Below are 72,089 nucleotides of genomic sequence, written 5' to 3'. Positions count from 1 at the left end.
TACCCCTATAGGGTAGAATTACCGAAATACCCTTGTAGGATAGAATTATCAAAATATCCTTGTAAGGTAGAAATACCGAAATACCCCTGTAGGGTAGAATTACCGAGATACCCTTGTGGGGTAAAATTACCATTTTGCCCTTAGGGTGTTAAATGACTATTTTGCCCTTCATGCGTAAATGACTAACTTGTGTGATGATTGGGTTAGTTGACGTGGATTTATGTTAGTTATCGTTAATTTGTAAGTCTAATGTGTTAGTGATCAATTGTAGGATTATCGTGTGGGAGATATCGTCATCAACCGTCATCAACCAGGTGTGTAAACGACACCCTCCCTTAGACTGAATCGGTAAAAGCCAAAATACCGAAACGCTGGTATTTTGTGAACTCGCAAGCGTGCGAGCGCTCGTGAGACAGTTGTTAATGAATATGGTGCATTTGGATGATTAGAGTGCAGAGTGTGCATTTTTGTGCACAACGGTATTTTTGGGCTTAACGGGCCGAAAACGGGCCAATGGGCGAACGGGCCCACTTTGGTAAAAAGACGAGGTAAGTACTTCTGATTACTTGGTAAACGTTAAACAGTGAAAATGGGCCCAAAGCCCATAATGCGACCCATGTGGGCCCACACGCCTGTGTGGGCCGTAAAGCCCAAAAAAGACCTTGGTTGTGTGAACTACACAACCTAGCCTAATAATCTCCACATGTCCGTGTGGTTTACCCATGTGGGGCCCACGAGCTCGAGGGGCCCACACAGTCCGTTTCGGCCCAACGTGGCCCAGAACGGCCTAAGACCATGGAATCACTCATGGTGGCCTCTAACTATACAATGCCCACGTTTTATGCGGTCATATTACCACACGAGCGAATGCACGCTCGTGTAGCGTTAGTAGTCATATTTTCTGGCTTTTGCTGATTTATGAATATAATAGTGGGTTACACACCTGATGCGATTTAGAGTTAACCCGCGCTCTGAACTTTCTTATACCTGAAGAACAATTAATATATCATCTAATCAATTATTTAACCCATGATCCAATTGGAAACTAACGAAGTACAAAACAATCACAATCTTCTTACCAAAAGCCCACAATAATCACACCCTTGATTCTCAGGGGATGTGCCAATCAACTTCAACCACCACCTACAGAAAAGACACCACCTTTCTATATTAGACTTGCATTTGAAGTATAATACCATCACAACCACACCACACTTACCAACAACGACTGAGTAGATTGTACACCAATGATGTAATGCACACAGAACCAAGAATAAGGATTGATCTGAAAGGTAAACAGAGGGGTAATCGACAATAAAAGACAAAGTAAAAATATGGTTCAACAAGGTTAAAAGTCGAAAGGGGAAGAAGTGAAGCTGAGGTTTACCTATCAATATTCGGCCAATGCAAAAGCACTAGAGTGAGAGAAGAGAACCGTGCACCTGAACCTAATTGATCAAAACATACTTGCTAACCGAAAGCAAAATAGAAAGGTGAGATGGGGTGTTCGGCCAAGGTACCAAAATGAAAAGGGAAAAGAATAGGGAGAAGGAAAATAGGGAAGGAGAAGAAAAGAAGGTGCACTCAGTCAAGAGGGAATCATTGGAGTAAGGAAGAGGAAGAAAAGAGTCAGCTAATCAACCAAGATAAAGGTATTCGGCCAATGAGAGATTTGATTACAAGAGGGGAGAGGAGCAGAGGCAATCGATCATCAAAGTCTTTAGAGGAGAACAAACCCGAAAAATACCAAAATGAAAAAAAAACCCAAATGATCATTACCAATCCGTCCCAGAAAGGAAAAATACGAAACAGCCAAAACCAAAAGGTAGGAATTCGACACCAAGGAGAAAAGAACTGAAAAATAACCAAACCCAAATGATTGCTCAAAAACCAAAAATTGCAAGGAGTGAGAGTCCTAAATCGGCACACCCTCTTCCACTCCCTTCAAATCTCCTAATTTCTCTCCTCATATCGCACCTAAGATCACTCAACCATATCCCACCTATCCACATCCTTACCAGCCGAAATTCCCTCCAACAAGTCCGTAGAATAAGACCATAACTCTCCACACTCCTCAAACACCCCAATTTCAGTCCAACTACAACACTTCCCCAGCATCACTAGTAAAATAAAATACTCTTTTGCGTTTCTAAGACTCGAACCTCAGATCCCCTAGAACACTCTGCATGCCCTCATTCCCTAGATTAGTAGGCTTTTTCTGACATAAACTACCCATATCTATTAAGAAGCCTACTAACTAAAGACAGGGTTTATTCAAGTAAAAACAAAATTTTGTACAAGCCAAGGCTTGAACTCAGGACTTCTCCAACACTCCTCAGGACACTCAACCACAGAAACAAACATATATTTATGCACACAACATACAAAAATAATTACTTAGATTTTGGGGCGTTACATACACATTCAATCACAACTTATCATTGCTCGTTGAACCATTCGGAATTGAATAGGATACTGGGATAATCACATATATTGTACAGCACCAACATCCCAGACATGGTCTTACATGCTATCATATATCGATGCCACTGTCCCAGACAGGGTCTTACACGAATCAAATACGATGCCGATGTCTCAAACATGGTCTTACACGTAATCACATATAGATGCCAACATCCCAGATGTGGTATTACACAAGAACACATATCGAAAATCCTATGTCATGACATATGCATCCTAGCTATTCCTAAGGTTCATAATAGGCTTTTGGACGTCGTAACTCGATTAAATCGAACTCGTATACATAGATTTCAAGCTTATACATATTTGGCTTCCACGTAATAACACATTATTCATTCTAGCATGTATAGTTTGTATTTAATCAAATAAATAACAGTTATTTGCTTATAAACTTACCTCGGACAATGATAATCAGAATGGGACTACCAATCGACAACTTTGGTTTTCCTCCGATCCAAATTGATTTCATTTGTTCTTGATCTAAACATATTCAAATTAAACTCATTCAAACATATTTTCACTCAATTTAGTCCAAAAACACATAATGGGAAAATTACCATTTTACCCCTAACATTTTACACTTTTTACAATTTAGTCCAAATTGCACAAAACACAAAACATGCAAAATTTGCACACACCATGCGTAGGCTGAATGTTCATTGTGTACATACAAGTCCACACATTTCATTTATTTCACATTTTAGTCCTTCAATTTATTATTTTTGCAATTTAGTCCAATTACTCAAAATCATCAAAAATTCCAATACAAAACATGTTAATCCAAAACATATCTTTCATATTTTATCAACTAACATCACAAATCTCAATTATTCATCAATGGCATAACTCAAAATATTCATCAAAATCAGAAATTCAAGCATGGACTTTGTACATTAAACTGCAACGATCTTAAAAACGTAAAAATTATCAAAAATCGAGGTAGTTACATACCTTAATCAAGCTTCAACAATGCCAAATGGCCTAAGCTTTATTTTATTTCTTTCTTTTGTTATTTAATTCAAAAGTATGAACATATTAACATGGCCTTTTAATTTATGTTTTATTATAACATATATAATTTAGCATTTTACAAGTTTAACCTTTATAATAAAATATAAAACCATTATATTATAAGGTCACTGCCGTCCATTTAATGTTATCATGGGAAAATTGCATCTTAAGCACATCAATTTACAAAGACATTCACAATTCGGCCCTTACATATTAGACCATCAAATTTTCATTTTATGCGATTAAGCCCTTTTTATTAAATCGGCACTTAAACGATAAAAGCAAAACACAAAAATTTCACAGATATAAAGTCACACATAATAAACACAAAAAATAATTTTTAAAAACATTTTTTTGACTCAGATTTTTGGTCCCTAAACCACCCTTCCGAATAGGGTCTAAATTGGGCTGTTATAACTCTCCCGCCTTAGGAATTTTCGTCCCCAAAAATATTACCAGTGAATAGGTTTGGATAACATTCTCTCATTGCATCCTATGGTTCCCAAGTTGCTTCTTCAACTCTGTGTTTATGCCACAGTACTTTCACCAACGAAATTTTCTTTTTTTTGTAATTCTTTAACCTCGCGAGCCAGAACACGAATCGGTTCTTCCTCGTATGTCATATCAAATTTAATCTCGATCTCTGATGGATTAATTACATGTGAGGCATCAGATCGATATCTACAAAGCATCGAAACATGGAATATGTTATGGATCTTTTCTATCTCAGGTGGCAATGATAGTTTGTACGCAACCGGCCCAATATGCTCTATAATCTCATACGACCCAATAAATCTCGGAGTCAATTTACCTTTACGACCGAATCTAAGTATTTTCTTTTGTGGTGAGACTTTCAAAAAGACTTTGTCCCTGATCTGAAATTCTATATCTTTTTGTTTCAAGTCCGCATACAATTTTTGACGATCTAACGCTATTTTTAGACTTTCAGGAATTACTTTTACTTTCTGTTCAGTCTCTCTAATCAAATCGACCCTGTGTATCTTATTTTCATTGAGCTCTGTCCAATACAATGGTGTATGACATTTACGACTGTACAAAGCCTCGTAAGGTTCCATTTTGATACTTGATTGAAAGCTATTATTGTATGCAAATTCAATCAGAGGCAAGTATCGTTCCCACGTACCTTCGAACTTGAGAATGCAACATCTCAACATATCTTCAAGTATCTGAATGATTCGTTCGGACTGACCATTTGTTTGCAGATGGAAAGCAATGCTGAAATGTAATTTCTTACCTAGAGCATCTTGCAATTTCGTCCAAAACCACGATGTAAACCTCAGATCTCTATCTGAACAATAGAAATAGGTACTCCACGTAATCTCACAATCTGAGAAACATATAATTCAGCTAGCTTATCAAGTGAGTAATCTGTACGAACTGAAAAAAATGACCCGATTTAGTCAATCTATCCACAATAACCCAAATTGCATCTTTCTTGCTCGGTGTCAATAGTAAACCGAAGATAAAATCCATCCTGACTTTGTCCCATTTCCACTCAGGTATCATGATCGGTTGAAGCAATTTAGAAGGTACCTAATACTCGGCTTTTACTTGCTAGCGGACTAAACATTTCGAAACAAAGTCAGAAATGTCTTATTTCATACCATGCCACTAGTAAAGTTGTTTCAGATCATTATACATTTTCGTACTACCCAGGTGAACAGATAACCGATTGTTGTGAGCTTCATTCAAAATCATCTGAATCAACTCTGAATTTCTTAGAACAAATATTCAGTTTTTGAACCTCAGACAACTCTTAGCATCAACTCGAAACTCTGAATCAACATTCGAATCACATTGGATCTGTTTTGATAACAAATCATTATAAACTTTCTCAGCATCACAAATCTGTTGAATAAATAACGGTCTTGCTTTTAATTCAGCTATTATCAAAATATCATCAGACATAACCATATGCACATTCATTGCACGCAAAGTAAATAGTGATTTTCGGCTTAGAGCATCAGCAACAACATTAGCCTTTCCCAGATGGTAGTCAATCACAAGCTTGTAGTCTTTTAATAGCTCTAATCATCGACGCTATCTCAAATTCAAATCTTTCTGTGTCATCAAAAGTTTCAGCCTCTTGTGATCAGAATAAACATGACATTTCTCACTGAATAGATAGTGACGCCATATCTTTAATCCAAACACAGTAGCTGCCAATTCTAGATCGTGTGTCAGATAATTCTTTTCATACGGCTTTAACTGTCTCGAGGACTTTGCCTTCCTGCATCAAAGCACAGCCCAAACCATTTAAAGATGCATCACTATAGATAACAAATTCTTTACCTGATTCTAGCTGAACTAGTACTAGAGCTTCAGTCAAAAGGGCTTTCAACAGATCAAAACTTTTCTGACACTTTTTTGACCACTCAATGTAACACCTCAAAAATCCCAAATAAGTATTTTCATATGTTTTTGTTACACAAATTCATGTCTGCTTCAGTGGTTAAGTGTCTTGGGAAGTGTCTGAGAAGTCTTAGGTTCAAGCCTTGGCTTGTGCAAAAGTTTTGTTTTTATTATGATAAACCCTATCTCTAGTCAGTAGGCTTTTAAATAAATGTGGGTAAAACATACCAGAAAAGGCCTGCTAGTCTAGGGGATAAGTGGCGTGTTACTAATGTCTGAGGTCTAAAGCTCGAGTCATGGCTTACGCAATGGATTTTATTTTGTTGTGAGTACGTAGAAGTATTCTAGCTTGGCCGAAACTCTAAAGAGTTTGAAGGGGTTCAAATTGGATGGTTGAGAGATAGGAGGAGAGATTTGAGGAGTGGATCAAAGGATTGGTGACAGTTTGAGATTTTGAAAGAAGTGGGAGTGTTAGTACCGAACGTGAACTCCTACTTCTGTAGAATTCGGCTTTGGTTTGTACTTTTCTCTTCTTTTTAGTTTTTTATTTTTATTTTTTTGGTTTTCTTTTCACTTTGTTTCAGGCTGAATAGTGATATAGACCATTCAAGTATATTTTTCTACTTTTTGGCAATTTTGTTCTCCTTTCCGGCCATTTTCCCTTGTTAGCCTCTTCTCTTTTTCTTCCTCTACTCTTCTACCTAATGTGCTCTCCCTTTTATTCTTTGACCAAATGCCCCTTTTTCCTCTCCCTCAGTCGATTTTTGGTTTTGGCCGAATACTTTCTCTTCTCTTCTCTCTCTCAATTCTTTTCTCTTATCATCTTCTTATCTTGCGTTTTGGCCAAATACTTCATCTTTATCCCTTCGATTTTGGAAATTGTTCTTTGACTAATTGGTGGGTGCATACGGTTCTTTTCTATTCTCTCACTCCCTCTCTCTCTTCTATAGTAATCTTTCTTCTAATATTTTCCTTTGCTACCGTTTTGTGCTAGGGGTGTGGTGGTGCTAGCTTTTACTTCTATTGTATTGTGTGATCATTTGGGGGTAGATCGGTTGTTTCTTCCTTCTAATCTTGGCTTTTCGTTTTGGCAATTGAATAATCGTCTAGTTCAAACTTTTCATTTGAATAATGGTTGATAAGGTTCGGTTGGAATGCAGGTAACCCCTAAGGCCTAGTGATCAGTCTCTTGCAACGGATTGAGTGTGCAAGCCTCAATCGATCGAACAAGGCAAGTGATGATTAATCTTTTGGATAAGTGTTATTAGAGGGGTTGTTTAATCCTGTTGTTAAGTGACTGATGGTATATCGTGTTAAATATAGGTTGGAGTGCTCGTGGGCTTTTTGCACACTTTCATAAACAAGGTGTGTAAACACTGTCTAAATTGTGGAAATCGACTAAAGCTGGAATATGCAAATGATGACGCTACATGAGCGTGCACTCGCTCTTGTGGTGATCTATGTAGCTAAACATGGGTGCTTGATCATTAAGGCTGGCCATGAGTGATTTTATGGGTTGAGGCCTTTTTGGGCCATTTTTGGCAGAACTAGGCTGTGTGGGCCCCACGAGCTGGTGGGCTCCACACGGGTAAACCACACTGACTATGGAGAATATTGGGCCAGGCTATGTAATTCACACGGCTAAGGCCATTTATGGACTATGTGGGCCAAATGGGCCTATAATATGGGCCGTGGGCCCATTTTCACTATTTGATTGTTAAGGTTGCATGGGTCACCTGAGACGACTGTAGACCTACTGTTGGGTCGAAAAGTGTACCTGGACCCTTAATCGATAGAATGACTATTATGCCCCTGTGTGATAAAATGATTGTTATGCCCCTATGAGATATATGATTATATTTGAGAAGGCCACTTTAAACATATTGAATACACGTATGATATTATGACTCAACATGACATGATGCATGATATGTTGCATGGGGATGGGTCTTATTATGGTTGGAGGAAGTGTACTGTACTGGCAGCTCTGCTGCAAATACTGTTTAGTGCCATAACCGGTACTACTTGGATGTAGGGATAGGTTGGTTGATTATATCCCCACATGGAGTGTAGGGTTGGACGAAGATGGAGTGTAGAGGTTGGTGATAAACTTTAAATTATATATATTTTTACCCCATGTTTAATGCATTTTATAGATGATTTCTCATTAGAATTGGTGAATTCGATGCTCCTAATGCTTTAATTTCATGTTTTGTACTCAGGAGAGCACCAAGAGTCAAAAGGAGCCAAAAACGAGCCAAAAAGGGACAAAACTGACCAAATAGAGAAGATGACACGGCCTAAGCCTTGCCACACGGGTAGTTCACACGCCCGTGTCTTTCGAGGGTGTCGACCAAGGCTTTCATGATTCACACGGCTTGGCCATTGACGCACACGGCCGTGTGCAATTTAACGGATTGAACATGGCCTGGCAATCACGTCACATGGCCGTGTCACACAGGCGTGTCCCTGCTGAGCCCAAGTTAAGTCCAATTCAAAAAAGGCCACTTTGGGGGGTTTCTAGGCATTCCAAAGCCTATAAATATGTACTAGAGGAGGAGAAAAGAGAAGACGAAGAAGAGGGGTAAGGAATTACCCCAAGGAAGTCGATTAATCCATCTTAGAAGCCAGATTCATCATCAAGACTGAAGATCTCTCCTCAATTCCCCTTCAGGAGTTTTGGGTTTTCTTTATGTTTTGTATTATTTATTCTTCTGAGATGTTTTCTTATTTAGTTATGAACTAAATCCCCTAAATATCTGAGGGGAATGAAACCTAAGACGAATCTTGTTATCATTTTCTGAATCGTATGATAAATATTTAACTTGTTCTTAATTATGTTTCTTAATTCTTGCTTTGATATCCCAAGATACTTATTCAAGACACGCTCTTATTCAGAGGAGGAATAGACCCTGTCTAAGAGTACATTTGTCATAATTAAGCGGAGTTGATTGTGTGCCTAGAAATAGGGTGACAAGATTCTGTTGGATTAGGGTGAAACCTAATAAGGGGATCCATAGATCGAGTTAATGCAACCATAGAGTGTTAATTAGAGAAAAGTCTCGGTTATTCAATCTAGGGATTAGACGTTATTAGTCTTGAATAGGGATAATGACATAACTTAGGGATCTCTACGGAATAAGTTGAATGAATAAATCGTCCAATTTAGAGCCAGAATAACAAGTAAAGTCTAGGTGGATTTTTCCCTAGGTATTATCTCAAGTCAATCGATTTTCCCAAAAGCAATTCCCCAATTCTTTTCTCTGTGCGCTCTTAGTTTAAATAATTAGTTAATTAAAACAAACTCTTTTATTCTTAGGCTAGATAATAAAAAGATAGTTATTATTAGTACTTTTGGTTCCCTTGGCTATGATATCCCGGTCTTGCCATTACTATACTATTGTTCGATAGGTGCACTTGCCTTTTCGTCGTGATAATAGTTAGTCTAGGTTTGATCTTCATTATAAATATTTATTACTTGTTACGAATCACGCGATTAGCTGGTTGGGTAGGATCTTTGATTGCATATCTGTACTGTCATTGAAATGGGCTCTGGCCCATACTGATACTAATACTGTAATGGGCTAAGGCCCTAACTGATACTGGATTGTCACTGGATTGGGCTTAGGCCCAAATTATTTTTACTCAATGTTTGTTTATTTGATATGGGATTACACACTGAGTTTTCATAACTCACCCATCTATTTATCTGTACAGGTAATCCCCGAACTTAGGCAGATCGGTGCTGCGAGGGACTCAAAGGTGGCCACACAACCGCACATACTTCATATTTGATATTTAAATTATAAGTAATTTCATTTTGGGTTTTTTTATTGTAATAAGGCCTTTATGGATTTTTATTTTAGTTTGGGTTTTTATTTGTTTTTGATTTATAACTGCTAGCAGTAGGGAAAGTCACGGGTTTTCAAAAAGATAATTGCTTTTCAAAAATACCACGAAAATACAACCTATTTTAAGAGCTTCCGCAAGAAATAACATGTTATAATTAATAATGTTTTAATATGGCTAACTTTTTGCTAAATGCCTTGCATTTTGGAAAATGAACGAGACATCCTAAAAACATTGTTAAGGACACAAAGAGGTTAATTAATAGAATGGATTTTTCAATGATATCATACTTTACGAAAAACACTTCAATGTGACATCGCCATATTTGGCCATAACATCTAGGCCGGGTTTGGACTGTTACATTTAGTGGTATCAGAGCCAGGTTACAAAACTCAGCTGTGGATTTGCGTTTCTTCTAAAAACTTGGATTTTTCAAAAATAATGTTTCAAATGATTTGAAAGTATTTTGAAATGTTTTTACTAAATTTGTGGTCTGAAACTGTTGTTTGTTTAAATTGAAATCCTGAGACTATTGTAGGTAGTATACTGTACTAAAATAATCTATTTACGATAAACCAAAACCTGTAGTAAGATAGCAATCTGTGAAAACGAACTCTGAATTACTAATACTGTTTTCCATAAAATATCTGTTAATAAACACTAGAGTTGTAAAACTGATGCATAAAACTGTCAATATAGATAAAACGTAATTCTATATGAGCACCAGAGGTACTCGTGGAAAGGGTACAAGAGGCTGCGGAGGTGGCTGTGGGGTGCTCAGGCTGAGTCTTCGTCGTCTAGCCACATGCCTAGTGTAGAAGCTAGGGAGGCACCGGCTTCACCTGTGACTAAGACTGGATCTCACAATCATGCAGCTGGGGACAACACGCTATCCCAAGCTATGTTAGGAATTCTGGAGAGGGTTGATGGGCCCAATATTGGTGCTGTGGGCCGTGGGTCAGTTACGGAACGACTTCAGTCTAATAGAGCTAAGATTTTTAGAGGTATTGCTAGAGTTGCCCCTAATGTGGCTGAATATTGGATTGAGGCCACAGAAAGGATCATGGATGATCTTGACTGCACCCCCGAGCAGAAACTAAAAGGTGCAGTGTCATTACTGCGAGATGAGGTCTACTAGTGGTGGCTTACAATTAAAGAGGGTTCAGCCTGATTGATTGATGTGGGAATTTTTCAAGTCTGCTTTCCAGAGTAAGTATGTGGGTGTTAGTTATGTGGATGCTCAGAGGAGGGAGTTTTTGAATTTGACTTAGGGGGATTGTAACACCCCGTACCCGAGACCGTTGCCGGAGTCGGACACGAGGGGTTCACAGACTAAATTCACTTACTTGCACAGTTCATTTTAAAAATTTCCAGGCAGTTGGCTAACTGTGTCACTTTCACCTTAAAAATCATATCTTGAGTTCTAAAACTCGAAAATCAGTTTTGTAATTTTTCCCTGAAACTAGACGCATATTTCCATCTACGTATTTTTTTCTAGAATTTTTGGTTGGGCCAATTAGTACAGTTTATTAGTTAAATTCTCCCCTGTTACAGGGTACGACTATACTGACCTTCATGCATTACGATTTGGATATCTCCCTGTACAAGGCTTCAATACTGATGCCGTTTGTTTCTATAGAAGCTAGACTCAAAGAGAAATCTATACATATATGGTATGACTTCTAAATGTCTCTGGTTAATTTCTAATGAATTTCCAAAGTCAGATCAGGGGATCCAGAAACCGTTCTGGCCCTGTCTCACGAGAACTTTAACATCTCATAATATACTGTTCATATGAACGTTTCGTTACTTTTCAATGAAAATAGATTCATCAAGGTTCGATTACATAATTTATTCACTATTTAATTCCATTCATACTATTTTTAGTGATTTTTCACATCCATATCACTGCTGCTGCCAGCATCTATTTTTAAGGTAAACTTTACCCATTTCATGATCCTCCATGGATCAACTAGAGTTTGTCATACATATTCCAAAAATGATCATGAATAACCATTCCCATGGCTAACCGTTACCAAAATTTCCATACCTCTCGACGGACAACATACAAAACGATTATAATGCTATGATCAAAGTATATTTAAGCCATTTTCGCATGGCTATCCAAATTTACACAAAACCGAAGGGTACATGACCAACAACAAAAGGGTAGTCCTATACATGCCATTTCAAAGTTCAACCAAAAGTATACCAAAAGGAGCTATGATAGTGTGGGCGACTTCGACTTCAAAATCCCGAGTCCGATAGCTGAAGAACCAAAATCTATAAAACAGAGAATCAAAGAAACGGAGTAAGCATTAAATGCTTAGTAAGTTTTGAGCAAAGAATTTAGACACAACCAAAGTATAGCATTCATGTCGCTAAACAGATAATTTCATATGCACAAATTTTCAATATCATACTTCACATTACCAACCCTTATATTCATACACAAAGATCAACTTAGCCAAAGGCCGGTAGCTCATTTATCAACTGAGCGAATACTTATTTGTAAGGGCTCAACTAATTCAAAGCACATACGAAACATACCTCAATGTTGGGATGTTACAAGCGTATTAACTGAAATTTTTACAGCAAGATCGTTCATTCCCGAATCACGTACCTTCGGAATTTAACCGGATATAGCTACTCGTTCAAATGCCTTCGGGACATAGCCCGGTTATAGTAACTCGCACAAATGCCTTCGGGACTTAACCCGGATTTAGTAACTCGCACCAATGCCTTCGGGCTTAGCCCGGAATTAGTAACTCGCACAAATGCCTTCGGATCTTAGTCCGGATATGGTCACTTAGCACAAAGCCTTCGGGACTTAGCCCGGACATCATTTGAATAACCATGCACATTTAACAATAAATCATGACACATTCGTATTTCATTTTCATTAGCAAAACTCAAACACAAGACACTTATCACTCTTGCAATTTCGGCTCAATATCCACTCACAAAGAGCATGATTTTGATTTGCTTAAAACATGATCTAATCAAATCATAATTTAAGCTCTATTACTCAAGAACTTACCTCGAATGTGGTCGAACGTTTTCAGCGGCTATTCGATAACTTTTTCCTTTCCCTTATCCAACTGTGGCCCTCTAAGCTCTTGAGCTAATTCAAACAAATTTAACTTATTAAAGTCTCATTATGCTAGCTTATGGCCGAATATGACAAGGAGTTTGATTGGTCATATGGCCACCTTCTAGCTCAACTACACAATGGTCATATGCATTTTTAATCACATCAAGCAATTTAATACAATTCATTCGAACATCAAAAGAAAACCTCAAGGTACTTAGCCCATATATACTTTAGGCATTAGAGTCACATATATATATGGAATCATGAATCAAACTCAACATTTTAGCTAATATTCCCCCTTGGCCGAATTTTCTAAGCCAATGCAAAAGCATCAATATGCTTGCCTCTAACCGAATACATGCAACACCAATCTTCTTCCTATGGCCGAATATGCATGTCTATGTTGAGGCCGATTATATACTTAATACCACACATAAATGGCATACATTTTACTAACTAATGCATTACATATTATAACTCAATACGCATCCATATTTAATCCATAACCGAAGCACCATCATGTGTAAGTATATACCTTGAGATAATATATAGGTCATACCAATACATCATGTGCAATCATATATATATATGTGCAAGAGCCGAATCACAAATTTGATTATAACCAAATTTAAACATATATCCAAAACATAAATCTTACCTACCATGCAATAAGCATAAATCACACTTATGGATATACCATGGCCGATACTTCCAACAACACCAAATAAAAATATACTTCATGGATCTAAGGTAGAATCAAGAAAGAAACTCATTGTAACACCCCTATCCCGTAACCGTCGCCGGAATAGGTAAGGGGCATTACCGGACTTGTAACTCATGTCAGAACAGTAAAATTTTGAATTTTTTTTCTTGAAATAAAGATCATTCATTTAAATAAGTACTAAGCACAGCCAAGGATAAAATTTAAACTTCTCTAAGTAAACATTCAAAAGATGCCATTTTCGCATGGCTTATATACATTAACCAAAAATATTCTTCCGCCACTAGTCTATTCTATACATGCCATAAGATAATCCAAAACGTAGCAGTACCAAACAGTGGATAGTGATAGTGTTACTAGTTGCTGATGATCCCCGAGCCTGTAGCTTCCAAATGAGATCTATAAAACAGAGGAAACAGAGTAAACGGACTAAGCATTACAATGCTTAGTAAGTTTTAAGCAGTGTCAACAGATAACAATCAAATTATAACATAGTTGTTCGTATTTTTATTTCACTCTTCCTTCGGGCATACCATCCCTTTACCGAATATGCACATCTCATCATATACAATAGGCAGATAAACTTTCACATAAAAGTGAGTTCATGTGACATAGATATATCGTATGATTTCACATAACCTCTCACACTGATCCGATGTCACATAATCATAGGAATAGTCTCATAGATTGCTCTCGTATGCATCACATAACTACCTTATGATTTAGTGCAAATCAAGCTCACATATAAACTTGGAGTACATACCTGTTTAACCTTTCGCATTGAATATATTTATAAGCAATTCTTGTTACGAAGTCTTACCCGGACATAATCTCCACACGAAGTTATCAGATCTTACCCGGACAAAATCCCCACACGTAGTCATTGGGTCTTTAGAGCTCGGATATAGTACGAGCACGAAGCTTACGGACATTAATCAATGATAATATTATCGCATAAAGCCTGCGGGGTTTTAACCCGGATATAGTACTGACACAAATGCCCTTCGGGACTTATCACATTTATACACTTTCACATCCATCACGTTGGCTATTAGGCCTTATCACATATATACACTTTCACATTCATCACATCGGCCATTAGGCCTTATCACATATATACACTTTCACATTCATCACATCGGCCATTAGGCCTTATCACATATATATACACTTTCACATTCATCACATCGGCCATTAGGCCTTATCACATATATACACTTTCACATTCATCACATCGGCCATTAGGCCTTATCACATATATATACACTTTCACATTCATCACATCGGCCATTAGGCCTTATCACATATACACACTTTCACATTCATCACATCGGCCATTAGGCCTTATCACATATATATACACTTTCACATTCATCACATCGGCCATTAGGCCTTATCACATATATATACACTTTCACATTCATCACATCGGCCATTAGGCCTTATCACATATATATACACTTTCACATTCATCACATCGGCCATTAGGCCGTATCACATATATACACTTTCACATTCATCACATCAGCCATTAGGCCTTATCTCATAGATGCATGTTCACATCCGTCACATAGAATCCTAAATCAAAATATAGATTTTCATGTATTCACATCACAATTATCCAAATATACTTCACATACCACATATTCTTTCACGTATACACACTGTCTTGGCTGAATCTACATCTATCATTTTTCAATATCACAATTTAGAATTCACGTATGGGTTTAATCAATAGCTTATGAGCAACTAAAACAAGTTTATCAAGGTTTACAACACAATCTCAAATTCAGCACAAGCTGTTTTTCCTGAGCAATAGTCACTAAATTATTTATAACTGGAGCTACAAAACTCCAAATCACTTTCCATTAATTTTTCCTGAATGTAGACTCGTATATCTTCCATCCATAAAATTCCCAGAATTTTAGGTCTGGCCAATCAATACCAGATTTTTCTTAAAGTTTCCCCTGTTTCACTGTTTGACTAATCTGACCACTCTTCACTACGAATCAAATTTCTCATTTTACAGAATTCAAAATGTGTTTTATTTGATTTCATTTGAAACTAGACTCATTAAGGAGTCTAAGCATATAAATTTTATCTTATAACCATTTTTGTACAATTTATAATGATTTTCTAAAAACAGAACAGAGGATTACAGTGTCATTCTGCGCTGTCTAACACAACTTTAAGTATCTCATTATCGTAAATTCCTTTGCTTAGACGGTTTATTTTATAAGAAAATAGACTCATTAAGCTTTAATTTCGTGTCTCATTCAGCCTCTAATTCAAATCCATAAATTTATGGTGATTTTCTAAAGTCACGTTACTGCTGCTGTCCTAAGCAGACTATTTCAATTTACCCTTAAATTCCCAAGCTCAAACACTTAAGAACTTACCATTTGAGCTTAGAACATATCATGGCCACATCATATCTTATTAAATCAACTCATCATGTCCTATTATAATTGAATTTACTCAACGTTTAATCACTTAAAACTTACCTCGGATGTTGTTGAACGATTTCGGCGGCTATTCGATCACTTTTTCCTTTCCTTTATCCAACTTTGGTCCTCTAAGCTCTTGAGCTAATTCAAACAAATTTAACTTATTAAAGTCTCATTATGCTAGCTTATGGCCAAATATGACAAGGAGTTTGATTGGTCATATGGCCACCTTCTAGGTCAACTACACAATGGTCATATGCATTTTTAATCACATCAAGCAATTTAATACAATTCATTCGAACATCAAAAGAAAACCTCAAGGTACTTAGCCCATATATACTTTAGGCATTAGAGTCACATATATATATGGAATCATGAATCAAACTCAACATTTTAGCTAATATTCCCCCTTGGCCAAATTTTCTAAGCCAAGACAAAAGCATCCATATGCTTGCCTCTAACCGAATACATGCAACACCATCTTCTTCCTATGGCCGAATATGCATGTCTATGTTGAGGCTGATTATATACTTAATACCACACATAAATGGCATACATTTTACTAACTAATGCATTACATATTATAACTCAATACGCATCCATCATTTAATCCATAACTGAAGCACCATCATGTGTAAGTTTATACCTTGAGATAATATATAGGTCATACCAATACGTCATGTGCAATCATATATATATATGTGCAAGAGCCGAATCACAAATTTGATTATAACCAAATTTAAACATATATCCAAAACATAAATCTTACCTACCATGCAATAAGCATAAATCACACTTATGGATATACCACGGCCGACACTTCCAACAACACCAAATAAAAATATACTTCATGGATCTAAGGTAGAACCAAGAAAGAAACTCATAATCATCAAGATGTAAGCACCTACCATTGTTCATCTAGATTTAGCATGAAACACAACCATCACCCTTATTAATCTCCATAGCCGAAAACCTTACTTATTCCAAAATCACAATTTCAACATGGGTTACCAACAATAACTTGATATCTCACTCAAAATCAACTAGGATTTCAAGAACTAGTATCAACTTCATTACCTTAATATCGACCTAAGATGACCGATTGCTTCACTCTTTCCTTCCTCCTCTCAATCCGGCCAAGAAGAACCAAAGAACACAACTTGTTTCCTTTCCTCCTTAGAACATTCGGCCAAGAGAAATGAAAAAAGATGGACACTTTTTTTTTGTTTTCTTTCTTACATTCACGGCAATGGGGTGGGGGGAGAAACAATCACACACATTCTTTCTTTTTTTTTCCATTTCTTTATTACCCATACTCCTTATTTTATTGTTCCTAACATACATCACTAACATAACATGTTTGTGACATGTTTCCACTCATAGCATGGCCGGCCACTATGCCTTAATTTGGGTAAATTGACATGCAAACCCATCATTTTCACAATATGCATTAATAGGCCACTTTGCATTTGCCTAGCACATTTCTAAATTTTCTCACATAAGTCCTATTTGATAAAATTCACTTACAATTAACAAAATTCAAACACGAAATTTTCACACATGCACATGTACATATAATGAGCATCAATTATGACGGTTAATTATTTTTATGACTCGGTTTAGTGGTCCAAAACCACTTCCCGACTAGGGTCAAATTAGGGGTGTCACAACTCTTCCCCCTTTAGGGATTTTCGTCCCCGAAAATTTCTACCGATGCATAGTTTAGGATAACGTCCTCTTATTGAATTATATTCATATAAACATTAGCTCATCGATGGCAATTGTAATTCATTATTGATTTCGCATCGATCTATAAAATCATTTTCTTATCTTAAAACAAATACATAAACATTTCTACAAGTATGCACATATATCTCATTTTCTTGATTTCATAAGTAATAATCACTTAATTTAATTCACAATTGCATCTCAAACACATATTAAGCACATATTAATATGTATAATTCACATCATCAACCCACATATTTGTAACCCACATTTTCATTCATGTATAAGCTGTAACCTGACCGAAAGTACACATATACTCAAACATCCCAATAAATATCCTTTATCACTCCATCACATCTCACTATTCAACTTAACCTATTTCCAACAGAAAATCAACTTCCACATACCTGAACATTGAGTTCATTTAGCACATTCAATCACCGTTAACGATACCCGTATACAATCGATTTGGCATCAAGCCTCATATTGTATACCGGCATGGGATTTATTTTAGCACATAACCCATATATCCAAAATTATCAGCATTCATCACAAATTCTTACAGACTTTCAAATGTTAAACTTAATCGAAATAATTTCTTGAATATGATTAACAAAAAAATAGGGGTCATTTAGCAATAGCACATATGACTTCATATACCAAGCATTCCATAGACTAAATTCATAACACATTTACAACATGAATTCATTTCTTAACAACATATCCACCATCTTTTTATTTTCATCTGATTTTCTCATACCTTCCGTACATACCTGTATCACTTATTTTGATCTTACTTAATTTATCATCTTAAATATACCTGTTGAATCATTCGAAATCATTACGGATACTCATTAAGCACATATAGCTCTTACAATGCCATATCCTAGATATGGTCTTACATATTCTCACATATCGAGCCGATGCCATGTCCCAGACATGGTCTTACACACTATCTCAAATCTATGCCTTCGTCCCAAACGAGGTCTTACATGAATTCCACTTCACACACTTAGTGCCCACTGACCGATCTCGCACTCATAGTGCTCGGTTAAAGGAATTCGCACACACACAGTGCCTCTAATCATTCACACACATAGTGCTCTTATTCATTCGTTAATACACATTGAAATGACTTAACCAAGTCTATAAACATCATGTATGTACACTTTTAAACATATCATCTCATTTAAATTTGAATTCGTATAGTAATGAGCACTTAAACTTTGCTCAAATTACCGGCACGAAGCCTACTAGGCACGAAGGCCCGAATACACGTCACCAGCATGATTGCTCTTCGAGACCTAGCCCGGATATAACACCAGCACGAATGCTTTTCGGGGTTTAGCACGGATATATCACTAGCACGAATGCTCCTCGGGACTTAGCCCGGATATATCACTAGCACGAATGCTCTTCGGAACTTAGCCCGGATATATCACTAGCACGAATGCTCTTCGGGACTTAGCCCGGATATATCACTAGCACGAATGCTCTTCGGGACTTAGCCCGGATATATCACTAGCACGAATGCTCTTCGGGACTTAGCCCGGATATATCACTAGCACGAATGCTCTTCGGGACTTAGCCCGGATATATCACTCTCAATTCTCATGTACATATACACATATAGCAATACACATTAGTATATCATTTACATTACTTGAATACAAACACAACATGCTTATCGACCATTCAACTTCCAGTTCCATAGCCACATACAAAAATCACATTTATAGTCATAACACTCTTTCAAAATTGCATCACTTATACCCTTATAATTCAATCTAAATCGAAATTCAAATACGAGTACATGATACGTACCTGATCAACTTAATAATTTAGGCATATCTAAGTGAAGTTATATCGCAAATTCTCATAGTCAGAAGCTTGCTACAGCTCGATCGGGATCACGATTCATTACAATACAGCAAACACATTTTAATAGCCAAAAATCATCACACTATCATTTTATCACTTTATGGCATGTATAAATAGACTCATGCGTGCTACGTTAGTCCTAGAATCAACTAAACCGTAGCTCTGATACCAATAAAATGTAACACCCCTTCCCGTAACCGTCGCCGGAATAGGTAAGGGGCATTACCGGACTTGTAACTCATGTCAGAACAGTAAAATTTTGAATTTTTTTCCTGAAATAAAGATCATTCATTTAAATAAGTACTAAGCACAGCCAGGGATAAAATTTAAACTTCTCTAAGTAAACATTCAAAAGATGCCATTTTCGCATGGCTTATATACATTAACCAAAAATTTTCTTCCGCCACTAGTCTATTCTATACATGCCATAAGATAATCCAGAACGTAGCAGTACCAAACAGTGGATAGTGATAGTGTGACTAGTTGCTGATGATCCCCGAGCCTGTAGCTTCCAAATGAGATCTATAAAACAGAGGAAACAGAGTAAACGGACTAAGCATTACAATGCTTAGTAAGTTTTAAGCAGTGTCAACAGATAACAATCAAATTATAACATAGTTGTTCGTATTTTTATTTCACTCTTCCTTCGGGCATACCATCCCTTTACCGAATATGCACATCTCATCATATACAATAGGCAGATAAACTTTCACATAAAAGTGAGTTCATGTGACATAGATATATCGTATGATTTCACATAACCTCTCACACTGATCCGATGTCACATAATCATAGGAATAGTCTCATAGATTGCTCTCGTATGCATCACATAACTACCTTATGATTTAGTGCAAATCAAGCTCACATATAAACCTGGAGTACATACCTGTTTAACCTTTCGCATTGAATATATTTATAAGCAATTCTTATTACGAAGTCTTACACGGACATAATCTCCACACGAAGTTATCGGATCTTACCCGGACAAAATCCCCACACGTAGTCATCGGGTCTTTAGAGCTCGGATATAGTACGAGAACGAAGCTTACGGACATTAATCAGTGATAATATTCTCGCATAAAGCCTGCGGGGTTTTAACCCGGATATAGTACTGACACAAATGCCCTTCGGGACTTATCACATTTATACACTTTCACATCCATCACGTTGGCTATTAGGCCTTATCACATATATACACTTTCACATTCATCACATCGGCCATTAGGCCTTATCACATATATATACACTTTCACATTCATCACATCGGCCATTAGGCCTTATCACATATATATACACTTTCACATCCATCACATCGGCCATTAGGCACATATATATACACTTTCACATTCATCACATCGGCCATTAGGCCTTATCACATATATATACACTTTCACATTCATCACATCGGCCATTAGGCCTTATCACATATATACACTTTCACATTCATTACATCGGCCATTAGGCCTTATCACATATATATACACTTTCACATTCATCACATCGGCCATTAGGCCTTATCACATATATACACTTTCACATTCATCACATCGGCCATTAGGCCTTATCACATATATACACTTTCACATTCATCATGTGACAGCCCAAAATTGACCCTAGTCGGGAAGTGGTTTCGGGACCGCTAAACCGAGTCATAAAAATAATTAGCTTACATATTTGATGCTTATTATATGTATATATGCATGTGTGAAAATTTCATATTTGAATTTTGTTTAATTGTAGGTGAATTTTAGTAAATAGGACTTATGTGAGAAAATTTTGAAATGTGATAGGTTAATTTATAAGGACCTATTAAAGCATGTAGTGAAAATAATGGCTTTGCATGTCAAATACTCCTTTTTTATACATAGTGGCCCGCCATGATGGAGCATATATTAGAATATGTGGTAAATTTCCATGAAGTGGTCATTATTTTATGTAAAAGAAAGGAAATAATAAAAGAAATACTAAGGATAATAAAAGAAAAAAAAAAGGGTTATTACCTTGTTCTTCTTAGCCGTACAAGAAGAAGAAAAAGAGGGGGGCAAAGGCATTCGGCCTTTTGAATGAAGAGAAGGTTAGTAAATTTTGTTAATCTTTCTTTTGAAATCTTAGTTTGTTCAGGTTAATCATCACGTTTTTCTTACCTAGCCATACTAAAATTTTGAATTTAGAGTGTTGGATGGAACTTTCGGTTATGGTATGTGTGAGAAGAACTTGATTTTTTTTCTTACCTTTAAGTTTTGATGGATAAAGAAACAAAAGATTGTTGATGAAAGAAATTAATGTGTTAAGAGATTATATGAAACTTATTCATGTTTATATATGTTATATGCATTGAAAATGGTTGATGATTTTGGATGTGATTAGATTGAATCGGCCATGGTATATCCATAAGTATGATTTATGCTTGTTATGTTACTCATGGTTAAAACGATTCGGCTATGGTTCATGTAAAAATAAAATATACATGTGAATTTAAAAGATGGTATGAACAAATGTGGAGTTTTGCTAGTTTAGGATTATTCGGCCAAGTGTTTATGTGGTGGAAATTAAGTGTTAAATGGAATGAAAATGATATTATATGGGGGTATGTATATTCGGCCATATGAGTAAATATATAGATGATGTTAAATTTGATTATGTATAATGGGCCATATAGAGTACACATTGTGATGTTAACTTTAATTCTCTATAATTGATCAAGTGGGTGATATTGGTTTATATGGTTGAATTTGAATTATGAATATGTACCTTGAAATAAAATATATCATCGACTATGTTACTTTGGAAGTAAGAATGCATTCGGCCTTGAGACAATTTATAAGTATTAGTTAAGGTTCTAATGTTTTGAACAAGAATGGTTATAAGATGAAACGAAAATTATTAAAATATATATGAGTAATTAACAAGGGTGGTTGCCGTGTATATAATATTTATGTGTGTTTTATTGAAATATTTATTGGGTTAATTTTAGTAATTGGATCTTAGGTGATCAACAGCCGAATGGCTTAAAGTTAGTAAAAAGCATAAGGTGAATAAAAATAAAATGTTGCCGTATGCTTCTTTTGATATGAAACTATTAATGTTATGGGATATAAATAACTAGCAAGGTAATTAAACTAGTTGATTTATTTATTTAAGCTCAAGAACCTAAAGGAGAGGCGTCCAACAAGAGGAAATCGAAGGTCATCGAGTAGCCGACTTGGAATTATTTTACCCAACATAAAGTAAGTCATTAAGCATATAGTTTGTATTAATTTAAATGGTCATAACGTCTATGTAATGATGCTGAATGGAATGATAAATATATATATACATGTATGTATGTGGTGATGAAAGTGTTGAATGAAAAGAAAAGAGGTGAGATGTATTGAGTTGCTGATCTCGGCACTAAGAGTGCGGGTATAAACATTTATGATCATGAGATTGGCGCTAAGTGTGCGGGTTTAAATTGTACAGCACTAAGTGTGCGAGTTTGATTATGTAGCACTAAGTGTGCGAGTTTGATTATGTAGCACTAAGTGTGCGAGTTTGATTATATAGCACAAGTGTGCGAGTTGATTATATAGCACTGAGTGTGCGGACTTAATATATACTTTTGAATCACTATGGACACTAAGTGTGCGACATTATTGAGTTGATCACGGACAGCGAATCGGGTAAGTACCTTGAGTTCGTGACTAATAGGTGCTATGTTTATATTTGAAGTTGAGCTTGGTAAGTTTGAACCTATGTGACAATTATAGTTGAAGTCACGTACATAAGATTTATCGTGGAATAGGTGAAAGGTCGTTTAGTTGTATGATTGTAACGAAAATAAAATGATGTATGAAAATGCCTCAAATATCCTATTGATTAGTATATGGAATGTGAATGCATGACTTGGTATGAGATTGAACTGATAGGTTTGAGGAACTATGGTATGGTTCGGTATGGATGAAGTAACTAGCCTCGTTCCATTTTGCTTCCTCTTGTGATGATGTTATTAATGGATGGTAGTGCATTGCTTATGACTTACTGAGTTATATACTCACTCGGTGTTTCCTTGTCACCTATTTTAGGTTTCTTGGACTCGTCTCTTTTTGCGTGATCGGGCCGTCATCGGAGTCATCACACCGGCTAGCAACTTTTGGTATCTTCTTTTTAGTCGGTCTAGGAGAACATGTCGGCATGTATAGGCTAATATGTTTTGTTGAAATTTGGTATGTAAACTTTTAGCCATGCGAAAATGGCATAAATGTTCGGTTGGATTTGGTTTTATAACGTTAGGTCGTAAGTCTTGGTAATTCGATTTTTTTTATGCCATATGTCATGGCTGATTAATTTTGGTGTTAAGATTCATGATATGGCAATAGTGTAGTAGGGAGATGTTTGACAATGATTAGCCTTTGGTATGGCTAGTCATGATTATAATTTTGTGATATGTATGATGAATTACTAGTTAGATCAATGAGAAATCACGAAATGGGCATAGTTGCTTCAGTAACAGATGCTGGCAGCAGCAGTGACGTGGGATTGAAAAATTACAAAAATTAGTAGGAATGGAATTAAATAGTGAATAAATTATGTAATCGAAGCTTGATGAGTCTATTTTCATATAGAAGTAACGAAATGATCATATGGACAGTATGTTAAGAGATATTCAGGTTCTCGTGAGACAGGGCCAGAACGGTTACTGGGTTCCCTGTTCCGACTTTGGAAATTCATTATAAATTAACCAGAGATAATTAGGAGTCATGCCATATATGTATAGATTCCTCTCTGAGTCTAGTTTCTATAGAAACAAACGGCATCAGTATTGAAGCTCTGTGCAGGGAGTTATGCAAATCGTAATGCATGAAGGTCAGCGTAGTCGCACCCTGTAATAGGGGAGAATTTAACTAATAAACTGTACTAATTGGGCTGACCAAAAATTCTACAAAAATTCTACCATATAGGTATATGAGTCTAGTTCCAGGGAAAATTTATGGAACTTGATTTCTAGTTTCAGAACTCAAGATATGATTTTTAAAGCGACTAGTACGCAGATTGGCAGCTTGTCTGGGAAATGTCAAATAAGTGGTTTGAAGTCTGTTAACACCTCGTGTTCGACTCCGGCGACGGTCTCGGGTTCGGGGTGTTACAATTTTATTGGTATCAGAGCTATGGTTTAGTCGGTTCTAGGACTACCATAGCACGTATGAGTCTAGCTATACATGCCTTAATGTTAATGTTTAAATGTGTGATGACTTCTGACAGTTAAAATTTTTGTTTTGATTAGTAAATGGATCCCGGTGTAGAGAGAACCTTGGCGGATGACGTTGAAAGTGTAGCGGCTACTCCTGCACAAGGGACGCCGCCTGTTGAACCTCAGTCATCTGCGAATAATCAAGGTGAGGGTGCTAAACAAGCCTTCTTTACCATGATGAATGAGTGGGTCGCGCAATATGCCCGAACCAATCCGGCTGTCCAACAATTCCCGAATTTGAATAATCCACCCCAAGAGCCCATAATGCCATCAGTCACTGATCCTGTGAGGCTGAGTAAGCCACCTGTAGACTTGATTAGGAAGCGCGGGGCTGAGGAGTTCAGGGCCATAGTTACTGATGATGCTGAAAGGGCCGAGTTCTGGCTTGATAACACCATTCGGGTGTTTGATGAACTGTCATGCACACCCTATGAATGTCTAAAGTGTGCTATATCCTTGTTGCGGGACTCGGCCTACTATTGGTGGAGGACCCTGATTTCCATAGTCCCAAACGAACGAGTTACTTGGGACTTCTTTCAAACGGAATTCCGAAAGAAATATATTAGTCAACGGTTCATTGATCAAAAGCGCAAGGAATTCTTGGAACTCAAGCAAGGCCGTATGACAGTATCTGAATACGAACATGAATTCGTAAGACTCAGTAGGTATGCCCGGGAGTGTGTAGCTGATGAGGTTGCTATGTGCAAAAGATTCGAAGAAGGATTGAATGAAGATTTAAAGCTACTAGTGGGTATTTTGGAGATAAAAGAATTCGTAACACTAGTCGAACGAGCCTGCAAGGCGGAAGAACTTGGAAAGGAGAAGAAGAAGGCTGAATTTGAAGCTAGAGACTATCGTAAAAGATCGACGGGTAAAGCTCCGTTCTCAGCTGTAAAGAAGTTCAGGGAGGACACTAATAAGTCGAGGACGACTGCGGGAATTTCCATCAGAGCACGACCATCGACGGACTCCCGAGCTACTTCGGTAGCTAGTGTGGGCAATAATCGTCAAGAGAAACCTGAATGTCCCCAATGCGGAAGACGACACCTAGGTGAATGTTGGGGTAAGTCTACTAACAGGGCCTGTTACGGATGCGGTTCGAAGGACCACTTCAATAGAGATTGCACGGAGCTTGATGAGAAGAATAAGATTCAAGGTGCAAGACCTAGTGGAGTGACAACTAGAGGTAGACCACCGAGAATTTTAGGAGGTAGGGGTGGTAGTCAGAGAGGGGCCTCTGATACGGCTGTTCGAGCCGAGAACCGTACTCCTGCTAGAGCATATGCCATTCGCGCACGAGAGGAGGTATCCTCCCCTGACGTCATCACTGGTACCTTCACTCTCTTTGATACTAATGTGATTGCATTGATTGACCCTGGCTCTACTCATTCATATGTATGCGAAACCTTAGCATCCCGTAAGACTCTACCTGTTGAGTCTACTGAGTTCGTAATTCGAGTGTCAAACCCTTTGGGTCAATACGTACTTGTTGATAAAGTGTGTAAGAGATGCCCTCTAATAATCCGAGAATCCTGTTTTTCGGCCGATTTGATGCTTTTGCCGTTTGACGAATTTGATGTTATTCTTGGTTTGGATTGGTTGACCGCGCATGATGCGGTTGTGAATTGCAAAAGCAAGACTATTGATTTGAGGTGCGCAAATAACGAGATAATCCGAGTTGAGTCTACGGACTTAAGGGGGTTGCCAGCTGTAATATCAGCAATGTTGGCCCAGAAATATGTAAGAAAAGGGTGTGAAGCATACCTTGCGTATGTACTTGATGACAAAGAATTAGAAAAGAAACCCGAATCTGTGCCGGTGGTTTGTGAATACCCGGATGTTTTTCCTGAAGAGTTACCGGGTTTGCCACCTGTTCAGGAGATAGAGTTTGGTATTGAGCTTGTACCTGGAACTACGCCAATTTCGATAGCTCCGTATCGTATGGCACTAACCGAGTTAAAGGAATTGAAAGCTCAATTGTAAGAGTTGACAGATAGAGGTTTCGCTCGACCAAGTTTCTCACCTTTGGGTGCACCAGTATTGTTCGTGAAAAAGAAGGACGGAACCATGAGGTTGTGCATTGACTATCATCAACTGAATAAAGTGACGGTAAAGAATAAATATCCATTACCGCGCATTGATGATTTGTTTGATCAACTAAAGGGAGCCTCAGTGTTTTCAAAGATAGATTTGAGATCGGGTTATTATCAGTTGCGGATTCGAGATTCGGACGTACCCAAAACTGCTTTCAGAACGAGGTACGGTCACTACGAGTTCTTAGTGATGCCGTTCGGGCTCACTAATGCCCCTGCGGTATTTATGGATTTGATGAATCGGATCTTCAGACAGTATTTGGACCGGTTCGTAGTTGTGTTCATTGATGACATCTTAGTCTATTCAGGAGATGAGACCAAACATGCTGAGCACCTGAGATTAGTGTTGCAAATTTTGCGGGATAAGAAGTTATATGCTAAGTTCAGTAAGTGTGAGTTTTGGTTAAGAGAGGTTAGTTTCTTGGGTCATGTGGTATCCGCATCGGGTATTCGAGTTGACCCGAGCAAAATTTCAGCCATACTTAACTGGAAGCCTCCAAGAAATGTTACCGAAGTTCGGAGCTTTCTGGGGCTCGCCGAATATTACCGACGATTTGTAAAAGGTTTCTCGATGATAGCCACACCAATGACGAAGCTACTTCAAAAGGATGCTAAGTTCGAATGGACGGAGAAATGTCAGGAAAGCTTCGATCAACTGAAAACTCATTTGACTGAAGCTCCAATTTTAGTGCAACCCGAATCAGGCAAAGAGTTTGTCATTTATAGTGACGCATCCTTACTCGGGTTGGGTTGCGTATTGATGCAATAAGGTCGAGTTGTGGCCTATGCGTCGAGACAATTGAAGCCACACGAGAGAAATTATCCAACCCATGATCTCGAACTAGCCGCCATCGTATTTGCTTTGAAAATATGGCGACATTATTTGTTTGGCGAAAAGTGCCAAGTATTTTCGGATCACAAAAGTCTCAAATATTTGATGACTCAAAGAGACTTAAATCTGCGACAAAGACGTTGGCTTGAGTTGTTGAAAGATTACGAGCTTGTCATTGATTACCACCCGGGAAAGGCTAATGTGGTTGCGGACGCCTTAAGCCGGAAATCGCTGTTTTCTTTACGAGCGATGAATGTGCAGTTGTCTGTTCTACCCGACAATGTGTTAGTAGCTGAATTAAAGGCCAAACCATTATTGATTCATCAAATTCGTGAAGCTCAGAAAGTCGACGATGAATTGGTTGCAAAACGGACTGAATGTATTCCGAATATGGAATCCGAATTTCAAATTGATGATGACGATTGTTTGAGGTTCAGAAGTCGGTTGTGTGTTCCAAGAAATTCAGAACTCATTTCGATGATTCTGAACGAAGCTCATTGTAGCCGAATGTCAATTCACCCGGGGAGTACGAAAATGTACAACGATTTGAAACGTCGGTTTTGGTGGCATGGTATGAAACGGGACATCTCCGACTTTGTTTCGAGATGTTTAATATGTCAACAAGTGAAAGCGGAACATCAAGTGCCTTCAGGATTACTTCAGCCGATCATGATACCCGAGTGGAAATGGGATCGAGTCACAATGGACTTTGTGTCCGGACTGCCATTGTCAGCAAGCAAGAAGGATGCGATTTGGGTTGTTGTTGATAGACTGACTAAGTCGGCTCACTTTATCCCCGTGCGTACGGATTTTTCATTGGATAAACTAGCCGAATTGTATGTTTCTCAGATTGTGAGATTACATGGAGTACCTATTTCTATCGTGTCGGATAGAGATCCGAGATTCACCTCGCGATTTTGGAAGAAATTGCAAGAAGCTTTGGGTACCAAGCTGCATTTTAGCACCGTTTTTCATCCACAAACCGATGGTCAATCCAAGCGGATAATTCAGATACTTGAGGATATGTTGAGATGTTGCATCCTCGAGTTTAGTGGTTCATGGGAATGATATTTACCTTTGATTGAATTCGCTTACAACAATAGTTTTCAATCAAGTATTAAGATGGCACCTTACGAGGCTTTGTACGGTCGTAAATGCCGTACACCATTGTTTTGGACCGAGCTCGGTGAAAGTAAAGTTTTCGGAGTCGATTTGATTAAAGATGCCGAACAGAAAGTAAGGGTAATCCGTGAAAGTCTAAAGGCAGCCACGGATTGTCAGAAATAGTATGCGGATTTGAAACGAAAAGACATTGAATATCAGGTGGGAGATAAAGTGTTTCTTAAAGTTTCGCCTTGGAAAAAGGTACTCAGATTTGGCCGAAAGGGCAAGTTGAGTCCGAGATTCATTGGGCCATACGAAATATCCGAACGAGTCGGTCCAGTTGCGTATCGATTGATTTTACCCCCTGAACTTGAAAAGATTCACGACGTCTTTCATGTTTCGATGCTTCGACGCTATAGATGTGATCCTTCGCACATAATTAGTCCGTCGGAGGTTGAAATTCAAGCCGATATGAGTTATGAAGAAGAGCCGATGCGTATCCTAGCTCGTGAAGTGAAGGGGTTGCGAAACAAAAGGGTTCCGTTAGTAAAGGTGTTATGGCTCAAACACGGGATCGAGGAAGCTACTTGGGAAACCGAGAGCTCGATGAAAGAATGATACCCAAACCTATTTACCGGTAAGATTTTCGGGGACGAAAATTTCTTGAGTGGGGGAGAGTTGTGACAGCCCAAAATTGACCCAAGTCGGGAAGTGGTTTCGGGACCGCTAAACCGAGTCATAAAAATAATTAGCTGTCATATTTGATGCTTATTATATGTATATATGCATGTGTGAAAATTTCATATTTGAATTTTGTTTAATTGTAGGTGAATTTTAGTAAATAGGACTTATGTGAGAAAATTTTGAAATGTGATAGGTTAATTTATAAGGACCTATTAAAGCATGTAGTGAAAATAATGGCTTTGCATGTCAAATACTCCTTTTTTATACATAGTGGCCGGCCATGATGGAGCATATATTAGAATATGTGGTAAATTTCCATGAAGTGGTCATTATTTTATGTAAAAGAAAGGAAATAATAAAAGAAATACTAAGGATAATAAAAGAAAAAAAAGGGGTTATTACCTTGTTCTTCTTAGCCGTACAAGAAGAAGAAAAAGAGGGGGGAGCAAAGGCATTCGGCCTTTTGAATGAAGAGAAGGTTAGTAAATTTTGTTAATCTTTCTTTTGAAATCTTAGTTTGTTCAGGTTAATCATCACGTTTTTCTTACCTAGCCATACTAAAATTTTGAATTTAGAGTGTTGGATGGAACTTTCGGTTATGGTATGTGTGAGAAGAACTTGATTTTTTTTCTTACCTTTAAGTTTTGATGGATAAAGAAACAAAAGATTGTTGATGAAAGAAATTAATGTGTTAAGAGATTATATGAAACTTATTCATGTTTATATATGTTATATGCATTGAAAATGGTTGATGATTTTGGATGTGATTAGATTGAATCGGCCATGGTATATCCATAAGTATGATTTATGCTTGTTATGTTACTCATGGTTAAAACGATTCGGCTATGGTTCATGTAAAAATAAAATATACATGTGAATTTAAAAGATGGTATGAACAAATGTGGAGTTTTGCTAGTTTAGGATTATTCGGCCAAGTGTTTATGTGGTGGAAATTAAGTGTTAAATGGAATGAAAATGATATTATATGGGGATATGTATATTCGGCCATATGAGTAAATATATAGATGATGTTAAATTTGATTATGTATAATGGGCCATATAGAGTACACATTGTGATGTTAACTTTAATTCTCTATAATTGATCAAGTGGGTGATATTGGTTTATATGGTTGAATTTGAATTATGAATATGTACCTTGAAATAAAATATATCATCGACTATGTTACTTTGGAAGTAAGAATGCATTCGGCCTTGAGACAATTTATAAGTATTAGTTAAGGTTCTAATGTTTTGAACAAGAATGGTTATAAGATGAAACGAAAATTATTAAAATATATATGAGTAATTAACAAGGGTGGTTGCCGTGTATATAATATTTATGTGTGTTTTATTGAAATATTTATTGGGTTAATTTTAGTAATTGGATCTTAGGTGATCAACAGCCGAATGGCTTAAAGTTAGTAAAAAGCATAAGGTGAATAAAAATAAAATGTTGCCGTATGCTTCTTTTGATATGAAACTATTAATGTTATGGGATATAAATAACTAGCAAGGTAATTAAACTAGTTGATTTATTTATTTAAGCTCAAGAACCTAAAGGAGAGGCGTCCAACAAGGGGAAATCGAAGGTCATCGAGTAGCCGACTTGGAATTATTTTACCCAACATAAAGTAAGTCATTAAGCATATAGTTTGTATTAATTTAAATGGTCATACCGTCTATGTAATGATGCTGAATGGAATGATAAATATATATATATACATGTATGTATGTGGTGATGAAAGTGTTGAATGAAAAGAAAAGAGGTGAGATGTATTGAGTTGTTGATCTCGGCACTAAGAGTGCGGGTATAAACATTTATGATCATGAGATTGGCGCTAAGTGTGCGGGTTTAAATTGTACAGCACTAAGTGTGCGAGTTTGATTATGTAGCACTAAGTGTGCGAGTTTGATTATGTAGCACTAAGTGTGCGAGTTTGATTATATAGCACTAAGTGTGCGAGTTGATTATATAGCACTGAGTGTGCGGACTTAATATATACTTTTGAATCACTATGGACACTAAGTGTGCGACATTATTGAGTTGATCACGGACAGCGGATCGGGTAAGTACCTTGAGTTCGTGACTAATAGGCGCTATGTTTATATTTGCAGTTGAGCTTGGTAAGTTTGAACCTATGTGACAATTATAATTGAAGTCACGTACATAAGATTTATCGTGGAATAGGTGAAAGGTCGTTTAGTTGTATGATTGTAACGAAAATAAAATGATGTATGAAAATGCCTCAAATATCCTATTGATTAGTATATGGAATGTGAATGCATGACTTGGTATGAGATTGAACCGATAGGTTTGAGGAACTATGGTATGGTTCGGTATGGATGGAGTAACTAGCCTCGTTCCATTTTGCTTCCTCTTGTGATGATGTTATTAATGGATGGTAGTGCATTGCTTATGACTTACTGAGTTATATACTCACTCGGTGTTTCCTTGTCACCTATTTTAGGTTTCTTGGACTCGTCTCTTTTTGCGTGATCGGGCCGTCATCGGAGTCATCACACCGGCTAGCAACTTTTGGTATCTTCTTTTTAGTCGGTCTAGGAGAACATTTCGGCATGTATAGGCTAATATGTTTTGTTGAAATTTGGTATGTAAACTTTTAGCCATGCGAAAATGGCATAAATGTTCGGTTGGATTTGGTTTTATAACGTTAGGTCGTAAGTCTTGGTAATTCGATTTTTTTTATGCCATATGTCATGGCTGATTAATTTTGGTGTTAAGATTCATGATATGGAAATAGTGTAGTAGGGAGATGTTTGACAATGATTAGCCTTTGGTATGGCTAGTCATGATTATAATTTTGTGATATGTATGATGAATTACTAGTTAGATCAATGAGAAATCACGAAATGGGCATAGTTGCTTCAGTAACAGATGCTGGCAGCAGCAGTGACGTGGGATTGAAAAATTACAAAAATTAGTAGGAATGGAATTAAATAGTGAATAAATTATGTAATCGAAGCTCGATGAGTCTATTTTCATATAGAAGTAACGAAACAATCATATGGACAGTATGTTAAGAGATATTCAGGTTCTCGTGAGACAGGGCCAGAACGGTTTCTGGGTTACCTGTTCCGACTTTGGAAATTCATTATAAATTAACCAGAGATAATTAGGAGTCATGCCATATATGTATAGATTCCTCTCTGAGTCTAGTTTCTATAGAAATAAACGGCATCAGTATTGAAGCTCTGTGTAGGGAGTTATGCAAATCGTAATGCATGAAGGTCAGCGTAGTCGCACCCTGTAATAGGGGAGTATTTAACTAATAAACTGTACTAATTGCGCCGACCAAAAATTCTACAAAAATTCTACCATATAGGTATATGAGTCTAGTTCCAGGGAAAATTTACGGAACTGGATTTCAAGTTTCAGACCTCAAGATATGATTTTTAAAGCGACTAGTACGCAGATTGGCAGCTTGTCTGGGAAATGTCAAATAAGTGGTTTGAAGTCTGTTAACACCTCGTGTTCGACTCCGGCGACGGTCTCGGGTTCGGGGTGTTACACATCACATCGGCCATTAGGCCTTATCACATATATACACTTTCACATTCATCACATCGGCCATTAGGCCTTATCACATATATATACACTTTCACATTCATCACATCGGCCATTAGGCCTTATCACATATATACACTTTCACATTCATCACATCGGCCATTTGGCCTTATCTCATATATGCATGTTCACATCCATCACATAGAATCCTAAATCAAAATATAGATTTTCATGTATTCACATCACAATTATCCAAATATACTTCACATACAACATATACTTTCACGTATACACACTGTCTTGGCTGAATCTACATCTATCATTTTCCAATATCACATTTTAGAATTCACGTATGGGTTTAATCAATAGCTTATGAGCAACTAAAACAAGTTTATCAAGGTTTACAACACAATCTCAAATTCAGCACAAGCTGTTTTTCCTGAGCAATAGTCACTAAATTATTTATAACTAGTGCTACAAAACTCCAAATCACTTTCTGTTAATTTTTCCTGAATATAGACTCGTATATCTTTCATCCATAAAATTTCCAGAATTTTAGGTTTGGCCAATCAATACCAGATTTTTCTTAAAATTTCCCCTATTTCACTGTTTGACTAATCTGACCACTCTTCACTACGAATCAAATTTCTCATTTTACAGAATTCAAAATGTGTTGTATTTGATTTCATTTGAAACTAGACTCATTAAGGAGTCTAAGCATATAAATTTTATCTTATAACCATTTTTGTACAATTTATAATGATTTTCTAAAAACAGAACAGAGGATTACAGTGTCATTCTGCGCTGTCTCACACAACTTTAAGTATCTCATTATCGGAAATTCCTTTGCTTACACGGTTTCTTTTATAAGAAACTAGACTCATTAAGCTTTAATTTAGTGCCTCATTCAGCCTATAATTCATATCCATAAATTTATGGTGATTTTCTAAAGTCACGTTACTGCTGCTGTCCTAAGCAGACTATTTCAATTTACCCTTAAATTCCCAAGCTCAAACACTTAAGAACTTACCATTTGAGCTTAGAACATATCATGGCCACATCATATCTTATTAAATCAACTCATCATGTCCTATTATAATTGAATTTACTCAACGTTTAATCACTTAAAACTTACCTCGGATGTTGTTGAACGATTTCGGCGGCTATTCGATCACTTTTTCCTTTCCTTTATTCAACTTTGGTCCTCTAAGCTCTTGAGCTAATTCAAACAAATTTAACTTATTAAAGTCTCATTATGCTAGCTTATGGCCGAATATGACAAGGAGTTTGATTGGTCATATGGCCACCTTCTAGCTCAACTACACAATGGTCATATGCATTTTTAATCACATCAAGCAATTTAATACAATTCATTCGAACATCAAAAGAAAACCTCAAGGTACTTAGCCCATATATACTTTAGGCATTAGAGTCACATATATATATATGGAATCATGAATCAAACTCAACATTTTAGCTAATATTCCCCCTTGGCCAAATTTTCTAAGCCAAGACAAAAGCATCAATATGCTTGCCTCTAACCGAATACATGCAACACCATCTTCTTCCTATGGCCGAATATGCATGTCTATGTTGAGGCCGATTATATACTTAATACCACACATAAATGGCATACATTTTACTAACTAATGCATTACATATTATAACTCAATACGCGTCCATCATTTAATCCATAACCGAAGCACCATCATGTGTAAGTATATACCTTGAGATAATATATAGGTCATACCAATACGTCATGTGCAATCATATATATATATGTGCAAGAGCCGAATCACAAATTTGATTATAACCAAATTTAAACATATATCCAAAACATAAATCTTACCTACCATGCAATAAGCATAAATCACACTTATGGATATACCACGGCCGACACTTCCAACAACACCAAATAAAAATATACTTCATGGATCTAAGGTAGAACCAAGAAAGAAACTCATAATCATCAAGATGTAAGCAACTACCATTGTTCATCTAGATTTAGCATGAAACACAACCATCACCCTTATTAATCTCCATAGCCGAAAACCTTACTTATTCCAAAATCACAATTTCAACATGGTTTACCAACAATAACTTGATATCTCACTCAAAATCAACTAGGATTTCAAGAACTAGTATCAACTTCCTTACCTTAATATCGACCTAAGATGACCGATTGCTTCACTCCTTCCTTCCTCCTCTCAATCCGGCCAAGAAGAACCAAAGAACACAACTTGTTTCCTTTCTTCCTTAGAACATTCGGCCAAGAGAAATGAAAAAGATGGACACTTTTTTTTTTCTTTCTTCCATTCACGGCAATGGGGAGGGGGGAGAAACAATCACACACATTCTTTCTTTTTTACATTTCTTTATTACCCATACTCCTTATTTTATTGTTCCTAACATACATCACTAACATAACATGTTTGTGACATGTTTCCACTCATAGCATGGCCGGCCACTATGCCTTAATTTGGGTAAATTGACATGCAAACCCATCATTTTCACAATATGCATTAATAGGCCACTTTGCATTTGCCTAGCACATTTCTAAATTTTCTCACATAAGTCCTATTTGATAAAATTCACTTACAATTAACAAAATTCAAACACGAAATTTTCACACATGCACATGTACATATAATGAGCATCAATTATGATGGTTAATTATTTTTATGACTCGGTTTAGTGGTCCCGAAACCACTTCCCGACTAGGGTCACATTAGGGCTGTCACAGGGATAAGTTAGTGGCTGAATATGAGACTGAATTTTTGCAATTAAGCTACTATGCTTGAGGGATGGTGGCAATTGAGTAGGAACGGTGTGTTCGTTTCGAGGACGACCTCAGGGATAGTCTACAGGTTTTAATAGCTCCACAGAGGGAGCGAGGTTTTGCTACATTAGTTGATAAGGTGAAGATCGCCAAGGAGGTGAAGCGCACTGAGTGCCAGAACAGTGGGAAGGAGAGAGTAGGAACAGGAGGAATTCAGAGCCCTCAAGTTCCTTCCTAAGTCCTAAGAAAAAGGCCAGAGTTGATCAACCAGTCAGAGTTAGGGCCCCTATTGGTGCTACTCGACCGCAGCCTTGTGCTGATTGTGGGAGACACCATTAGGGTGAGTACTGGAAAAGGACTGGGGCGTGTTTGGTATGTGAATCATTAGAGCATCGTATCAGAGATTGTCCACGGAGGCCTGACCAGATGCAAGCTACTGGTATGGGTACTGTACAGCCGTCGAGGGGTGTTCAGTAGCCACCGAGAGGCCGTGTTCAGGCTAGAGGTGGTAATGGTTTGGGCAGTGTTCAGAGGGCACCGGGCAGAGGTACTAGTCATACTGAGGCGAGGCAGCCAGCTTTGGTTTATGCTACACGTTGCTGAGAGGAGGGAGATACCCCATATGTTATCACTGGTACGTTCTTTATCTATAATGTACCTTATACTACACTGATAGATATAGGATCCACTCATTCCTATATAGCTTGTAATGTGTCTGAGACTTTGGGTTTCTTGGTTGAGGGTACTATGAGTGAGGTTACTGTGTTGAGTCCATTGAGGCAGTCAGTAAGGGTAAATAAACTATTCAGAGATATACCTTTGGAGGTACAAGGAGTTATATTTTTGGCAGATTTGATGGAACTTCTTTTTGGAGAATTTGATTTAATTCTAGGAATGGACTGGCTGGTTAAGCATCGGGTGAGCTTGGATTGTGCTTCTAAGCGGGTGGTACTGAGAACTATAGAGGATGACGAGGTAGTTGTAGTTGGGGAACATCGAAATTACTTGTTCAATGTGATTTTTGCATTAAGGGACAAGAAGTTGGTTCGTAAGGGTTGCGAGGCGTACCTGGCCTACATTAGTGTTTCAGATTCTAGGGTTTCTTCTGTTAAGGAAATCAGAATAGTTAAAGACTTTTCAGATGTTTTTCTTGATGAGCTGCCTCGGCTACCTCTAAGTCGTGAAGTGGAGTTTGGGATTGAGCTCCTACCGGTACAGCACTGGTGTCCATCGCCCCTTATAGAATGGAACCGAAGGAGCTTGTGGAGCTTAAGTCTCAGATTCAAGAGTTGTTGGATCGTGGGTTCATCTGCCCTAGTGTGTCTCCGTGGGGAGCACCAGTGTTGTTTGTGAAAAAGAAGGATGGATCCATGCATATGTACATCGATTGCCGGCAATTGAATAAATTTACCATTAAGAATAAATACCCCCACCGAGGATAGATGATCTGTTCGACCAGTTTCATGGAGCTTTAGTTTATCCATAAAGGCAGTTGGTGCATTCGTCAGCCCAAACGACATCACTAGGAACTCATAATGACCATAATGAGTCCTAAACGTTGTCTTGTACACATCAGTCTCTTTAAGTCTCAATTGATGATACCCAAAATGAATACTTATTTGGAGAAAATCGAAGCTCCATGCAGCTGATCAAATAAATCATCTATCCTCAACAAAGGGTACTTATTCTTGATAGTTAACTTGTTCAACTGTTGATAGTCGATGCACATATGCATAGATCCATCCTTTTTCTTCAAGAACAACACTGGTGCTCCCCATGGAGACACAGTGGGTCGAATGAACCCACGGTCCAGTAGTTCTTGAATTTGAGCTTTTAACTCCACCAACTCCTTCGGTGCCATCCTATAAGGGGCGATGGAAACTGGAGCTATTCTCGGTAGGAGCTCAATAGCAAACTCGACCTCACGGCACGGAGGAAACCCAGAGAGCTCATTAGGAAATACATCAGGAAAATCCTTAATAGTTCTAATACCTTCAACTAAAGAACCCTCAGAATCAGATACACCAATGTAGCCTAGAAATGCCTCACAACCCTTGCGAACAAATTTCTCGACCCATAGTGTAGAGATTACATTTAATAGATAGTCCCTTCGCTCCCTAATCACAGCCACCTCCTCATCGTCAGTAGTCTTCAACACCATACGCTTAGCAGCACAGTCCAAACTTGCACGGTATTTAACCAACCAATCCATCCCCAAGATAAGGTTAAATTCACCAAACGGTAGCTCCATCAAGTCCGCTGGAAAAATTACTCCTTAAATCTCTAGGGGCACATTCCTGAACAACTTATCTACCCTTATTGACTGTCCTAATGGACTTATCATGGTCACTTCAGTAACAGTACTCACATACAAGATACCCAAGGTTCTAGACACAGTGCATGCAATGTATGAGTGCATAGACCCAATATCGATCAAAGAAGTATAAGGTACATTATGGAATAGGAACGTACCAGTTATAACATCTGGGGCGTCTCTGTCCTTTCGGCAACATGTAGCATATACTAGAACTGGTTGCCTCGCCTCATTATTACCAGCACCTCTGCCAGGTGCTCCACAACCTTGTACCATACCATTTCCACCTCTGGCCTAACCACGGCCTCTTGATGGCTGCTGAACACCTCTCGCTGGCTGTACATAACACTATCCTATAACTTGCATCTAAACAGGTCTCTAAGGATAATTCTTAACTTGATGCTCCATAGACCCACATCTGAAACATGCCCCAATCTTCTTCCAGCACTCACCTAGGTGATGTCTCCCACAATTTGCACAAGCCTGTGATCTTGCAACAGGAACCCTAACTCGGACTGGCCCATCAAACTTGGCACTCTCTTTAGACCCACCAAAGGAACCTGAGGACCTTGAATCCCTCTTACTTTTACCCCTATCCTACTCTCGATTCTCGCACTCAGAGCGCTTCACATCCTCAGTGATCTTCACCTTTTCTACGAGGGCAAAAAAATCTCGCTCCCTCTGTGGAGCTATCAAGACTCGTAACTCATCTCGGAGGCCATCCTCGAAATGCACACAGCGTTCATATTTAGTCGCCACTATCCCATGAGCATAGCGGCTAAGTCGTAAGAACTCTGCCTCATATTCTGCCACAAATTTATTCCCCTAGGTCAAGCTAAAAAATTCTCTTGTTTAGGCATCCACATAACTTGCGACCACATATTTCCCTTGGAAAGTCGCCTTAAAGAAATTCCATGTTAACCGTTAGGCCTGAGTATCCTCTCTCATGGTAAGCCATCGCTAATAGGCTTCGTCTCGCAATAAAGACACTGCACCCTTTAGTTTTTGCTTAGAAGTGTAGTCGAGATCATCCATTATTCTCTCCATAGCTTCCAACCAGTATTCAGCCACATTAGGGGCTACTCTAGAAATACCCCTAAAAATTTCCACTCCATTTAACCGAAGTCGTTCCGAAATTGACCCATGGCCCACAGCACCCGTATTGTTCGAGCAATTCTCTCTAGAATTCAGAGCATAGTCTGGGATAGTGCGTCATCCTTAGTTGCTCGATCTTATGATCCCATCTCAATTAACGGTGAAGCTGGTGCCTCCCTAGCCTCAACGTTAGGCATGTGGCCCGATGCCGAAGACCCAGCCCTAGCACTTCCACGGCCCCTACTGAGGCCTCTTGGACCCCTTCTTCGAGTACCCCTTGTGCTCATATCGATTCGCGTATTATCTAGTTTAGAAGTTTTATGTATCAATTAGTAATTTCAGTAATTATTAATAGATGTCTTATGAACAACAATAATTAGAGTTGGTTTTTGCAGATCAAGGTCCCACTACAGTTTTCAGTTTCCTACAGTTTCAGTTTACTCTAACTAAAGTATCACAGTACCGTCTCATGTCTAAAGTAATCTCAGTATTCTATTTCAGTCTGATCAATCATCAGTTTTCAAGAAACTTACAGATTTGGCGCTGGAGACTCGGTGTGCCACACCTGTGAATCCTCTAAAATATTTCAAGAATAGTTTTCTAAAAATTTCAAACATTTTCAAAACACATTCCACAACCGAGTTTTGCAACTTGGCTCTGATACCACTAAATGTCACACCCCGAACTCAGCCCAGACGTTATGGCCAAAACCGGTGTGTCACACCGAAGTGTCTTTGCGAAAACTTTAGTGAGTCAAGTTTTTTGCTATTACCAAATCATATTGTCAAAACATTTTACCATATTAATTGCTTTTGATGTGCTAATTTGTTTTAGATTTGCGAAAGCTTTTAAAACCTTGAGGTTGAAACACGTGTTTTTGAAAAATAGTTATTATTTTGGAAACATGACTTCTTAAAACCAACAGTTTTAAGTAAATAAATAAAAGCCCAATTAAAAATTGTATCCCATAAATGGCCTTATTACAAAAACATAAACCCAAAACGAAACTTTAAGTATAAATAAAACCAAAAGTAAATTAATTGCAGTCGTGTGGCCACCTCCGAGTCCCTCGCAGCACCAAATCACTTATAGCTGGGGATTACTTGCACAGACGAAAAGAAAGAGTGAGTCTACAAAAACTCTGTGTGCAACCCCCTATCAGTCAATCGGTATATAGCATACAGTAACAGACTGGGTCTCAGCCCTATTCAAAAGTCGCACAGAGTGGGCCTTAGCCAAATACAGTAACAAAATAGTACAGTAATGTAACCCAACCCAATCCAGCCAACACACCACTCCATACCACCAACACACCATGTGGGGACAAAGTCGACCCACTAAGCCAACACACCAATATAGCAGCAAAGCTGCCAGTAATAATATCACAGTAAAGCTGCCAGTAATCGTAACGCAGCAGAGCTGCCATTATTAGTATATGTGGCAAAGCCACGAGTAACAGTACACTTCCTCCTTAACAGAATCCCAACCCCATACAGAATGTCATGTCATAAATCATACGTGTATGCAGACTGTCATGCTCAGTACAGTCATATATTATCTTAGACACATTAGTCATTATATCACTAGGGGTTTAGCGGCGATAACGGTGTAGATGGGCCCGAGACCCATTATTCGACCCAAGTGGGCCCACACGCTCAAGTGGCCTATTTAGCCCAGGTTTAGCCATTGCTATGCTAACTACACATCCCAACCTAGTATTTTCCTCGTATTGTGGGTCTTATCTGTGTGGAGCCTATGAGCCTATTGGGCCCACACGGTCCATTCTGGCCCAACATGGCCCAAAATAGCTTGAGCCCATGAGGACACCCATAGTGTCCTCTACAGTCTTACGATGATCCGTGGTGAACGATCGTATGCTCGTGTAACCTCAAACGCCGTATTTTTGGCTTTTCGACTTTTGTCGATTTGTAGTTGAAAGGAAGTGTAATTACACACTTAGTTATGAATACTTGCAAAAAGCCTTCAAACGCGGACCTACATTAATCCAGACATTCAATTAAACGTTTGACATTAGGGTCAACACCCTCTTACTAATACTTAATCCAAAAAAGAACAACAATAACACTTGCCTGAATCCACGAATGAAGCTTAACCCATCAATAATGTTAATCGAAGGTTGGCCACACCCTCTTTTATCGGAAAGCTGCATTATGCAGGAAACCCATTAACAACAATCGCATAATCTAAAGATTTGAATCAAAACCTATTGCCTAAATAACACTCAAAACCAAAGATAGAGCATTCAGCCAACACCCCATATACTAGCCCACATACTTACCTTAAATCGAGTGATAAGAAAACGATTTCAATGGCTAAATATCACCAAAACTCCTTCACTTCTCGAGGAAAATTCTGAGAATCAAAAGAATAGCACACCTAAAAGAAGGGGACAAGAATTGACTATAAGAGAACAAGAGAAGGGAGGAGCATTCGACTTAAAGCAGAGGTAACAAGAAAAAGATTAAAGAAAAACAAGCAAGAGTTGAATGTACCTACCATAGTCGTCAAACCGCAACAAGATGAAGAGATGAGGAGGAAATAATAGGTCATGAACCAATGACACTAACCGAAATGGATGAAAAAGAAGAGAAAAAATGACAGTGAGCAACTGGTTCACCAACAAAAAGGGAGCAAAGAGGGAAGAAGGAAAAGAAGCACAGAGAAGAGAGAAAAGAGAGGTTCGGCTATGAGAGAAAAACTGAAGGACAGAACCCACAAACCCAAAAGGTATAAAGAAGCACTCAGCTTACCAGCAATTGACCAAAGTGTAATTTACGTTTTTACGAACCAAAAATATTCGGCCAGAGAGAAAAAAATGCAAAAGAAAAGTAAAAAAAATGCAAAAGAAAAGTGCCAAAATGAGAAACTGAAACAAGGAATACTCCCCCAAAAAAGTTGCAGCCAAGATTCTGAGTAGCTAGAAACCCAATTCCGTACTACTACATCCACACCCTCAAACTCCTTGACTTTCTCCTAATATCTCTCCCTGATTCTCTCCACAAAACACTTCAACATCCCATTCAAACTCTCATGACCAATTCAACCTTAGAGTCTCAGTCCAACTCCACTACCTACCCAGCTCAACAGCAAAATAATTGCTCTATTGCACAACCCAGGACTCAAACTCAAGTCCCCCAGTATAAGCAACACGCCACCTTACCACTAGACCACACGCTCTCTTTGTGTCATAAAACAAGCACTATTATTTGTAAGGCCTATATGACAATGTCTAGGTTCATTTACGAGCAATACTAAAAATTAACAACAACCAAGACATAAACCCAGGCTTCTCAAATACTCCTAAACTCACTCAAATCACTAAGCCAGTCAAGCAAACATGTAATTTGTGTCAGATATTACAAACATAAAGACTCCAAATTTTCAGGGCATTACATTTGTGGTTCCAAAGCCACTGTTCTAGTTAGGCACAAAATTGGGCTGTTATAAGACAATTCATCGAAACTCAGATTGTGTTCTCTAGCCAGAACTCAACTCTCTCAGCATTCCATCAATGATAGCCTGAAACTCCTCAGCCCGGTGTTTATGTATCTTACCCATCGGCGGCTTGTTCAACCGCATTGGATCTATAACTTGAGGATTAATAGGGTTTGTTAAGGAACAGTGGGGGTAGAGGTTGTTGAGCAGTTGGATTCGTTCGAACGAACTCCATGAACCACTCACTCATCATCTGAAAAAGGCTTGCTGAGCCTCTCCCTTATGACTACTTGAAATTGGCCTAGAATCAACCACCGCTACCCCTTAAGCAGGAGTGGGTGCATTACTTTCCACATCGTCATCTCAAGCTCGACTGGGATCCATTTTGTAACATCTTGAATTAGGGCTTAGTCAGAATAGTGGTTTCGAGACCATAAATCTAGAGTGTAAATATTTATTTTATGATTATTATAAAGTCTATGATATGTTTTTATGGTTGTGTGAAAATTTCATGAGGAAATTTTATGTGAAAAGTGCCTAATTCAACTTTAGGTACTCAATTGAATAATTTGTAAAACTTGTGTTCTAGAAACATTTTGTATGAAATTGAATTGGATTATTAATTAGAGGTCCTTAATGAGTAATTTGACCAAGTACTAAAAATTTCGGACAAAAATGGGCTTGGAAGGGTAAATTTTGAAAGAATAGTAAAAACGACATTTTGGTCATTTAGGGGTAAAATGAACTAAAAGACAAAATTAAAAGCCAAATGTGTCCATCTTCTTCCTAAAGGTCGAAATTCTCATGAAAAACACCATGGCTAGAGTTTCCAAGCTTCCAAGCTCAATAGTAAATGCTTTCGAACACCGTTTTTTAATGTTCTAAGCATTTTTGAAGTCCCGGTAGCATGATCTATCTATTTCTACCATTATTTTGAGCTAGGGTTCATGTTTAAAAATTTATCCATGCATGACATGTTAGTATTTTGATGTTTAATGGTAGAATATGAAAGATTGGAGTGTGTTTAACATCTTTTACTAAGTGATTTTTCATGAAAAAGCCTAAAAAGGACTAAATTGAAAAAAGGTGTAAAATGGGGAACTAAAAATCTATTTTAATGATAAATGTGGGCTACCATAAACTTGAATATGGTTTGGCTAGGCTTGGGTAACCAAGAAATTGAACACATTTCATGTTACGAGCCTAGGGACTAAATTGCAAATATGTGAAAGTTTAGGGGTAAAATTATAAATTTTCCAAAATATGATTTTTGGGTAAATTTGAATAATGTGAGTCCTAAATAGGATATATTTGAAATGTTAGATCAAGAAAATCGGTATTCAGGCTTAAATCAAAAAAGTACAAGGTTAAGGGCTAAATTGGTAATTTTGTCCTTTATGTATTCGAGGTAAGTTTGTATGTTAATAACAAGGCACAATTTTGTATGAATCAAACCCCTTGTTATTATGGCATAAATTGCATGATGGAATATATTGAAGAGTTGATGAATTGAGTATATGATGTGGAAATATGATATGAAATAAAGATACATGACTAGTAATGCATGAAATATATGATGACTATATGATTAATGTGTTTATATGATTACTTGATGATATAACATGTTGTGCTAATGTGATGAAAGTTATTTCAATGATTTATGAATATATGATAATTGCTATGTGAGATGAGACCGGCATTCTGAATATGTCTGACGAAGATTTGTAATCAGAAATCCCATTTGAACCTTAGGAATAGCTTAGGATACAAGTGACATGTCACTAGGATAGATATGTGATATATGCTTTGGTCTGGGTGCTGGGTATCCTGGCTATGTCTGATACTCTTTAGCTCTTTGAGTAGCCCCGTGAGTATCATTTATGAGCTCATTTGATATGTGATACATGCTAGGGTCCGGGTGCTGTGTTCAGATACTCTTTAGCTCTTTGAGTAGCCCCCGTTGAAAGCAGCATGTGATTCTATGATATGAGGCACTTCGGTGTACATTCTGTCTGGTAGCCAAGGCTACATTTAGGCACTTCGGTGCATTACATCCACATATCTGATCTTTATTCCGAGTGTTCAACTGGAAAGAAAGAGAAAAGTAATATGAACTTTGATGGTAAATAAGTGTACCAAATGATTATGTGCGAACGGGCACAGGTACGTATTTGAATTCATGTGAGTACTTTGGCAAATGATGGTTTTGTGGAAGGTATGTATATATGTGTTTATATGTATAAGTATGTATGTGTTCATGTGTATAAGTATGTATCTGTTCATGTGTATATGTATATGAAGGTGTATGAACTTAGTTAACATTATTGTGACGCTAAAATAGCCTTGGGCAGTAGATGTATTATGAATTTAAAAATCCACCAAAAATTGTGAAAATTGAATTAGAGGGTGTATAAAATATGAAATTAAAGCTTATCAAGCTTAGTTTTGCATAGAAGAAACGTTGTAAGTAAAAGAATTTTATATTATGAGATATTTGAATTTATGTGAGATAGAGACAGAATGTTTTCAGAATCCTCTGTTCCGATTTGGGAAAATCATTAAAAGTTGTAAAAAAATAATTATGAGTTATAATTTATATTCTTGAAATTCTTAATGAATCTATTTTCAAAAGAAACAAATGGGAACATTATCTGAGTCTCTATTATAAGATAATTGATTTTTAGTAAAGAAAGGTCAGAACTGTCAGATAGCAAAATAGGGGTGACTTTAACGAATAAGCTGTACTAATTCGCTAAACCAAAAATTCTAAAAATTGAAAGGTAAGAATATTTGTGAGTCTAGTTTCTAGGAAAATTAGCAGATCTAAAATTGAAGTTCTGTAGCTCTAGATATAAATGATTTAGCGACTGTGACTCGAGAAAATAACCTGACTGGAATATGAATAAATAATGAGAATTTGGCAAGAACTTGTTAATAATTTGCTTATTATTTTCATACAAACTTACTAAGCATAAAGCTTACTCCCCCTTTTCTTTTCTCTTAGTGTTTTCAGGTCGACTCGGGATTGGAGATTGTCAGAGGCAGCATCACATTATCAAGTCACCTCTTTTGGAGTATTGATGCATATGTTAATTATTTCAAGTGAGTGGCATGTATAGGGACTAGACAAATATATGTGTTATTATGACTTAGTCAAATATGTTGGCTATATTAAGTTATTTGTATATGGCCATGAGATATGGCTCATATTGATTATGGTTTGTAAGTTTAGCTAATTATGCTATGTTTAATGCCTATGATGTGATGACGAAATTATGTGGTTGCCTTGCATGATTGATAGTATGTCATGTGTGTTGGATGTATGCTTTATGACCATTCGAGATGGTCATAATTTTGAAGTAATTGGCTGATTTAGAAACAAGATGATGATGGTTAAACATGAGGGTTTGATGGATAAGTTGGTAACCTTGGTTTAATGGTAAAAGTGGGCATCAAAATGACAAGTCTTATAAATGGGGATTAATAAATCTGAACTTGGTATTTCATGAGTAAGTGCATTATATGAAAAAGGATATGTTTGTATGATAAATGTGTCTTAATAAAGAGTGTTTACTTATTAAAATGATGCCATGAATTGTGATTTGAATCTGTACAAGGTTGTAAGGGATTATGAGTAACATAAAGGCTTGGAAAATAGCCTAAGTGTTGGCCACATAGGCTGAGACATGGCCGTGTGTCACAACCGTGTGAGGGACATGGCCTCGAGACACGGGCGTGCAGCCTAGCTGTGTGGCTCAATTTGTGTACTGACGTCATAAATAGAGAGTTACATGGCCTGAGGACACGGGTGTGTCAAAGGCACACGGGGTGTGCCCCTGTGTCCACACGGGCGTGTGACTCTGTTTCATGGTAAAATTTTCTAAGTTTTCTCAAAACTTTCCAAAGTTCCCGGTTTAGTCCCGAACCCTCTCTAAAGTATGTTTTGGGCTTCGTAGACCCAAATAAGGGAAGATGTGAATGAGTATGAAAAGTTTTGATTAAAAGAAATTTTATGGCTCGGTTTTGCATGTTTGTTTATGCTTAAGTCAGGTAATGCCTTGTATCCTGTCCCGGTGTCAGACACGGGTAAGGGGTGTTAAACATTTGCTATATGAAAACACATTTTAAGCTCTTAGGAATCATCACACTATCACAATTTATATATATGGCATGTATAGCTAGATTCTCACATGCTACGTTAGTCCTAGAATTGACTAAACTGTAGCTCTGATACCAATAAATTGTAACACCCCTAACCCATATCCTTCGCCGAAATAGGGTTGCGAGGTGTTACCGATCAAAGCACAACATATAATATACATTTCTCATACATGATTCAATTTCACATAAATATCAATCTAACATAATCGTATTGTCCCTTACAATACTCTACGAGATCTTAAAACATGCTTGTATGAGGTTTAAGACTAAACCAATAACATTTGAAAACTTTAGGAAACTTAGAAAATTTTCAAACATACAGGGGTCACATGCCCGTGTGCTCCGCCGTGTGATGTGAAAATAGGCTTGGTTGAAGCCACATTTCTCACCCTTTTTTATCACACCTAAACCACATCAAAATTTACCATTTTAATACATATATAAGCAACCAAAACATGCTATTTCATACAAATTTTATGCCATTTAGAGACCATTCTCTTAACTACTCAATTCCATAGCAAAAACATACCAAATCAATATGCCAAAATCATCAAACTTACATAACTTCTAAATGCATTTCTCATCATCTTACCATTTATTTCATGCCTCAAAACATACCATTTCATCATCTCAAAATCAAGCCATAACATACCATCTTCCAAGAAATAATATACCAATTAACATCTAGCTAGTACAATAATCATAAAACCATACCAAACATGCCTAAAACATAAGACAACTTATACGTCACATAATTCAAGCCAACTTAAATGGCCAAATTCAAACCAACATTTACATCATTTGCAAGTCAAATCTGATGGCTAAAATCATAACTCAAAACTTATCATCTTAACACTAGCTATACATGCCATAAACCATATGATCGATAGTGTGACAATGTTCCTGATGATCCCCGATGTCTGAGCTAGCTTCAATAATCTATAAAACAGAGAAAGAACACACAAAGTAAGCTTTAAAAGCTTATTAAGCCATATAAATAAATTACCACATGAATCAACATCATTTCCAATAATAGGAAAAATATGAGTAAGTACATATAGATACACAAACCTTTCTCAATGTTTACATATTCAATATCATAAGTGAATTCATCAAATACTTCCCTTTTTAATACTTGTATAATTCTCGTACGTACCTAAGTCACTTAACTCATTCACACATTCTTTCTTGACTTGACTTTGCCCGTTGTACCATTCAGAATCGTTAAGGATACCCGAAAATCACATAAAGCTCGTACAATGCCATATCCCAGATATGGTCTTACATGTTATCACATATCGATGCCACTATCCTAGACAAGATCTTACACGAAATCATATAATGATGCCAATGTCCCAAATATGGTCTTACATGTAACCACAAAAGATGCCAATGTCTCAGAGATGGTCTTACATGTAATCACATCTTGGTAATCCTAATGTCATGACATTTGTATCCTATACTTTTCCTAAGGTTTGTACGAGACTTTCGGATATTGTAACTTCACTGATTGTTGCTCGTAATTGCTTGTTCAACATCCATAGCAATTCAAAAACAAATAAACATATATAAATCAATTTAAAGACATTTATTTGCATATGAACTTACCTTGTATATACGATGAACGGATCGGATTGACTACTCGACAACTTTCGATTTCCCCCGATATAAATCCGATTTCTTTCTTTCTTGATCTATATAAATTCAAATTTAGCTCATTTCATCACCAATTCATTCAATTTCATCCAAAAATACCTAGTTGGGCGTTTTTACACTTTAGCGCCTAAAGTTTCACATTATTCAATTTAGTCTCATTTTTCACAAATACAGAAAATTACACCAATCCAATTCAAACCCAGGTGTGCCGAATTACTATAGTGCCCCTATATGTAACGCCCCCGTACCCAAGACCGTTGCTAGAGTCGAGCACGAGGTGTTAGCGAACTTAATTCATTAATTAAACAGCTCAAGCAATTTATTTTTAAAATTTCCAGACAAGCTGGTTAACTGCATCACAGTCACTTAAAAATTCATATCTCGCGTTACGAAACTCAAAATTAAGATCCGTAAATATTTCCTGAAACTAGACTCATATATCTATCTACTAATTGTTTTCTAGAATTTTTGGTTAGGCCAATTAGTACATTTTATTAGTTAAAGTATCCCCTGTTTCAGTGTTCGACCACTCTGACCCCTGTGTATTACGAATTAGATATCTCCCTTTACAGAGTTTCAATGATTATTCCATTTGTTTCTCATAAAACTAGACTCAATAAGGATTTCATAAATGTAAAGTAAAACTCCTAATTATTTGTTTAAAATTTATGGTAAATTTTTAAATTCAGAATAGGGGATTCAGAGACCACTATGACCCTGTTCCACCAAGACATAAATATCTCATAAAATATAACTCATTTACCTATTTTGTTCCATCCATATGAAAATAGACTCATCAAGCTTCGATTTCATAACTTATTCATCATTTAATTCCATTTCTACTATTTTTAGTGATTTTTCAAATTCATGTCACTGCTGCTGTCTGATTCTGTTTTATGGCCAATTTTACCTTTCCAAGGATTTTCATGGTTTAGTTAAGACATAAAGCATACATGTTATCATATATAAACTTGATTAGCCATTCCAATAGCTAATCATTTACAAACCCTTTTTCTTACCAAACCATAACCATATCATATGATCATTTACACAAAGTGAGTATAGAGCTATACATGCCACATTCAAAATATATAAGCCATTTTACAAATTTAGGTCTTCGGATAGTGTGAACGAGCCTTCGACCTATCCCGATTCTCAAGCCGGCTTGTCAAAACTACAATGAATGAAAGGGGGGAGTAAGCATAAATGCTTAGTAAGTTCACATGCAAATAATAAGTAACATGATAATGCAATCAAACATAAACATCATTAAGACACACATAACATAAGAATACTTACTATCTTACTAGAATTTTGTATCACCAAGTTCTCAACCAGGAATTAAACTCGTACTTGTCCATTTTCACTTCTTCAACACATTCATCATCGAATCACTATCGTTTTAAGTATTCTCCATATTCTCTTAGGATTTTCCCATTGAACACATCGGAATATAATTTCGGATACGCGGATAGTGTGTACGTAAGTGCTATACTCATAACTGAACAAGCTCAATAACTTTTGAAATCTATGTAGCCAAGCTACCATGTAACCCGCCCATAAACGAAATCGGACTCAACTCAACGAGCTCGGAACTCAACCATCCTAGTGACATGTCACTTGTACCCTAATCTATCCCAAGGTTCAAATGGGATTCTTCTCAATTTTACATTTTGATCACCTTCTTCGAAATGTAAAACTCGATACTTGCTAACATCTCATACTTATCAAATTATTCACATAATTTGCATATTACCAAATAATAATTCACAAAGCACAATATTTCGTGATAATAAATATCATATCATACAAATATCATTAAATAACTTAAAATAAAAATTATGTTACCTTATTTACACATGAACTTACCTCGATACAAAATATTAGCAATCGAGCCTATTCCTCGTAAACTTTGTTTTTCCCTCGATCACGACTTGAATCTTGTTTCTCTTGATCTATAATACCAAATTAATTTTATTTAATACATACATTCATCAAAACAGCCCTTAGTATGAACTTTGGCAAAATTACCATTTTGCCCCTAAACTTTCACATATTTGCACTTTTTCCCCAAGGCTCGTAAATTAAACCTCATCCTATTTTCCTATGATTTATGACACGCTGATCATTTTTCCCTTCTATGGAAACATCAAATTCACACTCTAACATGTACTTATGAATATTAGGTATTTTTACAAATTAAGCCCTTTTACTCATTTCACTTAAAACCGAGTAGCACAAGTTGTCTAACATAATTTAAAACCTCATATTCTATCATAAAACACCAAAATACACAAATTTCACCTATGGGTATTTGTCCAAATATAAACCCTAGGTTGAATTATTGCTAGCATAAGCTAAATCGAGCTACTGGGATTTCAAAAACATAAAAATCATTAAAAATGGGGCTTGAAATCACTTACTATGAAGCTTGGAAGTTGAAGAAACCCTATCTATGGAAAGAGGTAAGATTCAGCCAAGGCTTGATGAAGATGAACACATTTTGGCCTTAATTTCCCTTTTAATTAATTTTAATTATAAAATGACTAAAATACCCTTAATACCTTTCTTTGAAAATATTCATGTATAAGCCCATTTTTGTCTGAAATTTTAGAAATTGGTCAAATTTCTATTTAAGACCTCCTCATTAATATTCCAAAGCAATTTCATACTAAAAACTTCTAGAATACAAGTTTTGCAAATTATTCGATTTAGTCCTTAATTTCAACTTAAGCACTTTATGCATAGAATTTTGTCACGAAATTTTCACACAATCATGCAATCATATCATAAACCTCAAAATAATTATAAAATAATTATTTCTATCTCGGATTTGTGGTCACAAGACCACGATTCTGATTAGGCCCTAATTCAGGATATTACAACTCTCCCCCCTTAAGGATTTTCGTCCTCGAAAATCTTACCAGGAAAAAGGTGTGGGTATTGATTTCTCATAGTTTCCTCAAGTTCCCATGTAGTCTCTTCTACCCCGTGCTTTTGCCACAATACTTTCACGAGAGCGATATTTTTATTTCTTAGTTGTTTGACCTCTTGAGCTAAAATCTTAATGGTTCTTCTTCGTAAATCATATTCGGTCGTATCTCAATTTCTGTCGGTGAAATTATATGTGAAGGATCCGAATGATACCGACGTAGCATAGATACTTGGAACACGTCATGCATCTTCTGTAATTCAGATGGCAATGCTAGCCGATAAGCTACTGGTCCAACTTTTTCAATTATTTCATACGGTCCAATAAAACGCGGACTTAACTTGCCCTTTCGTCCAAATCTAAGAACTTTCTTCCATGGAGACACTTTTAAAAATAATTATCACCAACTTGAAACTCGATTTCCTTTCATTTCGAATCCGCATAAGATTTCTGTCTATCCGAAGCAGCTTTCAAACAATCTCGAATCACTTTCACTTTTTCTTCGGTTTCTTTTATTAGATCAACTCCATAAATCTGATTTTCCTTGAGCTCAGTCCAATACAATGGCGTCCGACATTTACGACCATACAATGCTTCATAAGGTGCCATCATCAAACTCGTCTGATAGCTATTATTATAAGCAAATTCTACCAACGGTAAGTACCTTTCCCAACTACCTTGAAATTCCAATACACAACATCTGAGCATGTCTTCAAGAATTTGAATCACTCTCTCTGACTGTCCATCAGTTTGTGGATGAAGGGCAGTACTTAAATTTAACTTCGTACCTAATGCCTCTTGCAACTTTTTCCAAAACCGCGAAGTAAATCTCGGATCTCTATCCGAAATGATTGACAAAGGTATTCCGTGAAGTCTAACAATCTCACTGATATACAATTCAGCCAACTTATTAAGAGAATAATCCGTATGTACCAGAATAAAATGAGCCGATTTAGTCAGTCTGTCAACTATTACCCAGATGGCATTTTTCTTCCCTAGAGTTAATGGCAACCCTGATACAAAATCCATAGTAATCCGATCTCATTTCCATTCAGGAATCATGAAAGGCTGGAGTAGTCCTGAAGGTACTTGGTGTTCAGCTTTCACTTGTTGACAAATTAAGCACTTTGATACAAACCCAAAGATATCTCTTTTCATTCCACTCCACCAATACATTTTCTTCAAGTCATTATACATTTTTGTACTACCCGAGTGAACCGCCAAACAACCATTATGTGCTTCATGCAAAATCTTTTAAATCAACTCATCATTTTTCGGTACACAAATCTGATTTTTAAACATCAAGCAACCATCAGAACCGATTCTGAAATCTGACCTCGTATCAACCTCACATTTTTTTCTTTTGGCTTGCAATTTTTCATCGCTTTTCTAAGCTTCACAAATCTCTTGTAAAACATCGGTCTTGCTCTTAACTCTGCTAGAATCGAAACATCATCTGATATCTTTAACTGAGTATTCATAGCTCTCAAAGCAAATAGCAACTTTCTGCTTAAAGCATCAACAACCACATTCACTTTTCTCGGATGGTAGTCAATAACAAGCTCATAATCTTTCAATAACTCCAACCATCTTCGCTGTCTCAAATTCAAATCTTTTTGTGACATCAAGTACTTAAGACTTTTGTGGTCGGTATATACTCAGCACTTTCCACCATACAGATAATGTCACCAAATCTTCAAAGCAAACACTATAGCAGCCAATTCCAAATCATGAGTCAGATAATTCCTCTCGTGAGATTTTAACTGCCTCGAAGCATAAGCCACCACTTTTCCTTCTTGCATAAGTACACATCCTAAGCCATTTCGAGAAGCATCACTATACACCACAAATTCTTTACCTAATTTGGGTTGTACCAATACCGGTGCTTCAATTAATAACTTTTTCAATTATTCAAAACTCTGTTGACATTCTTCTGTGCACTCAAATTTAACATCCTTTTGGAGTAGTCTAGTCATAGGAGCAGCAATTATAGAAAATCCATTTACAAACCGCCGATAATACCCAGCTAGCCCTAAGAAACTTCTAACCTCGGTTACATTTTTCGGTGGTTTCCAATCAACAATGGCCGAAATTTTACTAGGATCAACCCATATACCATCACCTGAAACAATGTGACCCAAAAATCCAACTTCCCGAAGCCAAAATTCACTTTTACTAAACTTGGCATATAACTGCTTATTTCTCAAAGTTTGCAAAACTATTTTCAAGTGCTCGACATGCGCTGTCTCATCTTTCGAATAAATTAAGATGTCATCTATAAATACCAGAACAAATTTGTCCAAGTATGGCCGAAATATGCGATTCATCAAATCCATAAACACAGCAGGAGCACTTGTTAACCCGAATGGCATAACTAAAAATTCATAATGACCGTACCTTGTTCTAAAAGCAGTTTTAGGCACATCCGACTCTTTTACTCGCAGTTGGTAGTACCCAGATCTCAAGTCAATCTTGAAAACCATGTCGCTCCTTTCAACTGGTCAAACAAATCATCAATTCTCAGCAACGGAAACTTATTCTTGATTGTGACCTTGTTTAATTGCTGATAGTCAACACACAATCTCATAGAACCATCCTTCTTTTTCACAAATAACACAGGGGCACCCTAAGGTGAAAAACTCGGTCTCACAAAGCCTTTGTCAGTCAACTCTTGCAATTGCGACTTTAATTCTTTCAACTTTGCTAGTGCCATTCTATACAGAGCAATCGAGACTGATATCAACTCAATACCAAATTCTATTTCCCTGACTGGAGGCAAACCCGGCAACTCTTCTGGAAATACATCCGCGAATTCACACACAATCGGCACTGATTCAACTTTCTTTTCAATTTATTTTGTATTAATTACATACGCCAAATAAGCTTCATAACCCTTCCTCAAATATCTCTAAGCCGACATCGAAGAAATCACACTAGATAATGCCTCTGATTTGCCCGGTTCAACCCGTAGAATTTTACCACTTTCACACTTTAATTCTATAACCTTTTCTTTGCAATTTACTATAGCATCATGCAATGTCAACCAATCCATACCCAAAATAACATCAAAATCATCAAACGGAAACAACATCAAGTCGGCCGAAAAGTAATGACCCCGAATCATTAAAGGGCATTTCTTGCATACTTTATCAACTATCACATATTTGCCTAATGGATTCGACACTCTGATCATAAATTCTGTGTACTCAACAGGTATATTCATACTAGACACCAATTTCATGCACACATATGAATGAGTAGAACCGGGATCAATCAAAGCAATAACATTAACATCATAAAGAGAAAATATACCAGTAATCACGTCGGGTGATGAAGCATCTTCACGTGCCTTTATGGCATAAGTTCTAGCTAGAGTCCTTGCTTCAGGTTTAGCTGCTGAATCTCTGACTACATTCTTGCTGCTTGCTTCATTTCTAGCTTTTCTCGAATATCTTCCCCTCGAGTCTGCACCACTAGCTTTTACACTCTGAAATTTTTCTTTCTCAACTCTCTCTGGACAGTCTCTGATAAAATGATCCGGAGAACCACACCGAAAACATTCATTCGCTCTACATAGGCCAAAATGATTTCTACCACACCGCTGGCACTCGGGCTTAACAAATCTTGAATTCCCCACACTAGCCACGGAAGTAGTCTGAGATTTAAGACCCACATTTTGCTTCTTAAAATTTCTATATGATTGTCCGGTCGAAACCTGAGAACGAGGATTCATATTTCTAGATTTTCTAGATTGATGTGAGAATGAACTGCTCGTCGATCTTTTCTTTCAATTTCTAGTCTCAGCCTCTATTTTTTCTTCTCTTTAAGTAGTTCTTCAGCCTTACAAGCCCGATCAACAAGTACTACCATTTCTTTTAATTCAAGAATCCCGACAAATACTTTGATGTCTTCATTGAGTCCGTCTTCAAATCGTCTGCACATTTTAGCCTCTGTAGGAACATATTCTCTAGCATACTTACTCAACCTGACGAACTCCCTTTCATATTCAGTAACTGTCATGTTGCCCTGTTTCAACTCAAGAAACTCTTTACGCTTCTGATCAACAAATCTTTCACTGATGTATTTCTTCCGAAATTCTTCTTGAAAGAACTCCCAAGTTACTTTCTCTTTTGGTACTACTGAAATCAATGTCTTCCACCAATGATAGGCTGAACCCCTCAACAATGATATAGCACATTTCAACCATTCCTCAGGTGTACAAGACAATTCATCAAATACCCGAATAGAATTCTCAAGCCAAAACTCTGCTTTCTCGACATCATCATCAACATTTGCCCTGAATTCTTCGGCCCTTTGCTTACGGATTCTTTCAACTGGAGTTCTGTGAAATTTCATCAGATCTACACCTTGAGGCATCACGGGTGCAGGTTGAGGAATCGAGGGAGGTGAGGGAGGTTGTGCATTCGGGTTCGTACGAACTAACTCAGTATACCAGGCATTCATCATCTGAAGAAAGGCTTCCCGAGCCCCTTCTCCTCCTCCTTGACCAACAGTAGGAGGTGGATTTTCAGTTGGCACTACCCTTTCAGTTGGAGCTGGTGCATTACTCTCTACATCATCAGCCATAGCTGGATCGGGATCCATTTACTATAAAAAAAATCATTCAAAAGGTCAGAAGTCGTCACACTATCACAATATACATATATATGGCATGTATAGGAAAACCCGTACATACAACACGTTAGTCCGAGAACTGACTAAACCTGCTCTGATACTACTAAATGTAACACCCCCGTACCCAAGACCATTGCCAGAGTCGAGCACGAGGTGTTAACGAACTTAATTCATTAAATAAACAGCTCAAACAATTTATTTTTAAAATTTCTAGACAAGCTAGTTAACTGCGTCATAGACGCTTAAAAATTCATATCTCGAGTTCCAAAACTCGAAATTAAGATCCGTAAATTTTTCCTGAAACTAGACTCAAATATCTATCTAATAATTATTTTCTAGAATTTTTGGTTAGGCCAATTATTACAGTTTATTAGTTAAATTCTCCCCTATTTTAGTGTTCGACCACTCTGACCCCTGTGTATTACGAATCAGATATCTCCCTGTATAGAGTTTCAATGATTATACCGCTTGTTTCTCATAAAACTATACTCAATAAGGATTTCATAAATGTAAAGTAAAACTCCTAATTATTTTTTTACAATTTATGGTAAATTTTTAAATTCAAAACAGGGGATTCAGAGACCATTATGACCCTGTTCCACCAAGACTTAAATATGTCATAAAGTATACTCATTTACCTATTTTGTTCCATCCACATGAAAATAGAGTCATCAATATTCGATTTAATAACTTATTCATCATTTTATTCCATTTCTACTATTTTTAGTGATTTTTCAAATTCACGTCACTGCTGCTATTTGATTCTGCCTTGTGGCTAATTTTACCTTTCCAAGGATTTTCATGGTTTAGTTAAGACATAAAGCATACATGTTATCATATATAAACTTGATTAGCCATTCCAATAGCTAATCATTTACAAACCCTTTTTCTTACCAAACCATAACCATATCATATGATTATTTACACAAAGTGAGTATTGTGCTATACATGCCACATTCAAAATATACAAGCCATTTTAACAATTTAGGTCTTCGGATAGTGTGAACGAGCCTTTGACCTATCCCAATTCTCAAGCCAGCTTGTCAAAACTACAATGAATGAAAATGGGGGAGTAAGCATAAATGCTTAGTAAGTTCACATGCAAATAATAAGTAACATGATCATGCAATCCAACATAAACATCATTAAGACACACATAACATAAGAATACTTACTATCTTACCACAATTTTGTCTCACCAAGTTCTCAACCAGGAATTAAACTCGTACCTGTCCATTTTCACTTCTTCAACACATTCATCATCGAATCAATATCGTTTTAAGTATTCTCCATATTCTCTTAGGATTTTCCCGTTGAACATATCGGAATATAATTTCGGATATGCGGATAAAGTACACGTAAGTGCTATACTCATAACTGAACAAGCTCAATAGCTTTTGAAATCTATGTAGCCAAGCTACCATGTAACCCGCCCACAAACGAACTCCGACTTAACTCAACGAGCTCGGGCGTTTGCATCCATAAGTGAACTTGGACTCAACTCAACGAGCTCGGATGCCTATTTACATCTCACGAACTCGAACTCAACTCAACAAGCTCGGAACTCAACCGTCCTAGTGACATGTCACTTGTACCCTAATCTATCCCAAGGTTCAAATGGGATTCTTCTCAATTTTACATTTTGATCACCTTCTTCGAAATGTAAAACTCAATACTTGCTAACATCTCATACTTATCAATTATTCACATAATTTGCATATTACCAAATAATAATTCACAAAGCACAATATTTCGTGATAATAAATATCATATCATACAAATATCATTAAATAACTTAAAATAAAATTATGTTACCTTATTTACACATGAACTTACCTCGATACAAAATATTAGCAATCGAGCCTATTCCTCGTAAACTTTGTTTTTCCCTCGATCACGACTTGAATCTTGTTTCCTTGATCTATAATACCAAATTAATTTTATTTAATACATACATTCATCAAAACAGCCCTTAGTACGAACTTTGGCAAAATTACCATTTTGCCCCTAAACTTTCACATATTTGCACTTTTGCCCCAAGGCTCGTAAATTAAACCTCATCCTATTTTCCTATGATTTATGACACGCTGGTCATTTTTCCCTTCTATGGAAACATCAAATTCACACTCTAACATGTACTTATGAATATTAGGTATTTTTACCGATTAAGCCATTTTACTTGTTTTCACTTAAAGCCGAGTAGCACAAGTTGTCTAACATAATTTAAAATCCCATATTCTATCATAAAACACCAAAATACACAAATTTCACCTATGGGTATTTTTCCAAATATAAACCTTAGGTTGAATTATTGCTAGCATAAGCTAAATCGAGCTACCGGGATTTCAAAAACATAAAAATCATTAAAAACGGGGCTTGAAATCACTTACTATGAAGCTTGGAAGTTGAAGAAACCCAAGCTATGGAGAGAGGTAAGATTCGGCCAAGGCTTGATGAGGATGAACACATTTTGGCCTTAATTTCCCTTTTAATTAATTTTAATTATAAAATGACTAAAATACCCTTAATACCTTTCTTTGAAAATTTACATGTATGAGCCCATTTTTGTCTGAAATTTTAGAAATTGGTCAAATTTCTATTTAAGACCTCCTCATTAATATTACAAAGCAATTTCATACTAAAAACTTCTAGAATACAAGTTTTGCAAATTATTCGATTTAGTCCCTAATTTCAACTTAAGCACTTTATGCATAGAATTTTGTCACCAAATTTTTTCACAATCATGCAATCATATCATAAACCTAAAAATAATTATAAAATAATCATTTCTATCTCAGATTTGTGGTCACGAAACTACTATTTCGATTAGGCATGTAACACCCCTTACCCGTACCCGAGGCCGGGACAAGGTACGAGGCGTTACTGGACAAACATACAAACATTAAACTAAAATACGGGCCATAAAATTTCATTCATATTTCAAAACGTTCATTCACTTACACATAGTCCCCTATTTGAGTCTACGAAGCCCAAAACATACTTTAGAAAGGGTTCGGGACTAAACCGAGAACTTACAAAAATCTTGGAAATTTCATGCTTTAAGGCAATACGTAGAGAATCTCTCGTTGAAAACTTCGGATCAATCCTCGATACTTGGTGGTTTCAGCACATAGCTCCACCCATCATATAGTTCGGCTCTCTTGTACACATGGTGAACACTCAGTACCACCTATGTGACCTAGCCAATTTATCTCGTAGCTCTCTTGTCTACATGGTGTCCTTCACCTGGAGCCACGCATGCGACCTAGCTACATATATCCCGTAGCTCTCTTGTCTACATGGTGTACACATAGTATCACCCATGCGACCTAGCTACATCATAATGTCTTGTAGCTCTCTTGTGCACATGATGTGCACTCAGCATCATACATGTGACCTAGCTACATACTATCTGTATCATCCAATCTTTCCGAAGGTTCAACTGGGATTTCTGTCTCTTTTCCAACAATTTCACCAATCAAGTAATTATCCACAAGCATATTTCCAATATTATTATAAAATATCATAATACAAGTAATATTGATGTATTACTTACATATAAACTTACATCTCATTTAATATCAAGGCAATAACATTAAATTACACATTGCCTTATTAAAAATCATATGAACTTACAATTTCCCATAATATCCATAATCATAGAAATCACATTTATGTATGATAATTCAATACACTTCATGTACCATAGACATATTTTTAAATCAATTCATAAACTTGGCACCATAATCATTTAATTTAATATAATTCAATTAATTAACTAAATTTAACTTTCAAATATAAATTACAACATTATTGTTGTATTATTATCATACCAACTTACATACTTTCAACACCTCATAAATCATAATGAATATATCAATTTTACCAACTTTCCCAATTTTACCAACTTACATACATATGAACTTACTCGATACTAAAACGATCATTTTACCAACTTTCCCAATTTTCGATTTTTCTCTCATTCTAGGTTCAAATCTCATTTTTCGAGATCTAAAACATCATATTTTACTTATTTAATTAATTTAATATTCAAAACAGTCCTTAACTCAAACTTTGGAAAATTACAATTTTGCCCCTAAACTTTTGCATATTTACACTTTTTCCCCTAGGCTCGGGAATTAAACTTCATCCCTTATTCTTATGTTTTATGACATGCTGATCACTTTTCCCTTCTATGGCAACATCAAATTCTAACTCTAACATATACTTATGACTATTAGGTATTTTTACCGATTAAGCCCTTTTTTATTTATTTTAATTACCAAATGACCAAAATGCCCTTCCTTACTAAACTTTCAAAAATTCCATCCATGTCCAATTTTTGTCCATCACTTAGAAATTTTCACACAATCGTGCATCATAGACCTCAAAATAATCATAAAATAATTATTTTTTTCTTAGATTTTGTGGTCCCGAAACCTCTGTTCCAACTAGACCCAATTTTGGGCTATTACAACTCTCCCCCCCTTTAGAGATTTTCGTCCTAAAAAATTTACCGAAGTGAAGTTTAGTATCTTTGTCATAATTTCCAACATTACTAACTAATTGTTTTCAAGACGATACTTTCAGAAACACTGTCATCAATTTGAATCCCAAGATAACTCAGTCAACTCTGATATTTCTCTAACTCTGTCCTTCACTTGTCAACGATTCTCACTCTCTGGTCATATCTATAATTATTTTATCACTGAACACTTTGATTCCACACTTAGGAACTTAGTCAACATGATTCTCATGAATTTCCGTTAGATACACCTCATCTGTGACAGCCCTAAAGTGACCCTAGTCGGAAAGCGGTCTCGGGACCGCTAGACCGAGTCACCAAATTATTTGAATGTGATAATTATTGCCTAAAATATGTGAATATAAATGTTTGAAAATTTTAAGCTTCGATTTAGTTAATTGCATGTGAATTTAGTTGATAGGACTTATGTGAGAAAATTTAGAAATGTGTAGGCAAATGCAAGTGGCCTAATAGTGCATGTAATCAAAGGGGTGGACTTGCATGTCAATTTCCCCCCATTTAAGTACTAGTGGCCGGCCATGACAAGGGATGATGGGAAAAACATGTCATGAAACATGTTGTGTTAATGGAAAAATAAAATAAAAAGCATGGGCAATAAACTAATAAGAAATTGAAGGAAGAAAACAAAGAAAAAAAATGTGTTCATCATTCTCATGCATGACCGAAAAAAAAAAGAACAAAAAGTCTTTCTCATTTTGTTCTTCTTGGTCGATTGTGAAGAGGAAGTAGGGAGGGAGGCATTCGGTCATCCTAGGCTAATAGCAAGGTAAGAAGTTTATATTAGTTCATGAAATTTTGGTTAATCTTGAGTAAGACATCAAACTACTTTTGTAACCCATGTAGAAATTTTGATTTGTGTTATGGACTAGGGCTTTCGGCTATGGTATTTGACAATGGTGAATTTTGTTGTTCCATGTTAAATTTAGATGAGCAAAGATAGATGAGTGTTTGAACTATATAAATAATCATATGTGAGCAATGGGTGCTAAAGGGAAAGAAATCGGCTACCTTATTATGTACCAAGGCCGAATGTGTACTTGGTAAAGGAGGGTTGTTATTGAACATTAGGTCATGTCCCTAGTGAATGGATGAATTGGTAACCATTGTGTATGAAGATTTGCTTTACTATGTTTTTGTTAGCAAGATGAGAAACGAGTTAAGATGGTCTTGGTGTAATTGCCAAATGCATGTTTAAGGAATTGGTTAAGTACATTGTTATTAAATGCTTGTTGTTCAGGAGTTTTGAGTTGGTTATAAATTGGGTTTAGTGTTCGAGGAACATTGGTTTGGACACCTAGTGCCGAATGTGTTCAAACGCAACTTACCAAGTGCATAAATATGATAATGCTATGATGGTAGACTTAATTGGAATTCGGCATTGTAAGTGATGCTTTGGGCTCTTGTGTTGGTTAGGGACAAAATGTATGTTATGAGGAACTAAATGATGTATATGAATTCGAAAATGCAGGGTATTAAGCTAGTCCTATTATTCGGTGGTGCATGAGTAGAGCACATGTATAATGCTTGAATAACTAGTCAATAAAATTATTCGCACCTAATTGTATAATATGAATGTATTTAATCGAATAGTTAAATTGATAAATTATTAAATAAGCTCTATCTGTTTGAATTAAGCTCAAGAGCTTAGAGGACCAAAGTTGGATAAGGGGAAGGAAAAAGTGATCGAATAGCCGTCGAAACCGTTCGACAACATCCGAGGTAAGTCTTCGAGTAATGACCCTACTTGAATTATATTGAAATGATTAGTCATACTATGACGGATAGCCGAATGTGCATAGAGACTATGTTATAAAGCCAATTGAAATCATGCTCTTTATGTGTGGCTATTGAGCCGAAATTAGAAAGGTTTAATAAATGTTTTGTGTTTGAGCCTTAGTAACGAAAATGAAATATGGATGTGTCATGATTATTGATATATGTGTGCATGAGCATTTGAATGATATCCGGGCTAAGTCCCGAAGGTATTTATGCTAGTGATTTTATCCGGCCTAAGTCCCGACGGCATTTATGCTAGTGATTTTATCCGGGCTAAGACCCGAAGGCATTTGTGCGAGTTGATATATCCGGGCTAAGACCCGAAGGCATTTGTGCGAGTTGCTATACCCGGGTTAAGACCCGAAGGCAATTGTGCTTGTGGTTATATCCGGCTAAATTCCGAAGAAACCTGGGTTTGAAGGTGAGCGTTTTGTGCTGTAATAAATTCAATTAATACGCTCAAAAAACCCAAACGATAAGGTATGTTTGCATGTGCATCAGAAAAGTCGATTCGTTTTAAATAGTATTCGTTCAATCGACTAACGAACTTTCGGCTTTTAGATAGGTTGATACCTTGTGTGTGTATATGTTGATGAAGTGCGAAGTAAGTATGATTATGAGAATGTGTATTAATAAAGTGATTCATTTAGCTATGTGAATGTAATACTTTAGTCAAAGCCGATTTCATTACTTGAAACTTACTAAGCTTTAAAATGCTTACCCCATTGCTTTGGCTCTCTGTTTTATAGATTTTGTTCGTTAGCTATCGGATTCGGGATCATCGAAGTCGAAGTCATCCACACTATCAAAGCCCTTTTGGTACTCTTTTAGTTGAACTCTGGATATGGCATGTATAGGACTACCCTTTGTTGTTTTTTTTCAAGTACTTTTTGTGATGTATGTGTGTACAGCCATGCGAAAATGGCTCGTAGAAGTGGAGTATGGCATTAGACCATTTGTGTTTATGTATATATATATGGTTTCATGATGTGACTATGGACTGGAATGGAAGTGTTGGGCAAATGATCAGCCATTGGAATGGCTAAATATGATCATATGTGGACCTATGTACGACAAAACTCTAGTTGGTCCATGGTAACCACGAAATAGGTAAAGTTTACCTTGAAAACAGATGTTGACAGCAGCAGTGGTGTGGATTTGAAAAATCACTAAAATTTGTAGGAATGGAATTAAATAGTGAATAAATTATTTAACCTTGATGAATCTATTTTCATATGAAAGTAACGAAATGATCATATGAACAGTATATTAAGAGATATTAAAGTTCTCGTGAAACAGGGCCAGAACGGTTTCTGGATCTCCTGTTTCGACTTTGAAAATTTACCATAAATTATCCAGAGACAATTAGAAGTCATGCCTTATATGTATAGATTCCCCTTTGAGTCTAGTTTCATTAGAAACAAACGGCATGAGTATGGAAGCTCTGTACAGGGAGATATCCAAGTCGTAATACGTGAAGGTCAGAGTAGTCGAACCCAGAATCAGGGGAGACTTTAACTAATAAACTGTACTAATTGGCCCGACCAAAAATTTTAGAAATAAATCCACAGATGGATATATGAGTCTAATTTCAGGGAAAATTTACGGAATCAGTTTTCGAGTTTTGGAACTCGAGATATGATTTTTAAGGCGACGGTGACGTGGTTAGCCAGCCTGTCTGGATTTTTTTTTAAATGGACTGTGAAAACAAAGTAATTAAGTCTGTTAGCACCTCGCGTTCGACTCCGGCAACGGTCTCGGGTACAGGGTGTTACAATTTTATTGGTATCAGAGCTACGGTTTAGTCGATTCTAGGACTACCGTAATACGTTTAGGTCTAGCTATACATGCCATTATGTGATTAATTGATAGTGTGGTGATTTCTGACATTTGAATTTGTGTTTATTTATAGTAATGGATCCCGATCCCAACCGAGCGATAGCTGATGATGTGGAGAGTGTGGCGCCTGCTCCCGCACAAGGGAGAGCGCCGGTGGACTCTCAACCTATTGCTAGCAATCCGAATGATGAGGCTAGGCAAGCTTTTTATAGCGTGATGAATGATTGGTTCAACCAATACATTCGAACTAATACGGCTATTCCACAACCTCCATTCCCGACTAATACAACCCCCGCACCTACAATACCTCCGGTAACTGACCAAATAAGGTCAAATAAGCCCCCAGTTGACAGAATCCGAAAACATGGGGCTACTGAATTTAAAGCTACGGATAGCGACGATGCCGAGCAAGCTGAATTTTGGTTGGACAACACTATCCGGGTACTCGATGAGCTATCTTGTACACCCGATGAATGCCTAAAGTGTACTATCTCCTTGCTACGCGATTCTGCCTACTATTGGTGGAGTACTCTGACTTCTGTTGTGCCCCGAGAGCAAGTAACTTGGGAGTTTTTCCAAACTGAGTTTCGGAAAAAGTATATCAGTCAGAGATTTGTTGATCAAAAACGGAAGGAATTTCTTGAGCTTAAGCAAGGTTCTATGTCAGTTACTGATTACGAGCGAAAATTTGTTAGACTTAGTAGATACGCTCGGGAATGTGTTTCGTCCGAGGCTATCATGTGTAAACGCTTCGAGGATGGGCTGAATGAAGATATAAAAATGTTCGTTGGCATTCTTGAAATACGAGAGTTCGTAGTACTTGTCGAGCGAGCTTGTAAAGCCGAAGAGCTTAGAAAAGAAAAACAAAAAGTTGATGTGGGAACTGAAGAGTTTCGTAAAAGATCCTCGGGAAAGTCTCTTCAACAGGCATCGAAGAAATTTCGAGATGATGTGGGCCGGTCTAGAGGCACTTTGGGCCTTTTTAGACGAGATCGTGATCGACCCCCTGTGGGTACACGAGGCACTTCGGTCGCCAGTGTTGGGAATGAACGTCGAGACAGAACGGAGTGTCAGCATTGTGGTAAATGGCATTCGGGGAGCTGTAGGTTCCATGACCACTCCTGCTATAAGTGTGGATCAGCTGACCACTTTATCAAGGATTGCCCGAGGTTGCCTGAACAAAATGTAAGTCAGAGTGGGAAACCAGGTGCTACTACTGCTCGGGGTAGACCGTCTAGAAACACGAGCAATGCTAGTGGCGGTCAGAGAGGATCTAGAGATGCTACAACCAGATCTGAGGCTCGTGCGCCTCCTAGAGCTTATGCTATACGTGCCCGCGAGGATGCTTCCTCGCCTGATGTTATTACCGGTACTTTTACTCTCTTTGATACTAATGTAATTGCTTTGATTGACCCCGGTTCTACTCATTCTTATTTATGTGAAACCTTAACATCCAGTAAGACTTTACCTATTGAGTCTACTGAGTTCGTAATTCGGGTGTCAAATCCCTTGGGTCGTTACATGCTTGTCGACAAAGTGTGTAAGAAATGTCCCCTAGTAATTCGAGGTTCCTGTTTTCTGGCGGACTTAATGCTTCTGCCGTTTGATGAATTTGATGTTATTCTCGGTTTGGATTGGTTGACCGTGCATGATGCGGTTGTGAATTGCAAAAGCAAGACTATTGATTTGAGGTGCGCAAATAACGAAGTAATCCGAGTTGAGTCTACGGACTTGGATGGGTTGCCAGTTGTAATATCCTCAATGTTGGCTCAGAAATATGTAAGAAAGGGGTATGAAGCATACCTTGCGTATGTACTTGATAACAAGGAATTAGAAAAGAAACTTGAGTCGGTACCAGTAATTTGTGAATACCCGGATGTTTTTCTCAAAGAATTACCGGGTTTACCACCTGTTCAGGAAATAGAGTTTGGCATCGAACTGGTGCCTGGGACCACACCGATTTCAATAGCTTCGTATCGTTTGGCACCAACAGAATTAAAGGAGTTGAAAGCTCAGTTGCAAGAGTTGGTGGATAGAGGTTTCGCTCGCCCGAGTTTTTCACCTTGGGGTGCACCAGTGTTGTTTGTGAAAAAGAATGACGGAACTATGAGGTTGTGCATCGACTATCGTCAGCTTAATAAAGTGACAATAAAGAACAAATATCCGTTACCGCGTATCGATGATTTGTTCGATCAACTGAAGGGAGCCTCAGTGTTCTCAAAAATAGATTTGAGATCGGGCTATTATCAGTTACGAATTCGAGATTCAGACATACCCAAAACTGCCTTCAGAACGAGATATGGTCACTACGAGTTCTTAATGATGCCGTTTAGGCTCACTAATGCCCCTGCGGTGTTTATGGATTTGATGAATCGGATCTTCAGACCATATCTGGATCGGTTCGTAGTTGTGTTCATTGATGACATCTTGGTCTATTCAAGAGATGAGACCGAACATGCTGAGCACCTGAGCTTAGTGTTACAAATTTTACAGGATAATCAGTTATATGCCAAGTTCAGTAAATGTGAGTTTTGGTTACGAGAAGTTAGCTTTTTGGGTCATGTAGTATCTGTATCGGGCATTCGAGTTGATCCGAGCAAAATTTCAGCCATACTTAACTCGAAGCCTCCAAGAAATATTACCGAAGTTCAGAGCTTCCTGGGGCTCGTCGATTATTACCGACGATTTGTAAAAGGTTTCTCGATGATAGCCACACCAATGACGAAGCTACTTCAAAAGGATGTTAAGTTCGAATGGACGGAGAAATGTTAGAAAAGTTTCGATCAACTGAAAACTTATTTGACTGAAGCTCCAATTTTAGTGCAACCCGAATCAGGTAAAGAGTTTGTCATTTATAGTGACGTATCCCTACTTGGGTTGGGTTGCGTATTGATGCAAGAAGGTCGAGTTGTGGCCTATGCGTCGAGACAATTGAAGCCACACGAGAGAAATTATCCGACCCATGATCTCGAACTAGCCGCCATCGTATTTGCTTTGAAAATGTGGCGACATTATTTGTTTGGTGAGAAGTGCCATGTATTTTCGGATCACAAAAGTCTCAAATATTTGATGACCCAGCGAGACTTGAATCTGCGACAAAGGCGTTGGCTTGAGTTGTTGAAAGATTATGAGCTTGTCATTAATTATCACCCGGGAAAGGCTAATGTGGTTGCGGACGCCTTAAGCCGAAAATCACTGTTTGCTTTGCGAGTGATGAATGTACACTTGTCTATTCTACCCGACAATGTGTTAGTAGCTGAATTAAAAGCCAAACCATTATTGATTCATCAAATTCGTGAAGCTCAGAAAGTCGATGATGAATTGGTTGCAAAACGGGCTGAGTGTGTTCCGAACAAGGAATCGGAGTTTCAAATTGATGATGATGATTGTTTGAGGTTCAGAAGTCGTTTGTGTGTTCCAAGGAATTCGGAACTCATTTCGATGATTCTGAACGAAGCCTATTGTAGCCGAATGTCAATTCACTCGGGGAGTACGAAAATGTACAACGATTTGAAACATCGGTTTTGGTGGCATGGTATGAAACGAGACATCTCCGACTTTGTTTCGAGATGTTTAATATGTCAACAAGTGAAAGCGGAACATCAAGTGCCTTCAGGATTACTTCAGCCGATCATGATACCCGAGTGGAAATGGGATCGAGTCACAATGGACTTTGTGTTCGGACTGCCATTGTCAGCAAGTAAGAAGGATGCGATTTGGGTTGTTGTTGATAGACTGACTAAGTCAGCTCACTTTATCCCCATGCGTACGGATTTTTCATTGGATAAACTAGCTGAATTGTACGTTTCTCAGATTGTGAGATTACACGGGGTACCGATTTCTGTTATGTCGGATAGAGATCCAAGATTCACCTCGCGATTTTGGAAGAAATTGCAAGAAGCTTTCGGTACCAAGCTGCATTTTAGCACCACTTTTCATCCACAAACCGATGGTCAATCCGAGCGGGTAATTCAGATACTTGAGGATATGTTGAGATGTTGCATCCTTGAGTTTAGTGGTTCATGGGAACGGTATTTACCATTGATTGAATTCGCTTACAACAATAGTTTTCAATCAAGTATTAAGATGGCACCTTACGAGGCTTTGTACGGGCGTAAATGCCGTACACCATTGTTTTGGACTGAGCTCGGTGAAAGTAAAATTTTCGGAGTGGATTTGAGTAAAGATGCTGAACAGAAGTTAAAAGTAATCCGTGAAAGTCTAAAGATAGCCTCAGATCGCCAGAAGTCGTACGCGGATCTGAAACGAAAAGACATTGAGTATCAGGTGGGAGATAAGGTGTTTCTTAAAGTTTCACCTTGGAAAAAGATACTCAGATTTGGGCGTAAGGGCAAATTGAGTCCGAGGTTCATCGGGCCATACGAAATATCCGAACGAGTCGGTCCAGTTGCGTATCGATTGATTTTGCCCCCTGAACTTGAAAAGATTCACGATGTCTTTCATGTTTCGATGCTTCGACGTATAGATCTGATCCATCGCACATAATTAGCCCATCAGAGGTTGAAATTCAAGCCGATATGAGTTATGAAGAAGAACCGATGCGTATCCTAGCTCGTGAAGTGAAAGAGTTGCGAAACAAAAGGGTTCCGTTAGTAAAGGTGTTATGGCTCAAACACGGGATCGAGGAAGCTACTTGGGAAACCGAGAGCTCGATGAAAGAACGATACCCAAACCTATTTACCGGTAAGATTTTCGGGGACGAAAATTTCTTAAGTGGGGGAGAGTTGTGACAGCCCTAAAGTGACCCTAGTCGGAAAGCGGTCTCGGGACCGCTAGACCGAGTCACCAAATTATTTGAATGTGATAATTATTGCCTAAAATATGTGAATATAAATGTGTGAAAGTTTTAAGCTTCGATTTAGTTAATTGCATGTGAATTTAGTTGATAGGACTTATGTGAGAAAATTTATAAATGTGCTAGGCAAATGCAAGTGGCCTAATAGTGCATGTAATCAAAGGGGTGGACTTGCATGTCAATTTCCCCCCATTTAAGTACTAGTGGCCGGCCATGACAAGGGATGATGGGCAAAACATGTCATGAAACATGTTGTGTTAATGGAAAAATAAAAAAAGAAGCATGGGCAATAAACTAATAAGAAATTGAAGGAAGAAAACAAAGAAAAAAAAATGTGTTCATCATTCTCATGCAAGACCGAAAAAAAAGAACAAAAAGTCTTTCTCATTTTGTTCTTCTTGGCCGATTGTGAAGAGGAAGTAGGGAGGGAGGCATTCGGTCATCCTAGGCTAATAGCAAGGTAAGAAGTTTATATTAGTTCATGAAATTTTGGTTAATCTTGAGTAAGACATCAAACTACTTTTGTAACCCATGTAGAAATTTTGATTTGTGTTATGGACTAGGGCTTTCGGCTATGGTATTTGACAATGGTGAATTTTGTTGTTCCATGTTAAATTTAGATGAGCAAAGATAGATGAGTGTTTGAACTATACAAATAATCATATGTGAGCAATGGGTGCTAAAGGGAAAGAAATCGGCTACCTTATTATGTACCAAGGCCGAATGTGTACTTGGTAAAGGAGGGGTTGTTATTGAACATTAGGTCATGTCCCTAGTGAATGGATGAATTGGTAACCATTGTGTATGAAGATTTGCTTTACTATGTTTTTGTTAGCAAGATGAGAAACGAGTTAAGATGGTCTTGGTGTAATTGCCGAATGCATGTTTAAGGAATTGGTTAAGTACATTGTTATTAAATGCTTGTTGTTAAGGAGTTTTGAGTTGGTTATAAATTGGGTTTAGTGTTCGAGGAACATTGGTTTGGACACCTAGTGCCGAATGTGTCCAAACGCAACTTACCAAGTGCATAAATATGATAATGCTATGATGGTAGACTTAATTGGAATTCGGCATTGTAAGTGATGCTTTGGGCTCTTGTGTTGGTTAGGGACAAATGTATGTTATGAGGAACTAAATGATATATATGAATTCGAAAATGCAAGGTATTAAGCTAGTCCTATTATTCGGTGGTGCATGAGTAGAGCACATGTATAATGCTTGAATAACTAGTCAATAAAATTATTCGCACCTAATTGTATAATATGAATGTATTTAATCGAATAGTCAAATTGATAAATTATTAAATAAGCTCTATCTGTTTGAATTAAGCTCAAGAGCTTAGAGGACCAAATTGGATAAGGGGAAGGAAAAAGTGATCGAATAGCCGTCGAAACCGTTCGACAACATCCGAGGTAAGTCTTCGAGTAATGACCCTACTTGAATTATATTGAAATGATTAGTCATACTATGACGGATAGCCGAATGTGCATAGAGACTATGTTATAAAGCCAATTGAAATCATGCTCTTTGTGTGTGGCTATTGAACCGAAATTGGAAAGGTTTAATAAATGTTGTGTTTGAGCCTTAGTAACGAAAATGAAATATGGATGTGTCATGATTATTGATATATGTGTGCATGAGCATTTGAATGATATCCGGGCTAAGTCCCGAAGGCATTTATGCTAGTGATTTTATCCGGGCTAAGTCCCGAAGGCATTTATGCTAGTGATTTTATCCAGGCTAAGACCCAAAGGCATTTCTGCGAGTTGATATATCCGGGCTAAGACCCGAAGGCATTTGTGCGAGTTGCTATACCCGGGTTAAGACCCGAAGGCAATTGTGCTTGTGGTTATATCCGGCTAAATTCCGAAGAAACTTGGGTTTGAAGGTGAGCGTTTTGTGCTGTAATAAATTCAATTAATACGCTCGAAAAACCCAAACGATAAGGTATGTTTGCATGTGCATCAGAAAAGTCGATTCGTTTTAAATAGTATTCGTTCAATCGACTAACGAACTTTCGGCTTTTAGATAGGTTGATACCTTGTGTGTGTATATGTTGATGAAGTGCGAAGTAAGTATGATTATGAGAATGTGTATTAATAAAGTGATTCATTTAGCTATGTGAATGTAATACTTTAGTCAAAGCTGATTTCCTTACTTGAAACTTACTAAGCTTTAAAATGCTTACCCCGTTGTTTTGGCTCTCTGTTTTATAGATTTTGTTCGTTAGCTATCGGATTCGGGATCATCGAAGTCGAAGTCATCCACACTATCAAAGCCCTTTTGGTACTCTTTTAGTTGAACTCTGGATATGGCATGTATAGGACTACCATTTGTTGTTTTTTTTCAAGTACTTTTTGTGATGTATGTGTGTACAGCCATGCGAAAATGGCTCGTAGAAGTGGAGTATGGCATTGGACCATTTGTGTTTATGTATATATATATGGTTTCATGATGTGACTATGGACTGGAATGGAAGTGTTGGGCAAATGATCAGCCATTGGAATGGCTAAATATGATCATATGTGGACCTATGTATGACAAAACTCTAGTTGGTCCATGGTAACCACGAAATAGGTAAAGTTTACCTTGAAAACAGATGCTGACAGCAGCAGTGGTGTGGATTTGAAAAATCACTAAAATTTGTAGGAATGGAATTAAATAGTGAATAAATTATGTAATCGAACCTTGATGAATCTATTTTCATATGAAAGTAACAAACGATCATATGAACAGTATATTAAGAGATATTGAAGTTCTCGTGAAATAGGGCCAGAACGGTTTCTGGATCTCCTGTTTCGACTTTGAAAATTTATCATAAATTATCCAGAGACAATTAGAAGTCATGCCTTATATGTATAGATTCCCCTTTGAGTCTAGTTTCGTTAGAAACAAACGACATGAGTATGGAAGCTCTGTACAGGGAGATATCCAAGTCGTAATACGTGAAGGCAGAATAGTCGAACCCAGAATCAGGGGAGATTTTAACTAATAAACTGTACCAATTGGCCAGACCAAAAATTCTAGAAATAA

The sequence above is a fragment of the Gossypium hirsutum genome, chromosome A13, assembly GCF_007990345.1.
Source record: "Gossypium hirsutum isolate 1008001.06 chromosome A13, Gossypium_hirsutum_v2.1, whole genome shotgun sequence".
In the NCBI taxonomy this organism is placed as follows: domain Eukaryota; kingdom Viridiplantae; phylum Streptophyta; class Magnoliopsida; order Malvales; family Malvaceae; genus Gossypium; species Gossypium hirsutum.
The sequence above is the reverse complement of the archived record's forward strand: the minus strand, read 5'-3'. Positions refer to the sequence as shown.